Raw genomic sequence first — 67,173 nt, 5'->3', positions numbered from 1 at the left:
CAGCGTGGTATTGGCACGAAAACAGACACACAGACCAATGGAATAGAATAGAAACCCCAGAACTAGACCCACAAACGTACGGCCAACTAATCTTTGACAAAGCAGGAAAGAACATCCAATGGAAAAAAGACAGTCTCTTTAACAAATGGTGCTGGGAGAACTGGACAGCAACGTGCAGAAGGTTGAAACTAGACCACTTTCTCACACCATTCACAAAAATAAACTCAAAATGGATAAAGGACCTGAATGTGAGACAGGAAACCATCAAAACCCTAGAGGAGAAAGCAGGAAAAGACCTCTCTGACCTCAGCCGTAGCAATTTCTTACTCGACACATCCCCAAAGGCAAGGGAATTAAAAGCAAAAATGAACTACTGGGACCTCATGAAGATAAAAAGCTTCTGCACAGCATAGGAAACAACCAACAAAACTAAAAGGCAACCAACGGAATGAGAAAAGATATTTGCAAGTGACATATCGGACAAAGGGCTAGTATCCAAAATCTATAAAGAGCTCACCAAACTCCACACCCGAAAAACAAATAACCCAGTGAAGAAATGGGCAGAAAACATGAATAGACACTTCTCTAAAGAAGACATCTGGATGGCCAACAGACACGAGAAGATGCTCAACATCGCTCCTCATCAGGGAAATACAAATCAAAACCACACTCAGATATCATCTCACGCCAGTCAGAGTGGCCAAAATGAACAAATCAGGGGACTATAGATGCTGGAGAGGTTGTGGAGAAACGGGAACCCTCTTGCACTGTTGGTGGGAATGCAAATTGGTACAGCCACTCTGGAAAACAGTGTGGAGGTTCCTCAAAAAATTAAAAATAGACCCACCCTATGACCCAGCAATAGCACTGCTAGGAATTTACCCAAGGGATACAGGAGTACTGATGCATAGGGGCACTTGTACCCCAATGTTTATAGCAGCACTCTCAACAATAGCCAAATTATGGAAAGAGCCTAAATGTCCACCAACTGACGAATGGATAAAGAAATTGTGGTTTATATACATAATGGAGTACTACGTGGCAATGAGAAAGAATGAAATATGGCCCTTTGTAGCAACATGGATGGAACTGGAGAGTGTTATGCTAAGTGAAATAAGCCTTACAGAGAAAGACAGTTACCATATGTTTTCACTCTTAGGTGGATCCTGAGAAACTTAACAGAAACCCATGGGGGAGGGGAAGAAAAAAAAAGAGGTTAGAGTGGGAGAGAGCCAAAGCATAAGAGACTCTTAAAAACTGAGAACAAACTGAGGGTTGATGGGGGTGGGAGGGAGGGGAGGGTGGGTGATGGGTATTGAGGAGGGCACCTTTTGGGATGAGCACTGGGTGTTATATGGAAACCAATTTGACAATAAATTTCATATATATGGGGAAAAAAATGCCAGAGTCCTTGAAGGTTTACCATTTCTTGATTTCTCTTCTTTTATACATATTCTCTCCTTTGTAGACCTTGTAGACACTCCCCTACTGAGGATTTTTGGCAACAGATTTATGAACTTTCTTTCCTCCCTAACTCCTCTTATCAAGGAGGATGTTAATGTCTAGGAGGTTGACCCAGTTATTGCCATTGCATCTCACTCTTCCTTCCTGTTTTCATTCTTGCAGGTTCTTTCTGTCGACTCCACCAACCTATGGCCATACCTGGAACCTCACTGAAACCTGCCTCCTTCTGAAGTCTCTTCTTCAGGTATCACTTTCTCTGACCCAAACTTCCTGTTTTTGCAGCTTGTCTGCCTAAGAACTCCTGTTTGACCAGTCTTAGTCTTCCAATTCATTTCACTTATTTATCTTGTGAGTCAGCCTTTTCCTACAGTCTCTTCTAATTTGTTCAGATTTTGAGTCTCTTTGATCTCTCTCTTGCTGAGGCCTCAAACTTGCTTGCCCCTTTTCCTTTAATTGGAACTGCCTACTGAGATGCAAACCATGATGAATTCAACCCTTCAACTTCTCTGGTTACACATAGACTGCATTGTGCTTGCTAAACATCATCCAAATGAGTCAGATTGGTAGCACTGTATAAATGTATAGCCAGCAAACTTAAAAGAACCTTAAAATTGCCTGAATTTCTATCATCCTTCACCAGTTCACTTTCCATTTCTCTCAATAAAATAGTTTCTTTAATTCTTTTCCAATAACCTTAAACCACTTCTTTATTCTCTGCTGACCTAGACTGCAATTTCACCACCTTTTGCATCTAAACCTATCTACATCTATATTAGGCACTGCTCCCTTCAGTTATAGTGGATATGTCCCTGCATCCCACTATAGGCTATCCTGACATCTATGCTCTAGATCCTTCTGTCCTTATCAGCTATCATACACACCAGCTTTATCTGTCTCCTATCAATTATCACACACACCAGATGTATTTTTAATGACATTTAAATAGTTTTAAGTCATAGCTTAAAAAAAAAAAAACCTTGAAACAAACATCTCCTTCCAGTTACTTTTTGTTCTCTCATTCATAATCTCTTGTCTTGAGTTGTATACATTCCCTGTTTCCATGCCCACACCTGCCATTTTCTCTTCAACCCAATCCAATCTGGACTTTGCTCCCACCACCCCACCAAAACTCTCCTAGCTAAGTTCACTAACATTCTCCTTATTGCTAAAGCAAAATTACATTTTTCAGTCCTGATCTTACCTGACCAATACCTACTAATTGACTAGATTTCCTTCTTTGGTTTTCTAATACCACATATTTTTTTCTTTTTGCCTCCCTCCTATTTGGTCACTTGTCTTCATAATTCAGTAGTTCAACAAATATTATAGAATACTCATGTTTATCAAGCACTGTATGCTAAGCATACAGCAGTAAGCAAGACAACAAGGTCCTTGCCCCAAATATCTTATATTTTAAGGGGGGGGGGGAGGAATTAAGTAATTTCACAGAGTCACCAAAAGTTATATGAAGATAGAATAGTTATATTGTTAGATATAACCACATTAGAACATTTCTTACTCTTTTTCAGCCTCCTTTGCTAGTCTATTCTCCTGAGTTTTAATGTTAACATTCTTCAGAGCTCTGTCCAGTGTCATGTATTTACGCTGTATTCACTCTTTGGCTGATATTTATTCATGTAGGTTCCATCAGCATGCCTATGCCCCTTAAATTTGTATTTTCACCCCAAACTTCTTCTGACCTCCAAACTTACGTTTAAGTGCTTACCTCAGGGTTCGAGCTGTTGGACGCTCCACTCTTTTGTTGATGTACCACCTAGAACAAATTTTCTGTGGCTCTGCAAGTACTGTGGCTGCAGAAGAGAGGCTGGACAGCGGAGGAGCTTTTCACAGTCTCTAGCAGGAAGTGACAGCCTTCACTTTTTCTTACGTTTCCTTAGTCTGAACTAGTCACAGAGCTCAACCTAACTACAAAGGGGCTAGGAAGTGTAGTAAATGGTCAGAAAGGAACCAGATATCTCTGAGCACAAGTAATAGCTACCACAGAAAAAAGTTTGTTTAGACTTCTATTTCCTCCTTTTTCTTATCAATCACCTTCTAAACGTCTCTTTAATTCAGTAATTTTCTCTATGCCTACAGTAAACTGGAGATGCATTGCCCAGATCAGCCTTCAAAAAAGGACTTGTCTTGGCTCCTGAGCGTGCAATCTGCTAACAGCCTGCAGCTGTCTGCTTCTTTTAGCATCTGCCTCAGCTGCAGAGCATTACCTGGGCCAAGAGCACACCCAAGATAGTGGCCTATATCCCATGACTGATTGTGGCGGGAGTATGAACAAGTCTTTACAGTTCTGCTTCTCCCTCTGACAAAGTTGGTTTTCTTTCCCCAGAAAAGGGACCAGGGTAAGGAGAGATGATGAACATCAACATTTCAAATAAAGACAGGCTCATGTTCCTCCTTTCCACAGGTGTTGATAGTTAATGAACAGCTTGCATACCGATTTCTATTTAAACATTTGCTTTTGGAAGAAATAACCTTTGCCAGTTGGCAATGGGAGGGGTAGGAGAAATTAGGTGAAATATTGGGATTTGAGAGATGAATCATTTCCAGCCCAGCTTGCAATGAGGACCCTGTCATTGGTAAGGGGAACACAGACATCCTGGGCAGAAGGTGTATGCCCAATTATTAAAATTCTCTTTGTTGGTGAGGTATGAGAGTATACCCCTGGGGTAGGAAAATATTCCTTGCATAAAGAATCAGACCTTTGAGAAGTACTGGGGAAACTAATTATTAGGACAATGAGAATGGATGGCTGTTGTCAAGCCCACCGCTACCCTAGAAAAGATATTCACAATGAAACTCCAAGTGTGAAAGCCAACAGACCTTCCTGGTAGCTTACAAAAACACTCTCCTACAGGGAAGCAGGGGAAATACTGAAGATCAGGAGTTAATGGAGTGGTAGAACTCCAGATAAGATTAAATGCCCAATCAAGGCAGGTTAATTATGATAAGATCAGGGTCTGGTTGGGGAAGAATGGGATCCTAACATTTGGGAAGAGAACATTTGGGTGGATGACCCTGTACATTTGGAACCACTTGAATCTTCTGAACTCTCTGAAAATGCTAAAGTAAGCCGACCCTTTCTCTTAAAGAGCTAGCCTGCCCACCCCTCTTACTTGAAGGCAATGCAGAGTCCTCTCTCCACAAAACATCATTTGCCCCCCTCCAGAATCTGACCTTACATTTTTATGGCCACTAGGCATATAATTAAGGTTAAGTCACAGAAGAACTCAGGAATATGCTGGTGCTAATAAGGTCTAATATCCTAAAGAATATGTAAGACCTAGACATTGTGTACTGGAGGAGAATCTGTGGGTCTGAAATCTGATAGTGCTTAATCAAGGGGACCAGAATATATGATAGGGCAGGGTGAGTTTATTGCGAACTTTCTAGGGATATTGGGTTAATCAGCTTGGTGAGGACTACAGGGATGGTGTATTCACTATGGAGATGACTCCTAGAGACGTGGAAAAAGCAATGCCCAATGCTAAGTTGAAATACCAGAACACCATAGCAAACAGTAGACCAAGGGATTTAAAAACCCATGGAAGCCAGCATGCTGGAGTAAATACACTTTGTAAGGCCAAAAGCCCCCCCCAAAGGCCTGCAAAATATACCATTAACCAAAGTTATAAACTGTTCTGCTTTGAGCACCAGAATCACTAAAAGTTCAGTGGTAGGTCTCTTCTATAACCTAGGGCTGAGAGTAGGAAAGGCCCTTACTAATAGGCTCATGGATATCACGGGGGGTGGTGGTGGTGGTGGTGACTGGATCTAAATAAAGGCCAAGTGGTAGCACTTAAATGTCAAAATCCAGGTAGATGAAATCATTGTAACAAGTGGAAATTTCAAACTAGTAGCCAGGAAATCTGACCCTGCCCCTTGGTAGACACATCGTGCTCCAGAGAGATTCAGAGACTTCTTATTATTAACATTTTGGGGGTTTCTGTGGACAGAGGCATGCCAGATATCCACTCCAAAATAAAAGACAAATGATCACATCTTGCACTCCCCACAACAGAAAAGGAAGTTTAACACCTGGTTGGTATCTCTGAGTTATGGAGCAGTATATTCCATTATCCCACATCTGGGAATACTGCTGTGGCCCATATGGCTGACACTAATGGCTGCTAGCTTTGGTGGCACTTGGGGCACACAAGAGCTCTGCCACAGGTCTAGATTGTGGTATAAGCAATAATGCTGCTCTGGCCATACAACCTGGAAGGCCCTATAATATTAGAAGTATTGATGATAAGTAACATGACCAGTGGAGCTTGTGGCAAGCCCATGTATAGAGGAATCACATGTGGTTTCTGAGGTTTTGGAGCAAGGCCATAAAATTTGCCTTTTGAAAAACAATTCATGGCATGCTCTGGTGGAGGAGCCCCTGACCATGGTATTCCACTTGATTGATCATGTATCCATAAATGCCCATCATAAGCTGGAGTCTATTAGAGCCATCATGTCATAAAGTTGGCTGGGTGCAGCAGCAAACCATCATCATGTGGAAGCAGTACATCCAGATAACTTTAGCAGTATCAGAAGGCAAGCTGCATCAGCAGAGAGCCCAGACTGCCATGTCATTCATCAGTATTAATGTTGGACCAGTGTCCCTCCTTTGGTTAATAACCTATGACTGACTGACAGAGAAAAAAATGTGGTCTTGGCTTCTGGATGGGTTGGCTGGATATGTAGGTGAAAACTGAAAATGGATGGCCAACTGCCCTGTAGCCTCACTAGGAGTAGCCTTTAAAGGCAGTGGTAAGAGAAAATTCTCCCAGTGGGTGGAGCTTTCGGCAGGACCCTCACCCATATGTCCATCATCACCTAGCCTGCTTGTCTGCAGTCTTTCAATGTTTCTTCTTCTAGGTCCCTGACCAGGCTGTTAGGTCATTCATTGCTACCCTTGATCTCAGGCCATATCTTCTTCTTCATAAATAGGATTACCTCTATTCTTAGAAATCAGACATCTTCTATGAAATTCATTTTGTCTAATAACAAACCAGAGAATTATTTATCCTCTTCTGCTTTGTCACCTAATTCATATCCCTAACTCTTTCAGGGCAAAGCTTGCTCATAACCTAAGAAATTTTTATTCCAGTAGTTATCTACTCTCCTTTCAAAATCATGGGTGTAGTATTTTATGTATAGTATACTACTGCAATAATAAAAACTCAAATAATTGCAGAATGATCATGATAAGTTTGACTAGTATAGGAATAGTGTCCATAGTATATCTTTCTTTAAACTAAATAATAAATCTTTTTTTTTCTTTACTAACATCCCAATTTCTTATGGTTCTTTTGTATCTCTTTCATATACTTTGCTTTCCAAAGCATTTTCTTTCCTTTTCCTTTTGGAAGAATTCTTTTAAAAAGAATATCAATTAGAACATAAATAATATTTGATTAATTGGAAAGTTATTTTGCAGTTTGCTTCACCTTAACTTACCAAGGGAAAAAAAAAGGCTGATAAAATTTGTGATTGCTGACAAATGTATTTGGTCCTCCATTTGCATATCAAAAATGAACCAAATTTTCCATTCATTTAAAAATGTAGCTCATGGTCTAATGAACTCTCGGTTACTATTTCTGAACTACATTTTAGTGATTTCTGTCCGTGATTAACTTCAATTTAGTCATTTCTTTAAATTCAAATGCTATTTCAAAGAACTTTCTCTGCTTGATGTCTTCAAGATCTGTTTCATAGAACTATGTATTCCATTAACACTGTGACAAAAATATTATGTGAGGTCTTTTTCCTTGTCATAGATAATAAAAGTCAATGAAGTAATATCAATATTTTAATACAAAAATTTGAAAAGTACTGAGCCATAAATTTTTTAAAAATAAGCAAAATAATGGGGCGCCTGGGTGGCGCAGTCAGTTAAGCGTCCGACTTCAGCCAGGTCACTGATCTCGCGGTCCGTGAGTTCGAGCCCCGCGTCAGGCTCTGGGCTGATGGCTCGGAGCCTGGAGCCTGTTTCCGATTCTGTGTCTCCCTCTCTCTCTGCCCCTCCCCCGTTCACGCTATGTCTCTCTCTGTCCCAAAAATAAATAAAAAACGTTGAAAAAAAAATTTAAAAATAAGCAAAATAAGAATCTAAGGGTTATATTTTTCAAGTGAATATTTTGAAACAATAGTTCATTATTTTGGAAATGGGGCTGGTTTAAAAAAAAACAGATCCTTTAATACTGATTGTATCAAGAAATTTGGTAGTACTTATAAGTTTCTTGAAATAAGTGAAACCATTGTAAATGTGGCATAACTTACAGCACTATATTTTATTTTACTTTAATGTATAAAAAATACCTTTATGGATATAAAGTGAAAGAGACAACTACCATCTGGATTTTCTTATAGGTTTGTGTGAATATTCCTATAGGTTTGTATGAATATTAAAATGCAAAAAATACACAAAGACCTAGAAAGAATCCTTCCATGTTACATGTGTCAAGTTCAATGTTTAAAAACAGTGACTCCATGCAAGGAAAATCTATTTCCTTAATTTAAGTAAAAATAGTTATTTTAATCAGTATGAAATAAAATTTTTAAAAATTATTCATAATTAATATCCTGAACATATTGATCAAAGCACCTAATGATTTAAGTCTTATAAGGAATGGGGTCATTTAAGTGTAGCTAATCATTCAGACAAATAGGCAAAATGACAACAAAGAATTCTATACACATTTGTCAAGAATATACGATGTTTATGTTCTACAAATGAAACATTTTTATGTTCAATATTCAAACATTTTCTGATGTTAATAAAACATGCATTTTCATAACTGAACTCCTTCCAATATTAAAGATAGCTCAGTACTTTTTGTATTTAAAGGGTGAGATACAGGCCTTCTTGACAGATTACATTTTTGTCTAACTTTTCTCATATAATTACTATATCTTTTAGACAAACTAAGTTTACTTGTACCCCAACTGACAATAAGATTTAAATCTTCTTGTAGTGAAGTATTTGATCTCTTCTTGTCTTTTATTCTAGTACCAAGAGTCTTCTTTGGATTGTGGTTAATATGTTTACAGTCCTTGGCCATCTTCTGGCTTTGACTAGTGTGCCATTTTTCACTGATACATGGGCTTTCCATTGCCGTGAGACATATAATATTCTTGTTAGTAATGGAAGGAAGAAATGCTTGAGATGACGTTTTTCCAGTGTGTTCAGTGAGTGAATCTTGAAGATACTTGGGGAAATGTTGGCTAATTTTATATTCATAGATTAATCTTCTTGAGTTTGAATCATCTAACTTGATGGAGAATAGATCATCTATTGTTATATTCTGATAGGTATCTGTTGGACTTTCAGGTGTATTCAACTTTTCAGAATCATGTTGAGGTATGCTAGGTAAAATTTCAAGTCTATTTTGTTTTAAGACTAATCCAGTACCAGGAATGAAAAGTTCTGGTTCTTCCTGTTTTGACAGATGAGTGATGTTTGTGTTTGAAATGGACTGATGTGTGTGTCCATTTACTGCTGTATCTTTCCAGATTAAAGGGTTATATATAACTTGTCCATCAATAGGGCATGAATTGCACTTGTATAATAACCAACTGTCAATACATTTCCTATGAAACTAAAAAAAAAAATTACGAATTAGAGATATAATTGTCTTGTTTATAATGTACATTATCTATGCAAATTTCTCCAGGTTTCATTATTATGTATTATTATTAAAACTAGCAAAATGGAAGATAACTATAATTTATCAAGTTTTATGGAAATATTTTGAAGAGTAAAACTGAATTGGTTATGCACTGGTGTCTATTTTCAACATTAAAATGGAAATCCTTCTATGGATTTTTTTTTGTAATCTCATGAAATCTTACTACTTAAGTCATCAATTTCACTGTTGCTTTCTAATGAATGACATGTATTAAATAATAAAAATAGTCATAACCAACTAGACTTGGAAATAGATCTGGTAATGGTAAGATATAAAATGGTAAAATATAAGATATAAAAATAAATCACATTCTTGGGAAGAAAACAACCTATCAGACATTTTAAATAAAGGTGACTCTAAAGCTATAAATATTTACAGTAACTTTATTTCAGAAAAAAACCTGGTTACCAAATATATAATGATCAAACAACATTAGACTTTAATTCTAGTGAATTCATTTGAAATAAAAACTATGTCAAATTAAGCATCTGTTTCATCCAAAGAATCACAAAACACATTAATATTCTATAAGCTTTTTCTTTCTGCAAGTAACTGAGGTAAGATAAAATAATCTAACTTGAAGAGCCATTTATCTTTTCTGGATAGCATATACAGAAATGAGTCCTAATCAACAAAAATCCATCCACAGGGGACAGAGCTGCCTTCTCAATGGTCTCTGCTAGGGCTCTTCTACCATACACTGTTCAATATGAACATCTCTGCACATGATATAACTAAAAAGTGGCAGGAGAAACTTAAACTGTCAATTCATTTATAAACACTGGCCCTACAAGGAAAGACAAACTAAAATGATGTGACTTCTACCTTGTGAGCACATGGTAGCAATCTTGTATGTTGACCAAGACAAAATGCCTTCAAACAAAGTCGACACTGGTAGCCTGGAGCAAGCAGCTTACTAGTTTTTGTAATCAGTAAGAGAGGCAGTGCCTTTACCACTTGTTTTGGTGTGTAAACTTGGCTGAATGAGAATGAGCAGAAAGATATGTTTATATGTGATTATAGATCAGGAAGTAGTCAATAGCACAGGTAAATTACCTCCATATAAATAATGTAAACGATTCCAATATTTTCTTGAACTGAAGGTAATAAATCTCATACACTATAAAGTTAAAAAATCTACTATATTGATGCTGAACAAGATAGATCCAACTTCAACATCAACTTCATAAATAACAAAATTTAATTTAGTCATTTCAAATAAAAACCCTAACCTGAATTTTTTGATTTGCACTTTTTAATGTATATGAAACAAGAACAAAATTTTAATAAGAAACATATACTCAAATTATTTCAGTCTGAGCCAACACATACACCTTGTGTTTAGAAAAATACAATCCAATTCACTCTGCCATCTGGTAGGAAGTAAGGGGCACAGTAAGCCACATTAAATATTTCAGGCTACTATGATAAATTGGTAGATACGAATCTAGGAGGAAACTCATTTTCCCTTGGGATATGTTTACTTTAGTGTTGTTAGACTATGTTAATGTGACTCTAAAAGTACCAAACCCATTTTTGTACCAGAAGTACGAACCAACATAACTCAGATCAATGTAAATTAACTGCTATTTGATGCCATTACCAACTGATGACACAGATAAACATTTAAAAACACAACTTAGCTAAAGGTTAGACACAATCCTATTATTCAAAAGTCATTCAGAACATAGTTCAAATACAGGCATACCTTGGAGATATTGTGGGTTTGGTTCCAGACCACCACAATAAAGTGAGTACCACCGTAAAGCAAGCCAAATGAATTTTTTGGTTTTCAGTGCACATAAAAGTTATGTTTACATTATACTGTAATCTATTAAGTGTGCGATAATACTATGTTTGAGAAAGCAATATACATACTTGAACTAAAAAATGCCTTACTGTTAAAAATGCTAACGTTATTTGAGCTGTGAGTGCATTATAATATTTTGCTGGTCTTGTCTCAATGTTAAAGACTGCTGACTGATCAGGGTGCTGGTTGCTGAAGGTTGGAATGGCTGAGACAATTTTTTAAAACAAGATAACAATGAAGTTTGCCTCATCAACTGACACTTCCTTCCATGGATGATTTTTCTGTAGCATGTGATGCTGGTTGATTGCAGTTTACCCACAGAAGAACTTATTTCAAAATTAATCAATACTCTTAAACCCCTACAGCTGCTTTATTAACTAAGTTGATATAATATTCTAAATCCTTTGTTGTCATTCCAACAATCTTTACAGCATCTTCACCAGGAATAGATTCTCTCTCAAAAAACCACTTTCTTTGCTCATCCATAGGAAGCAACCCCTCACCTATTTAAGTTTTATCATGAGATTGCAGCAATTCAGTCACATATTCAGGCTCCACTTCTAATTCTGTTTCCTTTGCTATTTCCACCATATCTGCAGTTACTTCCTCCACTGAAATAGTGAACCCCTCAAAATCATCCATGAGGGTTGGAATCAACTTCTTCCAAACTCTTGTTAATGTTAATATTATGACCTCTCCCCATGAATAATGTTCTTAATGGCATCTAGAATGGTGAATTTTTTTCCAGAAGGTTTTCAATTTACTTTGCCAGATCCATCAGAGGAGTCAGTATGACAACTATAGCCTTACAAAATGTATTTCCACACTTCTGGGGAAGATGGCAGAGTAGGAGTATCTTAGGATCACCTTGTCCCATTTGTACACCTACATAACACTCACATCAGGTTAAATAACCCAAAAAATGACATGAAGACTGGAAGAACAGACTGTTCACAGCTAAATGTAGGGAAGAGTCTACATCAAAGAAGGTAAGGAGGGTGGAGATGCAGTTGGGAGCCAAACTGACCTGTGGTACTGTCCAGAATGGGGAGAGATGCCATTAGTGTGGAAAGGGGGGAGGACCAGACCCCAAACCAGGCACTTCAGGCATGGGGAATCTGCACTGGGAAGACAAATCCCCGTAACATTTAGCTATGAAAACTAGAGGGGCCTAACTTTGTGAGTTCTTATAATCAGTGGGGCTTAACAACTGGAACTTTAAAAATCAAAAGGGTTGGCTCTGGGAGAGCCAGAGGGATAAGAAACTGAGTCTCCACCCTAAAAGAGCAAAACAAACAGCCCCACTGAGATCAGCATAGAAACAGCAGTTTAAAAAACGCCTGGGATATACAGGAAGGAGATGTATTTGCAAATCTCAGAGTATGTGCTGGAGAGGAAGCAATCTTTGGGAGATAATTCCAAGAACCAAATAGCTGGTGGGCACCATTTCCCTCCCCTAGCCCCCAGTCTAGATACACAGACATGTGTGGGAATAAGTGCAGTGCCAACACTCAAATGGGAAAACATCCCATGCTCATGGATTGAAAAAAAATATTGTTAAAATGTCCATACTACCCAAAGCAATCTACAGCTTTAATGCAATCTCTATAAAAATACTAACAGGGGCACCTGGGTGGCTCAGTCAGTTAAAGCATCTGACTTTAGCTAAGGTCATGATCCCATGGTTCGTAGGTTTGAGCCCCACACTGGGCTCTCTGCTGTCAGCACAGAGCCTGCTTCAGATCCTCTGTCTCTCTTTCTGCCCTTCCCCCACTTTCATGCAGGCGCTCTCTCTCTCTCTCTCTCTCTCAAAATAAATAAATAAACTTAAAAAAAAAACTACCAACAGCATTTTTCACAGAACTAGAACAACCCTAAAATTTGTATGGAATCACAAAAGACCCTGAACAGTCAAAGACATCTTGAAAAAGAAAAACAAAGCTGGAGGTATCACAATTCCAGATTTCAAGTTGTATTACAAAGCTGTAGTAATCAAAACAGTATGGTACTGGCAGAAAAACAGACATATAGATCAATGGAGCAGAACAGAAAGTCCAAAAATAAACCCACAATTATATGGCCAATTAATCGTCAACAAAGGTGGCAAGAATATGCAATGGAAGAAAAGTATCTTCAATAAATGGTTTGTGGACCAGCTGCACAGTTATATGCAAAAGAATGAAACTGGACCATTCTCTTACATCATATACAAATATCAACTCAAAATGGATTGCAGACCTAAATGTGAGACCTGAAACCATAAAAATCATAGAAGAGAGCACAGGCAGTAACTCTTCAAATATCAGCCATAAGAACATCTTTCTAGCTATGTCTCTTGAGGAAAGAGAAACAAAAGCAAAAAAAAAAAAAAGACAAAAAACCTATTAGGACTACATCAAAATAAGAATAAAAAAAACTTCTGCACAGCAAAGTAAACAACAAACAAAACTAAAGCCAACCTACTGAATGGGAGAAGATATTTACAAATGACTTATCTGACAAGTGGTTAGCATCTAAAATGTATAAAGAACTTACAAAACTCAACACGAATCAAATAATCTAATTAAAAGTGGGCAGAGGACGTGAACAGACATTTCTTCAGTGAAGACTTACAGATGGTCAACAGACACATGGAAAGATGCTCAACATCACTAATCATCAGGGAATCACAATAAGATATCACCTCACACCTTCCAGAATGGCTAAAATAAAAAATACAAGCAACAACATGTGTTGGTGAGAATGTGGACAAAAAAGGAACCCTCTTGTACTATTGGTGGGAATGCAAACTGGTATGGCCCCATTATTGAAGACAATATGGAGGTTCCTCAAAAAATTAAAAATAGAAGTACTCTATGATCCAGTAATCACACTACTGGGTATCACCCAAAGAATATGAAAACACTAATTTGAGAGAATATATGTGCCCCTATATGTATTGCAGCATTATACACAATAGCCCAATTATGGAAACAACCCAAATGTCCACTGATAGATGAGTGGACAAAGAAGATAGATGAATGGACAAAAAAGAAGTATACACACACACACTGGAATATTACTCAGCCATAAAAACGAATGAAATCTTGCCATTTATGACAACATGGGATGTAGAGGGTATAATGTTAAGTGAAATAAGTCAGTCAGAAAAAGACAAATACCATATGATTTCACTCATATGTGGAATTTAAGAAACAAAACAAAGAAGAAAAGAGACAAGCCAAAAAACTCTTTTTTTTAAGTATTTACTTATTTTGAGAGAGAGAGAGAGAGAGAGACAGAGAGAGAGAGAGAGAGGGAGAAAGAGAGAAACAGAATGAGAGTAGGGGAAGGGCAGAGAGACAGGGAGAGAGAGAGAGTTCTAAGCAGGCTCCCCCAGCATGGGGCTTGAACTTATGAACCATGAGATAATGATCTGAGCCAAAATCAAGAGTTGGGCACTAAACTAACTGAGGCACCCTGGCACCTCAAAAAACTCTTAACTATAGAGAACAAATTGGTGGTTACCAAAGGGGAGGTGGGTGGGGGATGCATGAAGTATGTGAAGAGGATTGAATACAGTTATCAGGATGAGAACTGAGTTATATGTAGAATTGTTGAATCACTCTATTGTGTACCTGAAACTAATATAACACTGTATGTCAATTATACTGGAATTAAAATTTAGAAATGTATTTCTTAAATAATAAGACTTGAAAGTCAAAATTACTCATTGATTCATGGGTTGCATGCTATGTTCTATTGTGTTTCTTATCACTCTACAGATATATTTCCATAATATTGCAGAAACTGCTTTTACCAAGATCATCTAATTGTCAACTAAAAAAAAATACCTGTGATTGTCAACTAAAAAAAAATACCTGTGTATTTTTATTATTTAATGTGGTGAGTATTCCTTATCTTGAAACTCTCTCCTTTTATTTAATCCACTTTCTCTGCCTAGAATGTTTCTCTACCTTAATGTTCTCTTGTCTCTATCTACAATATCTTCAACACATTTAGTTATACAATTTATTATCCAAATAGGTTGAAGTGTAATAGCCAGAGCCTAGGAACCTAGCCAGAGCCAGAGGAAATGGAGATGGAGAGCCTTAGTATAGGCTTATTATATACCCACAAGTTATTTTATGCTTCATAAGAGCTGTGGTCTACAAAGTGTCTGAAGCACCCACAGGACATGGGTAAATATCCACTGGATTGGACAGAAACGTATGTGTGTTTTTGTGTTAATGAGAGTAAGGACAATTTTTATTTGGATAATTCACTAAAATTATTATTATTACTAATAAAGGGACTTTATTTATTTATTTATTTATTTATTTATTCATTCATTCATTCAGAGAGAGAGTGCAAGTGGAGGAGGTGCAGAGGAAAAGGAAGAGAGAGAATCTTAAGCAGGCCCCACATTCAGTGCAGAGCCCAGCATGGGGATCCATCTCATGACTGTGAGATCATGAGCTGAGCCGAAATCGAGTCACACACTTAACTGACTGAGTCACCCAGGTGCCCCTGAAGTTATTTTTAAAAACTAATTTTATCCCATATCCTTTCAAAATTATTTCTTTTGTATATTTTTATAGCTAATGTGTTAATAATACACAGTATATTTAATTTTCTTTAATAAGGAATATGACAAAAAATTTGAAGTCCTGTCCACTAATAAACAGCTCAATCAAGGTTGTGAAATACAACCAATCCACTCAGCATTCTTCCTCCATGAGGGAGAAACAGTGAGGGAGTGAGGCAGAAAAGACTTCCTTCCCCTAGAGATCAATCGCTTCAAAACAAGTATCAAATCCCCCTGTATTTTTTTAATAACTTATGTCATTTTTAATTTTACATTTACTTAGATGATCAATCATTTACTGAGGAAACTACTATATCCCTAATGCCTAGTAGAATCTCTGGTAGTATTAATAATAACAGACATTATTTGAGTATTTGCTGTGTGTCTGAACCATTTTATATTCACAAAATTCCTATGAGGCTGGTTTTATAATTATCCACATTTTATTTATTTATTTATTTATTTATTTATTTATTTATTCATTCATTCATTCATTCATTCATTTATTTATTTACTTATTTATTTATTATTTTTTAATGTTTCAGAGAGAGAGAGAGCACGAGCAGAGCAGGAGCAGAGAGAGAGGGAGACACAGAATCTGAAGCAGGCTAGTAGGCTCTGAGTTGTCAGCACAGAGCCTAATGTGGGACTCGAACTCACGAGCCACAAGATGATGACCTGAGTTGAAGTCAGACATTCAACTGATTGAGCCACCCAGGCACCCATCCACATTTTAAAGATGAAAAAAATGTGGAAGAGAAGCAAAGTAGTTAACTAGCCCAAAAGTCACACTGCCAACTTATAGTTGTACAAGGATTAGATTCAGGCAGTCTGACTCTAAAGCCTTCCTTTTTACTTGCATAATAATGTTACTAGGATATAATTAGTATTTACTGAATAAAGGAATGAATAAAACTTATTCAAACTGAAAAATTATTTAAATGTCCCAAGTCACAAAAGAAATATAAGCTTCACTGAGAATCTTACCCTTGCTTTCCTTGAAAATGTGGCATCTTTTCTTCTGTCTCATTTTTAATATCTACATATTTTACAGTTTCATCTGATCTCTTTTCTAGTGATCTCCATCTTTGATTTCTCTTCTGTAATAGGTAAAAATAAATGTTACTTTGCAAATCATGGAAATTTTTAATTTTGTGGATTAAAATCAGCCACATATTAACAACATAATGTGAATAATATTCATTTAAAAATTTTTAACATTAAAAATTTATAAATTATTAGTGAGTCTAATATACTATTGTACAGCTACTATAATAACATTACTTTTTAAGGTAAGAATATTAATGAATAATGGTAATTTTTTTGTGGATGTTTTATCTTGTCTAATAGGTAGAAGGTAGAATTATTATTCAACATCAGGAGGCATTTACTTCTAAGTATACAGTATAAAGGATTGAAATAAAATTTCATTATTGTTGATGTAAGAAAATTTAAAACCATAAGTTGTTGTCAATAAGTTATGCCAATTAGAAATGCTGAGCTTTTTTTAAAATGAATTTTCAAGTTTAGTGGCTGTAATTCCTATACTTAAGATTTATGTGTAATGTCATCAGATGTTTGTTATTGTTAGATTTTATAAACTACCAATGTGAGAGTTAGTTGCACTGTACATCTCTATGAAAAAGAATTCTCCTAAAAATATAGTCTTAGGTTTTTATTAAAAAACAATCATCTCTATTCCAAAGTGTTATGTATTATTATTCTTAGATTTACTTTATTTAGATTTACAACAGGATAAATACAAACACCATATAATTCAAGATGGAAACTGTACCTCACGAAATGTAAAGGGATGAGAAAGATGGCAGCAACTATCAAAACATTCCTGGCATAAGTGATATTCTATGCATTTGGTACACCTAAAAAGGCAAAATATTAAGACATACAAGAAAAAAACCAATTATTTTGATGGTTTTGGTGAAAAATTCCAGCTGAAATTTCCTGGGAACTAGGCAGATAGGACAAGTCCCATCTTTTCTCACCTGTTATTATCTTCCTACCACTACTGTAACAAATTACAGCAAAGTTAGCAGCTTAACAACACAACTTAATTATCTTATAGTTTTGTAGGATAGAAGGCTGACATAGGTCTCAAGGGACCAAAATCAAAGGGTCAACAGGGTTGCATTTGTTTCTGGAGGTTCTAAAGGGGACCCCTTTCCTTGGTCTTTCCATTTTCTAGAAGCTGTCTACCTTTCTTGGCTTAGCTTGTTGTCCTTTCCTTTATCTTCAAAGCAAGCAATGCTTCGTCTCTCTGGGCTTTTCTTCCAAAGTCACATCTCCCTCTGACTCTTTTTTTGCTTCCCTTTCCACTTTTAAGAACACTTGTGATTACATTGGGCCCAGGCAATCAAGAATAATCTTCTTACTTCAAGGTCAGGTGTTTAGCAATCTTAATTACATCTGCAACCTTAATTCCCCTATGTTAGGTAAGTTCTGGGCATAAGAATGTGGACATATTTGGGAAGGCATTATTTTGTCTACCACACAATCCTTCCATGATTTCTTTCCACAGTACCTTAATTTTCATTTCTTTCTTTATCTAAATTCCTATAGGATTTATAGCCTATTAGATATTCTATCATTTGATTAGCCAGTGTTTTCCAATTGTTTCAAGAATGCAAGAGTTGTGCTTAGCAGAATACTTCTTAAAAATAAAAATTATATTCCCTTTTTTTCTCACAATATGTAAAAAGTTATATGTGTAAAAAGTTATTAAATAAACAGAAACTTCACTTTCCACAAAAGCTTTAATCTCAAACTTACATCATTTATAAAAAATTTTGCAATAAGTACATAATTTTAATTTACTTGCAGCAATATTTACCAAACAAATAATATTTTGGGCCGTAATCAAACAAACTTATTTTCTTATGCAAGTTATTAAAGTTTTAGAAAACTATTTCCATGAGAAATCTGGGAAAATATGTCCTTTAAACATTTAGAAGCGCATGCACTAATTTATTATTGTTATTATTTTAACATTAACCAATCATAGCAATGGAGCATTTTATTTGATACACCAAATTTTGTTAGGCAAGAAAAAATTAAGTATCTCTATATTTCAACATATATATGTGTGTGTGTGTATACATATATACATATGTATACATATATACATATGTATATACATATACATATATATACATATATATATATACATACACACACACACACACACACACACACACACACACACACATATATGTATTTAGAATTAACTTCTTAAAAGATAAGTAGCTCTGTTGTGAAACTCTAATGAAGAAGGAACTGAAAATCTTTCTAGTTTGTCTCCTACTCAATACATTACTAAAACTACTGGGAATAGTTTTTCAGGCTAATGACTAAAATGTCAGTATCTGAGGGAATGAAATGAAGGTGAAGTCACAAATATTGAAATAAATTCTTTAATTTGTAAGAGAGGACTGATATAGAGGTAAGTAATTGTAAGCCAAACCTAGAGTGGAGAAATTATTCTCCGAGTGTAGGGCAGTAAGCAGGGAGCAAAACAGTGGAGAATGCCTGTATTTGGAACAAGTCTCCCCAGAATGTGCCACTTTGGCATGTGGATTACTTTGAGCTCAAGTCAATCAAGGCCCAAAAAGAGTCAGGAAGAGCTTTTTATCTTCCCTTCAACTACCTAAAGGAATTTAGATAGAGGCCCAGTCCAGGAAGAGAGCTATCACCAGAGATAACTACAAAGAGTATGCACTAGGTATGGTAAACTGGAGGGAGCTCAGCAGGACCTCTTTGTTCAAATTCCTCTCTGTGTCCTATTGTCTCACCATGGCTTGACATTTGTTTTTCCCAACTTCCCATAAATTGTCCTCTTTCCCTTTGAAGACACGAACCCCTTTCTCCTTAGCCCAGGATGGCTTCTAAGCCTTAACTGCTTGTCTTTGAAACTTTCATGTCAGTGTGAGGCTCCTGCATGAACAAATTTAAATTTGCTTTTTCTGCTATTAATCTGTCTTACGTCAGTTTAATTAATAGACCAGATGAAAGAACCTAGAAAGGTATAGAAAATTTTTTCCTCCTGTATAAGGGGTAGTGTGAAGAATCATCCACAAAGACAGAAAGAGCAGTCAGAAAACTCAGAGGAAAAGAGTGCACTACCATTAACAAAATACTTAAAAGAAAGATTTGAAATTATCTACTAACACTCTAATAATTTGAGGAACAGGCAACAATGAGGACTGAGAATTTTACACCATGTCTGCTTCATGTCCTCATCTCTCACAGCTGTTCCTCCCAACCCCCTCTTTCACATGTTATCTTAGCTTCTTACTGTTTGGATCCGTACCTCTTGAAAACAACAGTTGCTGATACCGAAGGTCAAGTCCTTCCTTTTTCTGGAACCTATTTAACTAACATTCCTGATGCTAGCTGAATACCTGCTAAACCTCCACAAAAATTCTGACCTTCTTTCTCAGTTCCTCAGTTCCTAAAATGTTCCTTTGGAGTCTTCTCAGGCCAGTCACTTTCCAGTAAAGACTCTTACTTACAGTGTTCCAGTTGATTTTCTTCTATGTGACACATAAGGAAAACAAAGAACTAAAACACTATAAACCAGAAAAGTTACCATTTGCTGACAGGAGTAATTAAAAACAGTTTTATGATTTTATGAGAGGGTTCTAAAAAATGTATGAATTGGGCTCATCATAATGTATTTCTAGGAAGACTGGAAAAAATATTTTCTTCACATAGAGTTAAGCTAAAATTTTAATTAAAACACAATTCCTAAGCATAGCAATTAATTGATGTTTTAGTGTGGCAATTGTGGGAAAGTTTGGGGATTAAGTACAAAAGTAACAAAAACTGTTTTCTCTAATAATTATCTTATTGCCATTGAAGCACAGGATTGAAACAAAAAACACATGTACTTGTTGAAATTTGGAATTCAGGAAACTCAATTAAATATTCAGTCAATCTAGTCAGTATCCCTCTAGCTCAATTATAGAAGTTTTTGGCAATATCAATGATGGTTCAAAGAAAGTTACAGAAGCTGAGAGGTCTAGAAGTGGAGGGTTCTGAATTTGGAAACTCATTTAGGCCAAAGCAACAAGCCTGTGTCTAGAGCTTCCAGGACAGAATGCTACTTCAGACTCTCAATCTAGACTGGAGTGCAAAGCCAATACCTTTCTGTAAGTGAAGGAATAAAACAATGAGTGTTTGAGGTACTAGGCTGACATAGATCACCAGTCTGGAAATCCTAAATAAGCAACCATCACTTACTCAAACATACTACATACAGAAGGAAGAACCCAGCCTAAATGACTAGTACTCTAATGCTTCAAGTTTTCTAATGTTAAAAAGAGTTAGAAAACATGTTTATCATTTTACTGATGACACTTACTTATAACAGCTCCCCTCAATTGGAAATTGTTTACAGTTATTACAGGGAATTCCAAGGTGTTTGTCCAGTCGCTCTTTTTCAGCTGCAGTTACAAGTTTGCTAGAGTTTCTGAATTCCTCTAAAATAAGTTTTATTGGTGCAAACTCTTTCCTACATAGAGGACATTTCAACATGGAAGCATTTGATATCATATCCTGATAATTAGCTAGGATCTTCATGCATTTTATATGGAGGCTATTGCCACAGCCAAACCTGTTAGAAATAAAATGAGTTTACCATTTGTATCCATCAAAGTTATATATATTTATATAAATAAAACTTTCTGTGCTACCATCTTTGTTTCCTATAAAAACAGATTCTGAACCAATTTTCCAGATATGGCTTGATTATACACATAAACACTATCTTATTCACCTACCTAATCTATCATCTTTAATCTATACATCAGAATTCCTAACAAATTCTCCCCCATTCCAATGAAATGGTGGCAAACAATTTTGCATCATTTTCTTTTTTTTTAAGATTTTATTTTTGAGTAATCTCTACACCCAACCTAGGGCTCAAACCCACAACCCTGAGATTAAGAGAGCCACTCAGGCACTCCAGAATTTTTCATTTTTAAAGTCAGGATAAATATAATCTTGACCAAAAAGAAAATTATAACAATAGTAATTATTTTTAAATGAAAGACATCACTGAGAGCAGGGGTATCACCTCATTCTTCTAGAAATCACAATATTTGATAGTACCCGAAAAATATCTACTGAGAGAAATAATATTTTGGGAAACAGTTAATAATTTAAAAATATGCAATAGAAGCTGCCATATGAGGGGTGCCTGGGTGGCTCAGTCGGTTGAGTGTCCGCCTTCGGCTCAGGTCATGATCTCACAGCCTGTGAGTTTGAGCCCCGTGTCAGGCTCTGTGCTGACAGCTCAGAGCCTGGAGCCTGCTTCAGATTCTGTGCTTCCCTCTCTCTCTGCCCCAACCCACTCGCATTCTGTCTCTGTCTCTCTCAATAATAAATAAACATGAAAAAAAATTAAAAAAAGAAGCTGCTATATGAAAAACTACATGGATGAAAATTTTGGCAAATAATCAGGAGTAAGAAAATGAAAAATTCAATAGCAAATGGTTGCCCAAATATCCAAGTCCAACTTTACAGTGACTTGAAGAATAGTATGAATATGACACTCTCAATAAATGTTTGTGTGTAGGTAAAAATTTGAATTACTTAGGTTGAAAGATAGAATTTGAAACTGAAAGGAATTTTTAGAATATTAAAGTACTATCTTTACTCAGAAAATTCTTTGTAACTTCTCTGAGCCAATGGGTATAAAACAAAAATGTGAAAATTATCCTACCTTAATAGCTTAAAGTGGAGAAGGAAGAAGGGAATAAAGTGGAGTTAAATTTTAATTTTCACCCTTTATATTGTAGCCTAGAAATATTTAGAATAAGAACAGGACCTGTTACAACATATATGTTAGGAAACAAAAGAAGGCCATTTAAATATAAATTAAGCAATAGGTAAAGCTTTTTATTGTTTTTCTATCAACATGTCTCCTAACAAGAAATTACAAACATATTAAATTAGAATTTTTTCATAAGCTTTAAATCACCAAAGGAAAAAAACACGTAGAACGCTGGGAAGATGGCAAAGTAGGAGAATCCTGAGGTCACGTTGTCCTATGGACACACTGAGATAACAGCTACATCAGTGCAATTAACTCAGAAACAACCAAAGACTGGCAGAACATATTTTTCACAGTTCATCGTAGAGAGAATGCAACATTCAAAAGTGTAGGGGGAGCAGAGACGTGGTCAAGAACTAAACCCATGTGGAGGTTAACCACAATGGGAAGGGCAACACAAGCATGGAGAAGTGAGAGAATCAGACCCCACACCAGGCACCTCAGGCACAGGGAACCTGCACTGGGAAGACAAGTCTCCATAACATTTGGCTTTGAAAACCAATGGGGCTTAACACTGCCAGCAGGGCCTAGCTCCAGGAGAGCCAGAGGGTGATAGGAAACGGAGTCCCTGCTGTTAAAGAGCCAGCATAACAAATAACCCAGCCCAGATATAGTAATAAAAGCAGCAGTTTGAAAATCACCAGGGGGTACACATGAAGGAGATTATTTACTAATTTCAGAACATGACCTAGAAGGGCAAGGATCATTAAGAGACTTCAAGAACAAAAGAGCCGGTGGGTGCCATTTCTATCCTCTTCCCAGCCCCATAGGCTAGATACCTGGATGTTTGTAGCAATCAGCTAAACACTTTCCACCTATCTTGCTATTGCAGTGCTTCTGGCCCTCACATTATCATGTGGATCCATGACAACCAACTTGCCCCACTCAGTAGGTGTCCCCCCATAGCAGTTCTTGCCCTAACATGCTCCGTAGGCAGCCCTGGCAAGGACCAGCACCACTCTAAAGCGACTCCTGCTTTCGGGAGAGGAAAAGGTAACTACACACACCAGTGCACCCACAGTCCCAGAAGCCAAATCTTACAGTTGGAAGCTCAGAGACTGCCCTGTCAATCAGTGCAACTGTAGCATGGGCACACAGAATGGGGGCAGGCATGGGGTCTGACTTCTGGACCCATCCACCCATGAAAGCCTCTCAGGAGACAAGGCAGAGAGAGTACCCTGCAGACAGGTGTGACAACAGCCCCAACAGATGGACTGGAGGTAGGCATCTAGTCTGACATCTGGCTCCATTTACCAATGAAGCCCTCTCAGGTGACAACACAGGAGAGCACTCTGCACTTCAGCATGACTGCAGCTCCAACAGACAGGCTGAGGGCAGGCATCTGGTGTGACTACTAATGCTGCCCAACTACAAGCCTAGTGCTTTAGATGGGTTCAAATTAAAGCAACATTAACGTATATAGACTATTATATTCATAGGATGTTATATATGAACCTAATGGCAACCACACATAAAAATGACAACCATATAAAAACAACCTTATAATTGATATAGAAAAAATAAAGAGAAACGAATCCAAGCACAACACACAAGGAAGCCATCAAACCACAAGAGAAGAGAGCAAGAAAGAAGAAAGGAACAGAGAACTACAAAAACAACCATAAAATAAGTAACAAAATGGCAATAAGTACATATATACCAATAAATACTTTTAAATATAAATGAATTAAATGTTCCAATCAAAGGACACAGGGTGAGTAAATATATATATATAAATACATATATATATATATATATATATATATATATATATATATATGACTCATCTCGCTTTAAGAATGCTGGTGCAATTTTGATTGGGATTGTATTGAATGTGTAGATTGCTTTGGGTAGTATTGACATTTTAACAGTATTTATTCTTCCAATCCATGAGCATGGACTGTTTCTCCATTTCTTTGTATCTTCCTCAATTTCTTTCATAAGCTCTCTATAGTTTTCAGAATAGAGATCTTTTACATCTTTGGTTAGGTTTATTCCTAGGTATTTTATGCTTCTTGGTGCAATTGTGAATGGGATCAGTTTCTTTATGTCTTTCTGTTGCTTCATTATTAGTTTATAAGAATGCAACTGATTTCGGTACATTAATTTTATATCCTGTGACTTTGCTGAATTCATGTATCAGTTCTAGCAGACTTTTGGTGGAGTCTATGGGGTTTTCCATGTATAATATCTTGTCATCTGCAAAAAGTGAAAGCTTGACTTCATCTTTGCCAATTTTGATGCCTTTGATTTCCTTTTGTTGTCTGATTGCTGATGCTAGAACTTCCAACACTATGTTAAACAACAGCGGTGAGAGTGGACATCCCTGTCGTTTCCTGATCTCAGGGAAAAAGCTCTCAGTTTTTCCTCATTGAGGATGATGTTAGCTGTGGGCTTTTCATAAATGGCTTTTATGATCTTTAAGTATGTTCCTTCTATCCCGACTTTCTTGAGGGTTTTTATTAAGAAACATTGCTGAATTTTGTCAAAGGCCTTTTCTGCATCGATTGACAGGATCATATGGTTCTTATCTTTTCTTTTATTAATGTGATGTATCATGTTGATTGATTTGCAAATGTTGAACCAGCCCTGCATCCCAGGAATGAATCCCACTTGATCATGGTGAATAATTCTTTTTATATGCTGTTGAATTCGATTTGCTAGTATCTTGTTGAGAATTTTTGCATCCATATTCATCAGGGATATTGGCCTGTAGTTCTCTTTTTTTGTGAAGCTAGAACAAGCAATCCTAAAATTTGTATGGAACCACAAAAGACTCCAAATAGCCAAAGTAATATTGAAGAAGACCAAAGCGGGAGGTATCACAATGCCAGACTTTAGCCTTTACTACAAAGCTGTAATCATCAAGACAGCATGGTACTGGCACAAAAACAGACACATAGATCAATGGAATAGAATAGAGACTCCAGAATTGGACCCACAAAAGTATGGCCAACTAATCTTTGACAAAGCAGGAAAGAACATCCAATGGAAAAAAGACAGTCTCTTTAACAAATGGTGCTGGGAGAACTGGACAGCAACATGCAGAAAGATGAAACTAGACCACTTTCTTACACCATTCACAAAAATAAACTTAAAATGGATGAAGGACCTGAATGTGAGACAGGAAACCATGAAAACCCTGGAGGAGAAAGCAGGAAAAAACCTCTCTGACCTCAGCTGCAGCAATTTCTTACTTGACACATCTCTGAAGGCAAGGGAATTAAAGCAAAAATGAACTATTGGGACCTCATGAAGATAAAAGATTCTGCACTGCAAAGGAAACAATCAACAAAACTAAAAGGGAACCGACAGAATGGGAAAAGATATTTGCAAATGACATATCGGACAAACGGCTAGTATCCAAAAGGTACAAAGTACTCACCAAACTCCACACCCGAAAAACAAATAATCCAGTGAAGAAATAGGCAGAAGACATGAATAGACACTTCTCTAAAGAAGACATCCGGATGGCCAACAGGCACATGAAAAGATGCTCAACATCACTCCTCATCAGGGAAATACAAATCAAAACCACACTAAGAAATCACCTCACACCAGTCAGAGTGGCCAAAATGAACAAATCAGGAGACTATAGATGCTGGCGAGGATGTGGAGAAACGGAAACCCTCTTGCACTGTTGGTGGGAATGCAAACTCTGGAAAACAGTGTAGAGGTTCCTCACAAAATTAAAAATAGATCTACCCTATGACCCAGCAGTAGTACTGGTAGGATTTTACCCAAGGGATACAGGAGTGCTGATGCATAGGGGCACTCGTACCCCAATGTTTATAGCAGCACTTTCAACAATAGCCAAATTATGGAAAGGGCCTAAATGTCCATCAACTGATGAATGGATAAAGAGTTGTGGTTTACATATACAATGGAATACTACTTGGCAGTAAGAAAGAATGAAATATGGCCTTTTGTAGCAACATGGATGGAACTGGAGAGTGTTGTGCTAAGTGAAATAAGTCATACAGAGAAAGACAGATACCATATGTTTTCACTCTTATGTGGATCCTATGAAACTTAACGGAAGACCATGGGGGAGGGGAAGGGTGAAAAAAAAGTTACAGAGAGGGAAGGAGGCAAACTATAAGAGACTCTTAAAAACTGAGAACAAACTGAGGGTTGACGGGGGGAGGGGCAGGGTGAGAGGGAGGGGAAAGTGGGTGATGGGCATTGAGGAGGGCACCCGTTGGGATGAGCACTGGGTGTTGTATGGAAACCAATTTGACAATAAATTTCATATTAAAAAAAAAAAGAAAAATTAGCTTTATTCTTTTTCTCAGATACGGCTAATGGGTTTTTTGAAGAATTTTTAATTACGTTATTATGAGAGAGTTATATGTTATAGTTCTTTTATTAACAACCTGTATGATTGTGGTCTATTCATTTAGTATTTCTGGGACCCATTTTTATCTCCTACAAAATAAATGTTAGCAAATATTTAAAAAAAAAAGACTCATCTATATGTCACCTTCAAGAGACTCACTTCAGACCTAAAGACCTATGCAGATTGAAAATGAAGAGGTAGAAAACCACTTACCATGCAAATGAAAGTGAAAAGAAAGCTGAAGTAGCAATGCTTATACTGGACAAAATAGACTTGAAAACAAAGACAGTGACAAGAGCAAAGGAAGGACATTAATAATGATAAAGGGAACAATCCAACAAAAGGATATAACAACTGTAAATATTTATGCACTCAACATGGAAGCACCTAAAGCCAGAAAGGACCTATTAACAGGCATAAAGGAATAAACTGACAATGATACGATAATAGTAGGGGACTTTAACACCCCACTTACATCAATGGATACATCTGCCAGACGGAAAATAAACAAGGAAGGAGTAGCTTTGAATGACAGGACTGGCCAGATGGACCTAACAGATATTCAGAACATTGTATCCCAAAACAGCAGACTACACAGTCTTTTCAAGTGCACATGGAACATTCTCCAGAATAGATTGCATATTAGGTCACTAACAAATATCGATAAATTTAAAAAGAATGAAATCTTATCATGCACATTTTCTGATCATGACATTATGAAATTAGAAATCAAACAGAATGCAAATATATGGAGGCTAAATAACATGCTACTAAACAATGAATGGGTTAATCAAAAAAATAAGAGGAAATCAAAATACATGGAGACAACTAAAAAAGAAAACACAATGGTCCAAATCTTTGGGATGCAGCAAAAGCTGATCAAAGAGAGAAATTTATAGCAATACAGATATACCTCAAGAAGCAAGAAAGATCTCTAATAAACAACCTAACCTTATACCTAAAGGAGCTAGAAAAAGAACATAGCCCAAAGCCAATAGAAGGAAGGAAATAATAAAAATTAAAGTAGAAATGAATGAAATAGAGACAACTCCCGCCCCCCAACAAAAGAACAGATCAATGAAACCAGTAGCTGGTTCTTTGAAAAAATCAATAAAATTGATAAACCTTTTATCAGACTCATTAAGAGAAAATGAGAGAGGACTCAAATAAATAAAATAAGAAATGAAGAAGGAGGGGTGCCTGGGTGGCTCAATCAGTTAGGCTTCTGACTTCGACTCAGGTCATGATCTCGGGGTTCACGAGTTCGAGCCCTGTGTTGGGCTCTGTGCTGATAGCACAGAGCCTGCAGCCTGTTTTGGATTCTGTGTCTCCCTCTCTCTGCCCCTCCCCTGCTCATTCTCCATCTCTGTCTCTGTCTGTCTCTCTCTAAAAAATAAATAAAACAGGGGCAACTGGGTGGCTAAGTTGGTTAAGCGTCTGACTTTGGCTCGGGTCATGATCTTGTGGTTTGTGGGTTCGAGCCCCGTGTCGGGCTCTGTGCTGACAGCTCAGAGCCTGGAGCCTGCTTCGAATTCTGTGTCTCCCTCTCTCTCTGCCCCTCCCCTGCTCATCCTCTGTCTCTCTCTCTATCCCTAGAAAAATTTCAAAAATCAATCAACATGATACATTAGTAAGAGAAAGGACGAAAACCATATGATCATCTCAATAGATGCAGAAAAAGCATTGAGAAAGTACAACATCCATTCATGATAAAAACTCTCAGCAAAGTAGGTTTAGAGGGAACATTTCTCAACATAATAAAGACTATATATAAAAAACCCACACTAAAATCATACTCAACAGTGAAGTACTGAGAGCTTTTCCTTTAAGATCATAATAAGATAAGGGTGTCTGCTCTCACTGTTTTTATTAAACATAGTACTGAGAGTCCTAGCCACAGCAACCAGGCTAAAATAAATAAATGGCATCCAAATTAGTAAGTAAGAAGAAAAACATTCAGTATTTGCAAATCACAGAATACTATATATAGTAAACCTTTAAAACACCACCAAAAAACACTAGAACTAATAAATGAATTCAGTAAGGTCACAGGATACAAAATCAATTTACAGAAATCTATTACATGTCTGTATACTAATAATGAAGTAGCAAAAAGAGAAACAAAGAAAAAAATCCCATTTATAATTGCATCAAAATGAACAAAATACTTAGGAATAAACCTAACTATAAAACATTGATGAAAGAAATTGAAGATGAGACAACAAATGGAAAGATATTCCATGCCCTAGGACTGAAAGAATTAATACTATGAAAATGTCCACACTACCCAAAGCAATCTACAGAGTCAATGTAATTTCTATCAGAAGACAAACAACAGTTTTGGCAGAACTAGAACCAATAATCCTAAAATATGTATGGAACCTCAAAGATAGCCAAAGACAGCTTGAGAAAGAAAAATAAAGCTGGCACTTCAAATTCCAAGTTTTAAGATATATATATAGTTGTAGTAATTGAAAACAGTATAATACTGGCACAAAAATAGACACACAGATCAACAGAACAGAATAGAGGGCCCAAAATTAACACACACTTGTATGGTCAATTAATCTACAACAAAGAAGGCAAGAATTTACAATGAGGAGAAGACAGTTCCTTCAATGAACGGTTCTGGGAAAACTAGATAGCTATAGGCAAAAAGAATAAAATTGGACCACTTTCTTACACCACACACAAAAATCAGCTCAAAATGGATTAAAGATATAAATGTAAGACCTGGGGGTGCCTGGGTGGCTCAGTCAGTTGAGCATCCAATTCTTGATTTTGGTTCAGATAATGATCTCAGGGTTGTGGGATCAAGCCCTGTGTTTGGCTCTGTACTAAATGTGGAGCCTGCTTGGGATTCTCTCTCTTCCTCTCTCCCACTCCTCCCACTCATGCTCTCCCTTTCTCACTCTAAAATATTAAAGAAAAGTGAGATCCAAAACCATAAAAATCCCCAAAGAAAATACAGGCAATAATTTCTTTGACTGCAGCCATAGAATCATGTTTCTAGATATGTCTCCTTAGTCAGGGAAAACAAAATCAAAATTAAACTATTTGGGACTACATCAAAATTAAAAGCTTTTGCACAGCAATGGAAACCAACAAAACCAAAAGGCAACCTACTGAATGGGGGAAGATATTTTCAAGTGATGTATCTGATTTTGGTGTATCCAAAATATATAAAGAACTTATATAACTCAACACCAAAAACCCCCAAATAATCTGATCAAAAAATGGGCAGAGGATTTGAACTGACATTTTCCAAGGCAGACATACAGATGGTTGATATACACGTGAAAAGATGCTCAGCATCACAAACCGTCAGAGAAATGCATATCCAAACCACAAAGAGATATCACCTTAAACCTGTCAGAATGGCTGACACAAAAAACACAAAAAATAACAAGTGTTGGCAAGGATGTGGAGAAAAAGGAACCTTCATGCACTGTTGGTGGAAATGCAAACTGGTGCAACCACTGTGGAAAGCAGTATGGTAGTTCTTCAAAAAATTAAAAATAGAATTACCATGATTTAGTAATTTCACTAAAGGTAATTTGCTGAAGGAAAACAAAAACATGGATTGAAAAGATATATGTACCCCTATGCTTATTGCAGCATATTTACAATAGCCAAGATGTGAAAGCAACCCAAGTGTCCATCAACAAATGAATGGATAAAGAAGGTGTCATACACACACAGAATGGAATATTACTCAACCACAGAAAAGAATAAGACCTTGTCATTTGCAACAACATGGATTAACCTAGATGGTATAATCCTAAGTGAAATAAATCAGCCAAAGAAAGACAAATACCATATGATTTCACTCATATGTGAAAATTAAGAAACAAAACAAATGAACAACAACAATAAAAAGATCAGCAAAATACCAGACTCTTAAATACAGAAAAGATACTGGTGGTTGTCGGAGGGAAGGTGAGTAGGGGAATGGGTGAAATAGATAACGCAGATTAAGAGTACACTTATCTTGATGAGTACTAAATATTCCTCAGAACTGCTGAATCATTATACTATATACCTGAAACTAATATAATGTATTTTAATTGTACTTCAATAACAAAGATAAAAAACATGTCACCTGCAAAATGTGACAGGAAGTTTTTTCTCTAAAAGTACTTCTTGACAAATAGAGCAGATATCATCTGAACCAATTTCCTTCTGTTTAATGTACCCATCTTCTTCAATATGCACAGTTTCATCATTTGTTCCTTGTTGTGGAGTTTGAACTCGATGTATCCCTCGAAGCAAGTCACTGATTTCTCTTTCCACAAGACCTAACTGCAAAGCACCTATGAAAAATTCCAAAGTATTAAAATTCAGTGGCAAAATTAGAGATACAGAAATGTAAATAACTTATGCTGAAAGTTAGAATTTTCTTTCAAATATCAGAAAGACAGTTTTGATTGAATTGTTACACTGAGATTTACCACTTCTTGTATTTTTTTTCAGAACCAAAAGGTCAAGTAAGAATCATTGATAAAAAGAATGGGAGGTGCTGGGTGGCTCAGTTGGTTAAGCATCTGACTTCAAATCAGGTCATGACCTCACAGTTCATGGGTTTGAGCCCCATGCCAGGCTCTGTGCTGATAGCTCAGAGCCTGGAGGCTGCTTCAGATTCTGGTCTCCCTCTCTCTCTGCCCCTCCCTGACTTGTTCTCTCTCCCTAAAAAATAAATAAACATAAAAGTAAATGAATGGAAATTATATTTTTTTCTTATAACTGAAAAGAGCCAGTGCAAATGTTGCATTGTAAAGGTTTTGCATTAATTATATGACAGTGTTCATCCTTGGATTGGTGTTATAATCATGTCTTAGATTTTAATCTGTTCAATTTGTCCATAAATAATATTTTATCAACATACCACCAAAAGAAATGGACACAAATACATAAAGGGGAAACAGGGATATTTGAGTAGTTAGTGAAATTAGTCTTTGTTAGATGAATAATGAATGAATAGATAACAGGAGAGCAAGACTCGATTGTAACTACTCTCCTGTCTTGGTTTTCAGTTTCTACAAGAGTGTCTTGGTAGCCACATCTTTCACAGATTTGGTTAGTATTCTTCTGAATAATCTATTTGGAACTATGTTGCTTATAATCTTGGGATGTGCATTCTTTGAATTATGAATTTTCTCCATCCTACTGTCCTTATAAGAAATCGTTTCTAATACATTTAGTTTTGATCAGGGAATCCTAGATTCTTTATTCCTTTCTCCATCCCAGGCTCCTTTCCTTTTCTCTCTCCTTAACATGCCATAATTTAAATGCCATCTGTTATTGGTCCTCTTGAATTCTATTCATTTTATACATTCTTTAATACATTTAATACATTATTTAATAAATTTTAAAATACTTGCAAGATAATAAAACCTTCATTTTTTCTGGAAAGACTTCCAAATTAAACACTAAGAATACTGAAAACATCATAGAACAATATAGAAATCTCCATTCCTTGCATGAGGTGGGGTGGCAGGTGGAATGTAAGAGGGTAACATAATTTAATTAACCATTACTTTGGAGGATGAGAGCTATTTGTCACAGAGACAGAGCAACATCTGCTCTCTAAAAAAGACAGGGAGGAAAATGAAGAACAAAAACTGTGCTTTTGGGAATAAAGATTTCCTAGGGCAGCAGAATTATTGAAACATAAAAGTTCATAAGAGGAGCTGGCCATAAATGTCTTATGTGGTATAACATGAATTGGAAAATGAAAGGCAGAAACAAACTCTTCTGAAATTAATTTAAAAAATTAATGTATGAGACTATGAAAGAATATTCTTTTATAGAGAAGAGCAAGACAGCTAATCTTATCAGAGGGCAATGGAAAATGTTCAACTTCATTACCATAAAAGAAAATTAGTTAAAATAAGAATGACACACAGACACAGAATAAAACCTATTGAATAAGCAATAGTAAATCAATGAAATGTTATGTTTGTTTGCCTTATGTCATTTCTTTTTGCATTTAAAAAAGTTATATGAAGATACTTTAGACCTTCTAAGGGTATGTTAGATGTATGGAAGAATGGAAATTTATTTAATTTTCCAGGAACGAACAGATTACAATGAACCTTGTAGCTGGCATTTTTTTGTGTTCTGTAGGACAGCCTTTTTTTCCCCTACACTATAGAAATATTATTAACATTTGAAAATATTTCTTCATATTTTTAAATTATTTTCTTTGGGGACTTAAGTATTCTGTTCATGTCTTTCATTATGTGCTTAAGTAATAATATGTACCTAAAACACGAATCTCAAACCAAACCTAGCAGAAAATTGACAGGTAGCTGAAATTGCAAATCAGCAAAAGTATTTTAAGACCAATTTGGCAATACATCTGGTTGGCAGACATAAAAATTTTAATACTTTTACTCCAAAATCTGATTAATGAGACATTAGGCTAAACAAATGATTGAAAGAAGAGAAAGCTTCATGTACAAAGAATATGACAAACAGTTAGAAATAAATTAAATGCCTAACAATAGAATAATGTTAACTAAATTATGATATACCATATTTAGCCCCTGATGACTTTAATTACAGAGATTACACAGCATTGAAAATGGGTATAAAGTAACAATGTGTGATAAAAGCAGAGGACAAAATTCTCATGCACTATTAGACATACATAAATACAAAGTAATAAATGAAAATGGGAGCAAAAAAGTTTATTGTATCTTTGTAGTGGGAATTTAAAAATTTTTTTCTTCAACATGGTTCTTAATTTATTTGTAAATATTTAATTAAAAAAAGGAATGGATGGCATTTACTAGACAAAAAGAAAAAGAGAAAATGGAGAAGAGGGAAAAAAATCTAGTTTATAATTTGGGTTTTGACTACTGTTAGCATTGGAACTTTTAGAATCTCCCTTATAAAAGAAGAGAGGGGAATTGGATAAACTAAAAGTTTCTCTAATGCCAACGTTTATAAAACAAAGAGAAGGATACGTTTTTGACTCTTAGCTATTTTGTCCCTCAGCTCTCTATTAAAAAGTAAACTATAAAAAAAATAGACATTGTCTTTAGAAGAAACTATTAGGTGATAAATGTAGGTTTTGCTGGAAAACATTTATTGGGTGATGGGAAAAATAATGCTCCATGTTCAAAAACTGATATCTTTACAATAAAATTCCTTTGTAATCATCTTTGTAAATGTTCAAAAATAAAAGTCAATTGTTTTTGATATGCAACACTAGAGCACAAATATTTGTTTCCTGATTTGTTTTAGAAGAATCTAGGAATGATATTCAAAACACTCACATAATCCAAATGAATAATCATTTATAGCTTTCTTTAAATTAATTTAAATAATCTATGTTTGTTCCAGCTTTCATTAAAAAATTTTTTCTTATGTTTATTTATTTCTGAGAGAGAGAGAGAGAGAGCACAAGCAGGGGAGGGGCAGAGAAAGAGAGAGAGGCAAAGAATCCAAAGGAGGCTCCAGGCTCTGAGCTGTCAGCATAGAGCCCTACACAGAGCTTGAACCAATGGACCGCGAGAGCATGACCTGAGGCAAAGTGGGTTACTCAACGGACTAAGCCAGCCAGGCACCCCCATTCTAGCTTTCATTTACATGATAAATTTTAAGATGATTAAGACTTCTACTTTTTTGAATATTTGTGCAAATAGGATTCTCTCAATGTTGACCAAAACTTCTTTTAAATATAGAGATATGAAAGATCTTTTATTTTTGTAGGAAGTATATATTTTTCAAAATGAACATTTAGGATTAAACATTAAAAAACATTTTAAAAAATTCCCAACCATAGGCTGATATTTATAAAAAGAACAAGACATAGTTTCTGCCTTTAAGAAATAAAAAGGATAACAGAATATTAACTATTAGGTTGATCCATATGAAATTGCTACTTTTGGAAATGAAAAACTCCACAAATGTTAGTATTCATTTTTCAATTCATAAAGAAGTATCTAACAGAGGATCCTGGCTAATACATAGTACAACAGATGTTTGTTGAATTTGGTTGTATAGAGCTTCACTGTAATAAGAGTAGCCATTAGCCACATGTGACTACTAAGCACTTGAAATATGGTTCATGTGACTAAAAAACTAAATTTCTAATTTTGTTTCACTTAAATTGAAATTGAAAACTCATAATATATAGTTACTGAAAAATTTGTAAGTACGTATATGTAACAATTTAGGTATTACATGAATCTATTTTTCAACTGAGTATTTTATAAAATCTAAATGCAGATCAAATATTTCCATTGAAAATATAGTGTCTAGATGAGATTCTCTGTAAGTATAAAATACTAAGACTTTGAAGACAGTATCAAAAATATTGCATATTTTTATATTGATTACATGTTGATATGGTAATATTTTAATGTATTAGATTAAATTAAAATATATTATTAAAATTAACTTTCCCTGTTTCTTTTTACTCTTTGTAATATGGCTACTAGAAAATTACATATGTGGTTTGCATTATATTTCTATTGGACAGCACTAGTATGGAAGCTTGTGAAAATGGTATGTAAAACAGTGTAGAGAACAAGTAAGATTTGGAGAGGACGTGAGCACTTAACTTCAGGTGGATAAAATGAAGAAATAGAGAAATAAACAGTGTATGCAATATCAAACAACCCAATCATTGTGTATGAAGGATTGGAAGAGAGGATGAAGTAGAGAACTAAGTGACATTCCAGAAAGAACCTTTTGTCTACAATGTGGAGAAGGAAGAAACCAAATGCAGGTACCGAAAAGAAACAGGCTCTAGAACACTATGAAGGGCTGATGAAGGTTGGACAAAGGTGAGAATGAGAATGGAGAGATGAAAACACCATTGAGAAGGAGGTAGGATGTAACATGAACGGGATTTATGAAATGACTCCTTAGACAGGAGAGAGGAAGTTGGGAGAGGAAAAATCAAGGAGAATCCCATGGTTTCTAGTTTTGGAGACTAAAGAAAAAGGAAAGCCAATATATGAGGTAGGGGATACAAGAGGGGAGCACAAATGGGGGAGGGGGGGGAATTTGGTATTTAAAATGCCTGTGGAACCTCCAAATCTGAGCTGCCCCGAAGGCAACTGAAAATAGTGCTCTGTTGATAAGAGAAATGTGTAAAATGAGAGAAGAGTACAAAAAAAAGTGTCTGTGAAACACTAATATTAATTTATTATCTAGTACAACTTTTAAATGTTTACTGTGATTACCATAATGACAATATCTTTTTTATAAAATCTATAAATCCAAATGACCTATAACAAAATTAATTTTCTTTCTCTTTTAATTTTGAGGACTCTAGAACTTAAAGTTACATACCTATATGCTTGACTCTAAACTCAATTTAAGTACTGTCATAAAAACTATTTTACTCTTAAAAACATGTATTTATATTTTTTACATACAAATTTCAGTTAGTAGATATTTTTGAATGAAATTATGTTCCATGTCAACTATTACTGTGATCTAAAAAATTACATTTCTGATTTTTTTTATAATTAAAATAATTTTACGCCTAGAAACCATTGTGAACCTTTGCTTAGCACACATGAAGGAAATTTTGCCTTCAGAATAACTAGCCATTGTTTCATCCCTTTTTTTATTAAGTGCCCCTGAATTCGAAATGACATATAAAGTTACATTTTTTTATTAAGGAAGAAACATGTCCCAAGTGTCTTAAATGCAACAAACTGAGCTACAGATAGTTGTCAGATTGTCTAGGAAAATAATTGTTTAAATTTAGAATATGTCTAAACAAAAAATTATTAAATATGTTAACTTCAAAATAATAAAAGAAGAAATGCAACTTACATTCATGATTCCTTGGAAGTTTGAATTTTTTCAACAAGACCCTAGTATTCACAGGTGGAAAACCAAAAGAAATATTTATTTATGATATAACCTAAAATGATATATTTTAATATTAGGAGTAGCATTATAGAATTTATATTGCTGATGGTGTTATAAATATACTTAACACTCTCATCAGTTTTCTGTTATAATAATAAGTAGTTAAATGTTAACTGTACTGAAATCAAAATAAAAAATTCATACAAAAACAGTAGTTAAATAAATGTTTTAAAGTAAGCATATGTGAAAAAAGTATTATAAATGAAAATAAAAGACATTTATAATAAAGAGATTTGCCAGAAAGAGTCCATGTATTTCTTTATAACATACATTTATTCACAGAGACAGGTTAGTAAAGGAATGAGATATTCATTGTAATTCTTTTAAACTTTCCTAGAAGTTTCTTAGTCCTGAAAATGGAGTAATTTTCTGGAGAGTACCAATACTGTTTTCCTACATATACCACTTGAATGTATGACAGAAAAAATACTTCAAATATCGCCAATTGAAATGGAATATGACTTTTTTAAAAGCTGAGAAATACATAAAAAATTCTTACTTAAATATATGAAATATACTTTAGTATATTAAATACTTGAATTATATTTCCATTTAGTTTGGTTAATATATTGTAAAAAACAAGTAACATTATATAGAAATCAGAACAGAAGGCCCTTGCCCTGAGGAAGCTGGCATTACAAAAATGAAAAAAACCTATTTTAATAAACATAATTTATTATTTTTAATAATAAAACCAAACTGCAAGTTTTTAAAGGACCATATTTTATATCTTCTATGCTAACTAGAGTAAATTGTGTTAGCAATGCTCAATAAAAACTGATCAAAACAAAACAACAAAAACTCGGTAATACAAGCTTTGGAAATGAAGGTATATACTTTTTTTTTTTTTAACTTATAAAGAAAAGCATTCAAAATGTGAGATACATATTCTTCTCTCAATTTTTTGTTAGATTTGTTTTACCCTCCAATTTCAGTCACAAATATTCTATAATAATATAATTCATGATTTGTTCATATAAATACAGATAGGTAAAACAAAATGAGTTGAAAGAATGAAAAAATGGAAAGAAGGGAAAGAATTCCAGACTAACTCCAAACACTAAATTAAAACAATTTTTTAAAAAATTTTCGTTTTTGGGATTTCCCTGTAAGTAGGTTCTGTCACTAGAGGAAAACTTTCAGATTCAACAGAAGTAATTCTCAGTGTAGTCCTATTACTATCTTAAAAGATTCATAGTAAAATGCTTATTGAAAATAAAAATAATACATTAGAAAATATCATAATTAAAAAAATAATGAGGGGCACGTGGGTGACTCAGTCGGTTGAGTGGCCGACTTTGGCTCAGGTCATGATCTAACAGTTTGTGGGTTTGAGCCCCGTGTCTGGCTCTATGCTGACAGCTCAGAGCCAGAGCGTTCAGATTCTGCATCTCCTCGCGCTGTACCTCCCCGGCTTGCACTCTGTCTCTCTCTCTCAAAAATAAATAAACATTAAAGAAATTGAAGAAAATAATAAAAATAAAAATTTAAAAAACATAACGAATTTTTTGTTATTAAATGATTTGTTTGTTGTACTATATTTACAAAGAAAACAAACAATGCACCCAGTAGAAAGAATAAAAATAAAAATGTATTCAGGAATTTATTTTTAACTGACAGCAAATAGAAATCTTATAGTGAGAACATAATTATTGTTATTGATGTGAATCAGGGAGGTTTTTCTTTTTCTGTTTTATAGTTAGATTTCACATTTGTACATAAGATTCTTAGACAGTAAGAATTTAAAAAGTGATTTTTTAAATCATAAACATGAACTTTTAAAACTTGCAGAGGTGGTAGTATGTTTCTCAAGTTAAACTTTATTTAATTTTCAGAATGAAAATACGCCAAAATATACTGAAAAACTACAGCCATTTTACCCTTATATCTCCCAACAACAAATTTCTATTACCTTCAGTACTCAAATCATGAAAAAGGCAATATACCAAGATGTTCCTTTGTGGCAGATCTGGATTACAGAGTTACTTACCAGCATATATGCTTACAAAGTTCCCCTCCTTTCAGAAATGTGGAACAGTTACAAACATGAGGATTTCCTAAGAAAACCTTTAAAAGAAAAATGCATACTTAAAAAAAAAACCCCTCCAGTTAATTTTTAGAGTTAGAATAAAAATAATTTAATGGACGATAGGATTAAAAGAGATTTCAAGAAGTAATTTAGTTTAGGTGACTTCAAACGTTGAATATAGTCTATGGAGACATCTTAACGCTTGACACCAGTCTCCAGGCTGATTTTTCACTGTCATATTGTCTTGCTCAACAACTTGTATTATCACTTAAGACTTCTTCAGTGACCTACACTCAGGCAAGTGAAAAGAAATCTAATTTTAAAAGCTAAAAAATATCTCTGTATCGATACATTTCTTAATAAAGTTCATTCTGCCTTGCAGTGGAGCTAAAGACTTTTTGTAAATTAGCTTATTTTGGATCTTTTGTTTGTTTTGTACACTTAATTGGTATATAATTTGACTTGAGAAGACTAATTTTATTCACCAAGTTTATATTGGCTAAAATAATTTTTTAACTAAGTGTTCTAAGGGACAAAGTAAAAAAAAAAAAAAAGATGTCTTAAATAAGCACAGGCTAGTAATTTGTATTCAGTACTTAGAATGCAGGACACTAAATTAAAATTTTCCAAATCAACACCTGGGAGGTGGGATGGTGGCTGATTTTTGAGTGGCAAGAGTGGGATATGCAAACATAAAATATCTTTTTTTCAGGTTTTTATTAAGACCTTTCCAAGGCATCGCCACCTAAACGATACTTTAAAAGGATCTTCTTGGAGGTTTAGAGTGACTAAAGAGTAAAGAAAAACAGATTTTATTTATTTAGTATTTACAGTATGAAATAGGTCGTAGGATTTTCATTTCGTTTTAGTTACAGGGCTCGTGACTGCCAACAACGGATCCAAGAACGCACGCAACGCAAAGCATGTATTCAAGTAAAACGTCTCACATTTTCAAGCCTAAACATCAAGCAGGTGCCATCATCTTACAAGAGTTGGATGCCATTTTGGAGTCCTGACTTCCCAAAATTAAACTTTTCTATGAAAACACGACTTCCCTCTGCAATTTGCACATCTTTAGAGTCTGGATCTCGCGCGGGTGGGGTGGGTGTGGCAACGAGAATCCGAAGGGATTGTGAAGGTGGCTAGAAATAAGGAAGGCCCAGGAGGACCGGGTGGGTGGGCCGGGCGGGAGTGGAGGCAAGTTGGGGGTGGTAATTACTCGGAAATCCCTGTTTTCCGGCTCCTCCTCCCTCAGCAGGAAGCCGGTGGGGCCCATCTCTCGTAGGAGGTAGATGCTGCCGCTCAGCGCCAAGTCCTGTTGCCAGCTGAGGTGGTTGCTCAAGTGTCTTCGCCTTTCAGAGGCTTTACAGCCTCGGCGAAGCATCTTGCTTGGGTGAGGGCGAAGGCAGCTTCTCTACGAGACTCTCCGAGTGCCCGCCGGTTTCCATGACAACCGCGTGCCGGCCGGTTGCCTTGGTGATAAAGGTTGAGCTTCCTGATGTCCCAGAGTGCCTTGCGGCCAAGCTATAGCTGGCAACCAAAGGCAAGGGGTGGAGAGTGGATGCCGCAGATCAGAGCCGCCTCCGCTCGTTCCTGGAGCCACGCTCCTGGCTGGGAAGCGTTTCTAATACCCCGACCTGCCCAACTTTAAGGTGGCGGCTAAAGACACAGCTGTCAAATCTCTCGTGTTCCTTTTCCTGGTTCCTTGCAGGCAGGGCTGGTAAATTATGTGTGTTAGGACAGTCGCACGAGCGGGTTACTGTGTGGGCTCTGCGTGCTCAAATTTTCCTGTGATGATTCATCATCTTTATCAGAAACCCCAGAGTAACTTTTTGTTCAACAATATTCCACCATTTCCAGAGTGCTCACTATCTGCATAATCTGAGCGAGTCGCTGGGGAAAGAAAAGACAGGAATCTAACCTCTAGGGAGCTAGATCCTTAAATCGGGACGTGTGCAGGGTGTGGGCGGGTTTGGTTTTAAAGCCAGAGGAGCATTTCTAAGTTGAATATTTAGATAGGGATGGGTGTGGGGGGTGGTGCCAAATCCATTGACCCTGTCCCCCAAATCCACAATCTCTGTTGTAAGGAATATTTTTGAGGTATGCAGTGTTGATTAAATAATTCACATTGTCTACGAACTGTGTTACTGCATTCTACTGGAAGAGCTGTAATAAAGTTGAGTCAAGTAAAGAAGCCATGTCACTAGAATCTTTCTAAGAAATTGAAATCAGGAAATAGCTACTTGGTGGCTCAGTAACATAAGCGAAGATGAAGGATAGTTGTCCATTTTATCATGGGAGGAGACAATAACTAGACTATGTCAAAGCAGAGAGGAGAAAATGGCAAAGGCCACGATATGAGAGAAGATGATGGAAATGGTAACTTGCACATGTTAAATTTTTTTTTTCCAACGTTTTTTATTTATTTTTGGGACAGAGAGAGACAGAGCATGAACGGGGGAGGGGCAGAGAGAGAGGGAGACACAGAATCGGAAACAGGCTCCAGGCTCCGAGCCATCAGCCCAGAGCCTGACGCGGGGCTCGAACTCACAGACCGCGAGATCCTGACCTGGCTGAAGTCGGACGCTTAACCGACTGCGCCACCCAGGCGCCCCTTGGCACATGTTAAATGTGCAGATAAACACCACCAATCCTAGGTCTAAGATCTTAACTTACTAAATTTTATTACTACTTTTCTATTCTGACTAATAACAACTAACATACATATGACCATAATCCCAATTTTACTGTCAACTTAATGGTGCTAGGTGTTAAAGTGAAACACACATTAGGGAAAAACCTCATATTGAAACCAAAAGAAATTATAAATTGAATTAGTTTATTTATTAATATTCACAATTTAAAAATTCAATATAAATTACTGACAATCTACACTTTCTATTTAACAAGATGAGATGGGTTTCAGAGTGAAGGCATTTTATTCAATTGCCATTCCTGCTCTCTCTCTCCATATATATATATATTGTGTGTGTGTGTATATATATATATACACACACACACAATATATATGTATATCCATATAATATCTCTTTCTATATATAATATACATATGAAGTATTATATAGTTATTTAAGAATTATCTTGAAGAGAACTTTAAAAAAACAGTAAATAATTGTTAAAACTGTTATTACCTATTGTAATTAGATAATACTTATGTGTAAGTGATAGACATAATTTTCAGAAAGGACACATGTTTAAGACACAATAAACTTTATGTAAGCGAAATGTGGGTTCATAAATTCCATTTTGGGGGGTGATAAAAGTAGGAGTATTCATACTTTCATGGAAGTTAAAAAGAGAAAGCACAGATTGTTAGAACTTCAGTCTAGATGTAAGACATTTGTTTTTACATCTGTCAGTTAAGACTTTAAAAACGTTCTTATAGCTAGGTGACTATCCCATATGTTTCCTTCATCAATTAAGAGAGTATGACATGAGTAATATTTGAAAATATTAAATCAGGGAATTAAATTTCTCCCATAAGTTTGTCACGTTCCCTTCCAAGTTACATTTTGAAGCATATTGCCCCAGGATGAGGGAAGTGGTACTAGAAATGAGTCATTGATAAGCTTTGAGTTTCATGAATTAAGTTTTAGCCCCTTTAGCAATACAATTTAGCCATAAAAGACAGGAGCTAATACATTTTATAAATAAATGGATCTTAACTCTATAAGGTACGATAGAATAAGCTGGGCCTAGAGTATTAGACTTGGAATAGTGGAAGAGTATGCCATTGGGGGATGAAAAGAAGACTAACAAGTCAGTGGAAGAAGTCAGCTGCTAATCTTAACGTGGGTGTGTTTGTGTTGTGGTGAGGGTGGGAGATGTGAGGGTGAGGCAAGGGATGGATTGAAACATTGAGATTGGTTTGGGAAGACTGAGAACACCTATGGAAGGTGTGTTTACTTTTGGAATAGTGTCAGAGAGGTGCAGATTACTGGGGAACTTCAGCTTTTGGGTTACTGTCCCCTAACATGAAGTGAGCAATATGCGAGATGCCAGTGGAAGACAGAGAGTAAATGAACTGCTTGTAATGTCCTGGTCCTCAAGGATTAAAGACATACACTGAATATAGAGTCTGTGTTTACATACAAAGAATGGGCACAAGAAGAAGTAAACTAGTGACTAAGATGATGCAGAACTCAGCAATTTCAAGACAATAGAAAGTGGCAAAGAGAACCGAGGACTCCAGTGCAGGTGCTTCAACACAATACCTTTCTTTTTTTTTTAATCAAAGTTCAATAGGGCCAGTTACCAGTAGGTCCCTGACCTCCCTTTTCTTAGAGCATTTATTCTAGGAAACATTAAATCGTAATTTTTTTCTTTGTCCCTTTGAGATGTACCTCTTCTCCCAGCCTCTTGCCAGTTTTACAACACAGTAGTATATTTCTGAAGGACCTGGGAAGCATCTCTTTGAAATGGAATCATCAAGAATGATAGTGCCCCCTGCCTGGGTAGCTCAGTCGGTTGAGCCAACCAGACTCTTGGTATTGGCTGGAGTCATGATCTCTCAGTTTCATGAGTTTGAGCCTAGTGCCTCTGCACTGGCAGTGCAGAGCCTGCTTGAGATTCTCTCTCTTCCTCTCTCCGCTCCTCCCCCACTTGCACGGTCTCTGTCTCTCTCAAAGTAAATAAACTAAACTAAAAAAAAAAAATGATAGTGCCCCCATCTCCTGGTCTTTGTGGCAGTATGAAACCTAACTTTGGTAGTCACCAGTTAGCAGTCATAGATGGCCTAATTACATTGACCAACCCCTTCCTAACAACCTCCTCTAGTACTTTTCCACTAGCTTGCTGCAGGCTTCAAAATGCTCCTTTTGTTTCAATGTAGTTGAGTTCTCAGTCTCTCTCTCCTCTACTGCAAGCTTTTTTTTTTTTTTTTTTTTTTTTGAGAGACAGAGAATGAGTGTGAGCAGGGGAGAGGAGGAGGAGGAGGAGGAGAGAGAGAGAGAGAGAGAGAATCTTATAGAGAGAATCTTGAGCAGGTTCCATGCTCAGCTCAGAGCCCCATGTGGGGCTTGATCCCACAATCCTGGGATCATGACCTGAGCCAAAATTAAGAGTTGAATGCTTAACTGACCAAGCCACCCGGGTGCCCAAGCAATCATTGTGAACAAGTCTTCCTTGACTGTTTAACCCTGTCCAGTTCAATTTTTCTTTGGCAATAGATACTCATTAATCTAAAAAAGGCTATTAAATCAGACTAAAAAGTTTTTTTTTTCTTGTCCTCAAGTGGAGTGGTAGCTAGCAAAGGTGATTGGATCATTTAGAGAGAAAGCATACTTCAGTTTTTTGTACATCCAAGTGTAATATAAATAAATTTGCAACTTACTGTGAGTGTGATTGGGACTTTTAGTTTAAGATGCCAGACTTCCATCTGAAGAGCCTTTGCAAATAATAATAAAAAATAAAGGGGCGCCTGGGTGGCGCAGTCGGTTAAGCGTCCGACTTCAGCCAGGTCACGATCTCGCGGTCCGTGAGTTCGAGCCCCGCGTCAGGCTCTGGGCTGATGGCTCGGAGCCTGGAGCCTGTTTCCGATTCTGTGTCTCCCTCTCTCTCTGCCCCTCCCCCGTTCATGCTCTGTCTCTCTCTGTCCCAAAAATAAATAAAAAATGTTGAAAAAAAATTAAAAAAAATAAATAAATAAAAAATAAAAAGGTTTCAACCTCTGCTACTGAAAAAACTAGGGAGGACTGAGGTAGTAGACTTCTAAGAATGACCCCAGTGACCTTTGTCCTTCTATATTTCCCTGTCCCGTGAATATGTCCTGTTACATGGCGAAGAGATTTTGCTGATGTAATTAAGGTTGCTGTCAGTTGACTTTGAGTTAATTAAAAGGAAGATGATTTGGGTCATCCTGATCTAATCATACAACTCGTTTAAAATTAAGCACAAGGGGCACCTGGATGGCTCAGTCGGTTAAGTGTCCAACTTTGGCTCAGGTCATGATCTCACAGTCTGTGAGTTCAAGCCCCACATCTGGCTCTGTGCTGACAGCTCAGAGCCTGGAGCCTGCTTCAGATTCTGTGTCTCCCTCTCTCTGCCCTTCCCCCACTCACGTTCTCTCTCCCTCTCTCAAAAATAAATAAACCTCAAAAAAATGTTGTTTTAAATAAAATAAAATTAAGCACAGAGCTTTCTCTGGCTAGTGGCAGAAGGAGAAGTCTGAGATGAAGCATAATTTTCTTGAAGATGGAGGGATCCACCTTAAAGGAATGCTGGGGGCCTCTGGAAGAAGAGCCAAAAAGGAAATGGGGGACTCAGACCTATAACACTAAGGAACTGGACTTTGCCACAGCCTAAATAAAGTTGAAATCAGATTCTTCCTTAGAGCTTTCAGATAAGAGTACAGACTGGCTGACATCTTGATTTCAGTCTCCTAATACTCTGACCAGAGAATGCAGCTGGGCCTGCTTCAACTACTGACCTACTGAACTGTGACCTAATAATGGTGTTGTTTTAAGCCACTGTTTGTGGTAATTTTTTAAAAACCAATGGAAAATAAATACATGGAGCCATTGGCAAATTTCAGCAACCGCTAGAGGAAAAAATATGAATGGAGGGCGCTGACTGTCTCGGGGGGGAATAAGTGAAGGCATAAACGTGGAACAGTTTACTCCTTCTTACCTGCCAGCATTGGGTTGGACAAGAGAGTCACTCTGGCTGGTTCCAGGTACAAAATAATTTATTATAGGATCTAAGCTAGCTTGCAAAATGTCTAGTAAGGCCACAGAGATCAAGATTTGATCATATACTAAAGTGAGGCACTGAGGAAAATTATTTACTCATACCATGAGATTTTTTTTTGCAGCAGAAGTACCTCTGAGTCACTCAAGAAGCTAGGGACTGGACATCAGTACCTCCACTATTGCAGAAAACCAAAGGACTTTATAACTGTAATTGCTACTTGGGCTTCATGCTCTCATTCACTTCTGCCTTTCAGGTCTTGGTGGAAGTTAGTAATGTACTACAATCTGAAGCCAAAAGAAAAAAAAATATGAGAAATATGGAAAGGTGGTTTTAAGAAATTAGACCAGTAACAAAATGGGCCAGAGGGAGAGGTTAAAATAATTTGGGGAATAACTAGAGAATCAGAAATAGCTTTTTGGTTTTAAAAATGATTGTGAAATTAAAAAAAAAAAATCCCGCCACAAAGGGAACTTACCTTCAAGTGGAAAGAGCTTAGGATATAAAGCATTAGGATAAATGAATAATAATTACTACCATACCTAGATATGTGATTAGCACATTTCAGAACGTTAAAGAGATTGAAAAAACCTGTTTACAGAATTAAAAAAACAGGAGTGTCTGGGTGGCTCAGTCAGTTGAGCGTCTGACTTTTGATTTTGGCTCAGGTCATGATCTTCGGGTTGTGGAATTGAGCCCTGCATTGGGCTCTGTGCTGATGGCATGGATCCTTCTTGGGATTCTCTCTCTCCCTCTTTCTCTTTCCCTCTCCTGCTCATGCTTACTCTCTCTCAAAATAAATAAACATTTAAAAAAAGAGAATTAAAAAATAGGTATATTTTTTATACCTATTATATAGGTATAAAATATACCTATTATATTTGATTAGCATCAAATTTTTTATTTGCATTTATATCTAGCTAAATAGGGAAAGTTTATCTCCTACATATGATTAATGAGTGAAGAACTAGAGGATATATACTAGTAAAACCAGGGTCATTTTAATTTTGTGTTTATTTATTATTATTTTGTTGTTTAATTTTATGTTTAAATGGTTTCTATTAATCAACACCTGCCCTTTTATAACATAGCTTCTCTATTTTCTTTATTTAGTTGATTCATTTCTTGATTGGTTTGAATAGTTTCTTGAATACTTTTTGCAGGAAGAGAATGTGCAATATATATTTTCTGCAGTCTTGAATAATGTAAATTGTCTTAAAATTGCTTTCACAGGTGAATGACAATTTGGCTGGCTATAAAATACTTGGATAAAAATCTTTCTCCTCTAATCCTAAAAATATTGCTATACATTTTGTAGGTGATCCATGATATAGAGGGTATATCTCTGAGACTAGTCTAATTTTTTTATCCTTTATGTATTGGTAACATCAAAAAAAATTCTTTGTACTTAAGACTTCAACCAGGATCATTTCATAAGTTGTTTTTCATAATTTTTTTAACACTTGGTCAACATAGTGTCTTAGTCTATGTTATAATTGCTTATGTTCCATTAAAAAGAATACAAATTATCTATATTTTGTATCAGATTTTATTTGCTTCTTTTTGGTTATTCTTATCTATTATTTACTGTTTCATTATTTTTTTCTCAACCTTTTCTTCTGCTTTCTGGGAGAGCTTTTCTTTCCAATTTTATTGAGAAAACCTGACATACATGACTGTATAAGTTTCAGGCATATGGCATGATGATTTGATTTATATACATTGTGAAATAATAGCCACTATAGGTTCAGCTAACATCCGTCTTCTCATATAGATACAATAAAAGGAAAAGAAAGGAAGAAAAAAGGGAAAAAAAATTTCCCTTTGTGATTAGAACTCTTGGGATTTATTCCTTAACAATTTTCCTATATGTCATATGGCAATGTTTGCTATCATCATCATGTTGTACATTACATCCCTAGTACTGATCTGTAACTGGAAGTTTGTGCCTTTTGACCACCTTCCTCCTATCACCTAATTCCCCTCCCCCCATCTCTGGTACCCACAAGTCTGGTGTCTTTTTTTGAGTTAATTTTGTTTGTTTTCTTTTGTTTTAGATTTCACATATAAGTGAGATCATATAGTATTTTTCTTTTTCTGTTTGACTTATTTCACTTAGCATAATGCCTTCAAGGTCCATCCATGTTGTCACAAATGGTAGGAATTCCTTGTGTTTTTTATTTGTTTGTTTATGGCTGAGTAATAGTCCATTGTACATATATCCCTTATCTTTTTTGTTCATCCATCAGTGAATGCTTAGGTTGTTTCCATGCCTTCGCTATTATAAATAATGCTGCTATGAATGTGAAAGTGCATTTTTCAATTTAGTGTTTTTGTTATCTTTGGATATATTCCCAGAAGTGAATTGGTGAGTCATATGGCAGTTCTACTTTTAATTTTTTGCGGATTCTTCATACTGACTGAGGATTTTCTAAAGTGATGGTTATCAGTTCTATTCAGATTTTCTATTTATTACTGATTCAGTCTTGGTAATTTTTCCATATCTTCTAGGTTGTATAATTTGTTGGTGTATAGTTATTTGTGGTAGCCTCTTAGGATCCTTTGAATTTCTGTGGTATCAATTTTAATGTCTCCTTTTTCATTTACAGTGTTTAGTCAGCCTTGTTAAGTATAGCTAAGTGTTTGTCCATTTTGTTTACCTTTTCAAAAAAATCAACTCTTGGGTCAGGTAGTCTTTTCTAATCTTCTGTTCCCTATTTAACTTATTTTTTCTCTAACTTTTATTATTTCCTTTCTCCTGCTAACTTTGGACTCAGATTGTTCTCCTTTTTCTAGTTCATTAAGGCAAAGAGCTAGGTTGTTTATTTAGGATCTTTCTTGCTTCTTAATATAGTCATTTACTGCCTTGAACTCCTTTTAGAACTACTTTTGCTATATCCCACAAGTTCCAGTATATTGTGTTTTCCTTTTCATTTGTCTCAAGAAACTTTTTATTTTTCCTTTCTTTTTTTATCCATTGGTTGTTGAGGAGAGTATTGTATAAATTTCCATGTGTTCATGAATTTTCCGGTTATCCACTTACTGATTTCTAGTTTCAGGCCATTGTGTTCAGAAAAGATACTTGGTATGATTTCAGTCTTCTTGAATTTGCTGAGACTTGTTTTGTGGCCTAACATAGAGTCAAACTAGAATATGTTTCATGTGCACTTGAAAAGAATGTGTATTCTGTGGCTGTTGGAGTGAATGTTCTGTATATGTCTTTTAGGTCCATTTGGTCTCTGGTGTTATTCAAATCCACCATTTCCTTACTGATTCTTTGGATGAGAGATTCATTGTTGAGAGTGGGGTATTAAAGTCCCCAACTGTTGGGGTGCCTGGGTGGCTCAGTTGGTTAAGCGCCCGACTTCAACTCAGGTCATGATCTCACAGCTTGTGAGTTCCAGCCTCGCATTGAGCTGTGTGCTGACAGCTCAGAGCCTGGAGCCTGCTTCAGATTCTGTGTTTCTCTCTCTGCCCCTCCCCACTCACTCTCTCTCTCTTTCTCAAAAATAAACATTAAAAAAAAATTAAAGTCCTCAACTGTTATTGTATTACTTTTTATTTCTCCTTTTAGCTCTGTTAATTTTTGATTTATACATTTGGGTTCTCTGATGTTAGGTGCATAAATATTTATAATTGTTATATCTTTTTGATGTATTCACCCATTTATCATTATATAATGACTTTTTTTTTTAACCATTTTTCAATTGAGGTCTATTTTATCTGATATAAATATAGTACAACTGCACTTTTTTTTTTTTTTTTTTACCATTTGCCTGAAGTGTCTTTTTCCATCCTTCATTCTCAGCCTATGTGTCTTTAAGGCTAAAGTGAGTGTCTTATAGGCAGCATATTGTTGGATCTGGTTTTTTATTCATTCAGTCATTCTATATCTTCTAATTGGAGAATTTGTTTATCTTTAAAGTGATTTTTGATAGGTAAGAACTTACTATTATCATTTTGTTAATTGCTTTATGGTTGTTTTCTATATCTGTTTTTCTGTGTTTCTTATCCTGTCTTTTTTGGTGTGTTTTGATGTCTTTTAGTATTAGTATGCTTTGACTTCTTTATTGTGTTCTTTGTGTAATTACTACAGGGTTTGTTTCTTGTGGTTGGTAAGGCTTACAGAACATGTCTTAAGTTTATAACACCCTATTTTAAACTGATAACAACTTAACTTTAATAGAATTTTTAAACTTCATAATGTTACTTCTCCTCCCCCCTCACATTTTAGGTAATTGCTGTTATAATTTACTTATTCTTATTGTGTAACTAATAACAGATTATTGTAGTTATGGTTTGTTTTCTTTTTAAACTAGAGTTGTAAATGAATTATGCATCACTATTACCATATTGTAGAATCTATGACTATATTTACTATTATCAGTGAGATTTATGCTACCTTTTTGAGGTTTTTTTTTTTTTGTAATTTTACTTATTTTGAGAGAGAGAGCATGAACGGGGGGAGGGAGACAGAGAATTCCGAGCAGGCTCCGCACTGACAGTGGGGGAGTTGATCCCACAAACCGTGAGCTGAAATCAAGAGTCTGACTCTTAATTCACTGAGCCACCCAGGCACCATAAGTTTTTATGATGTTAATTAGCATTCTTTTACTTCCACTCAAAGAACCATCTTTAACATTTCTTGTAAGGGAGAACCTCTATGGCATTTTTTTTAAGTACTCCCTCAGTTTTTGTTTGTTCAAGCAAGTCTATCCCTCAGTTTCTGAAAGACAGCTTTACCAGGTTTAGAATTCTTGGTTGACAGTTATTTTCTGTCAGTGTTTTGAATACATCATCCCATTTTCTCCTGGCCTGAAAAGTCTCTGTTGAGAAATCCACTCTTAGTCTTATAAGGGCTTTTCTTGTATATAGCTTCTTTCTTTTCTTTTGTTACTCTTAAAATTCTTTCTTGGGCTTTTGGCAATTTAACTATAATGTGTCTTAGGTTAGCTGTATTTGGATTCAACCTATTTGAGGTGTTCATTTCTCTCTGCAGGTTCAAGAAGTTTTTAGCCATTATTGCTTTATATATAGTTTCTGTCCCTTTCTCTTCTGCTTCTCCTTCTGGAATTCCAATAATGCAAATATTGTTTCTTTTCATTGTGTCCCATAATTTCCACAGGATTTTTTTTTTTATTCTTTTCATTCTTTTTTTTCTTTTTTTTTGCTTCTCTGTCTAGGTAATTTCCAGTGTCCTATCCTCCAAATAGTTGAGTGTTTCTTCTTTATGATTGAATCTACTTTTAAACCTCTCTATTGAATTCTTTAGTTCAATTCTTGTATTTTTCAACTATAGGATTTGTTTTATTTTTTTAGATGGTTTCTGTTTCCTTGTGCTTCTCTTTTGTTCATGCATTGTTTTTCTAAATTCATTTAGTTGTCTGTCTATGTTTTTTGGTAGTTCACTAAACTTCCTTAAGAGGATTATTCTGAATTTTTTGTCTAACAGTTAATAGATCTCTGTTTCTTTAGGGTTAGTTATTGGAGCTTTATTAGTTTCCTTTGGTGGTGCCACACTTACCTGATTTTTTTGTGATCCTTGATTCCTTATGTTAGTATCTGTACATTTGAGTAATCAGACTTTTCTTTCAAACTTTATAGGTTTTGACAGAGACAGTTCTTTACTAGTCAGCCCGGTTTGGGTTTCTGGTGTGTTTATTGATAATGTCCTTGGGCAGGTGAGGCCTGCTATGATGGTCTGTTTTGGGGTGAGGCAACTGTTTGAGCTCTGAGAACATGGATGGATGGGTGTGTCATTGGCTCAAAACAGTTGGAAAGGACTGCTGCTTGATTCCTTTCCCAAGTGAGGCTGAAGGATTGGCTTTGTGGTTGCCTAGATTCTCTGGTCAGGCTTAATAGATGATCACACTAGGTACTATATTCAGTAGTAGATAGGGCTGTGAATTATCTTCCCTGCCCTGACAGGGCAGCAGGACAGGGCCCAAGGCCTGTATAGATCATTGTTTGTGGATCTGAATTAGGCCAGAGTGTGCACTGAATTCTCTGGTCAGTTGAGGCCACTAGCTTTGTTCTGTAGACAGGGGAAACCATGGGCTGTACACTCTGTTTGAGTGCCACTGTATACAGAGGTTCTCCCTTACAAGATGGGCTATGCAGCTTCCTGTGTGCTCCAGGTAGGTTCTCTGGTCAACAGGCTGAAGACTGTGTTCACTAATGAGTGGGGCTAGAAATTTGACTCCCTGATCAGGTATAGTGGGAGAAAGAGCTGTAAAGCTGGTAAGTCTCTTTGTTTGTTGTCTTAACTCAAGCCGACCTACACCACAAATCCCCTGACTGAACAGGGCCACCGGCTTTGTTCTACAAACTACTGGCTCTGCCTGCCAGCCCCTCAGCTTCAGGAGTTGTCTCAGGCCTTTCTGATCAGATGAGGATAGAAGGCACGCTAGAGCCGGTGGGGCTATGTCTCAGTTCCCTTGTTTGGGTTGGGGGAGGGAGGGCTGCTCCAGGCTACTCAATTTCTCAAACAGGCTCTCCAGGTGGAGGGGCCAAGAACTACTTTCAGCCTTGGCTATGAGTTAATCCCCTGCCTATGTGTAGCATGGAAATGCTCCATGCCCAGTACTGGCTTTACTTTGGAGGTGATCAGCTCTGCTTGCCTGCCTGCCTCTTGGCACAAGCATTGCTGAGCTGTACTGCTCCCAGGAGCTGTCACCACCTTTCTGGTCAGATGGGGCTGGAAGACACTCTCCACTGAGGGTGGGACTATGATTCTGCTTCTTGCCTGGGTGTGAGCAAACTCTGCTCTAAGGGTAGCAAAACTCTTCTGAATCAGTCAGATCTGCACACCACTGAGTTCTCTGGTCAGAGTGTGCCCCTAGCTTGTTCTGCAGATGAGCAAAACCTCTGGTTGAGATCAGTACTTGGGCACTGCAGATGTGAACTCAGTCAGCCAAGATCCATGTGCTGGCCATTGCAAGCTCCTCTCCCTTTCTCGGTCACAGTCATATGCCCATTGGTTGAGCAGATCCCCTGTAATGTTCATGGTGTGAGATAAGAGTAGAAGCTTCCACAATGCAACCCACAATGCTGGGGGTTGACGGGTTCTCTTTTACCACTGGGGGAATGGAAGCTTAGGGGAGGCCTCTCCATGTGGTGTGATGTTGGCCTGAGGAAGGAGCATTGTGATCAACGTGTAGCAGCTTCACTTGCCCTTCTAATGCAATCTGTCTTGGTCTCCGGGGTGCAGGGGGTGCTTCAGCTTCATTCCCCATGTTCTAGGATTCTCTTAGTGGTGTCTTGTTCTTGAAGAGTTGTGAGCTTTATTTCTTGTGAGGGGGGAGTGAAGTCAGGAACAACCTATGTTGCCATTTTGGTCTGTGAGAGCTTTTCATATTTTCGCTCTTCATCCTAAGGCATTTAAAAATCATGTCATTGAATGTTTATTTCGCAACGCTTTAGAAAATTCTAGTTCATTGCTATTTCTGCCAATTTTTCATACAGTTCTTTTGTCTCAGCCAGTTCTCCTTTGATTGCAGACATCTTATCACCTTTTTTAAAAAATTACTTTAAAAAAAAATAAAACCATGAGACCATGTTTTAATGAATTTTACCAAGCATTAAAACAGATGCTGCTGAAGATTTACACTTTTTTTTTAAAGCACACCCTTTGTCTACCTCTTGAAAGGTGTGACTTTTTTATTATTCTGATAGAATCTTTTCTAAGTTGCCTTCTTCTTTTTATTCATCTGTGGGGAAAAAATAAGCTTAGGAATTCCCTGAGCTTGCATCAATGGGTTAACAAGGCATAAAGAAATAGAAAGCCACAGGATGAACGCATACAAGATTAGGTAAAACAGATTAGGTAAACAAGGCAAAGGCCCCCACTATAGGACAAAGGTATAGGAATAGGAAATCTCAGGATGAAAACATCCAAGATTAGGTAAACAAGATTAGGTATTCAGGGTGGAAGCGCATCACCCCCCCTGCACCCCCCGCACCCCCCCCCCCCCCCAGTTTAGTATAATAGCAGAAAGCCGCTTTCATTGGAAGGAAAGACCAAAATTGGTAAACAGGTATGCAGGGTTATAGACTACAGGGCTATAGACAGCAGCAGCAAGTTGCCTGGAGTGGAACTAATTAGCAAAAGAAAGGTACCTTGTTGACCCTGAAGTAGCCTGCTCTCCCTTGTCCCCTAGACAAGTTTAAGTAAACAGACTTGGCTCCTCAAGCCTGCCTTAAACAACCATCTGCCAGGCACAAGGAGTTTGTTTTGTATTGACTCAAACCTCTAACACCTTGTATTTTCAAAACCACCCCCCCCCCCCGCCCCTGCCCTGTTCCCCCACGCCCATGAGTTAATGTTCAAGATTTCATTGTCTCTTTGTGCAAGTCCATCATGCTTGTAAGCCTTCTGATCCGAATAAAAATGGAGCAAGGACCTTTACTCGGGGCTCTTGTCTCCTCCTGGACGTTAGCTTCTCTCGCGTTTCAATCCTGCGTCCGCTCTCTTGCTGGACAAGAGAGAACTCCAGACCCAGAGTCTACTACATTCATCTTTGATGGTGGTAATTTCTTCTAGTCTTAGTATTTTCCTCTAGCAGGGGACAAATGGAGTCTTCTTTTGTTTCAACATCTACTTGTAATTGTTAGAATCCTCATGTTAACATTTTAGGCTAGTGGGGTGGTTCATAGTTCAGTGATACGGGAATAGGAAGAAGCTAAGACTGTGGTCAATACACCAGGGGTACTTGTCTTTGTAAGGTTTTTTTTTCTCAGGTTTTGTGAAATAATTTTTAGGGGCTTTACCCTAAAATTTGGTCCAAGCTCCTTTCTAAGTTTGTTCCCAATGGCATCAAAGAATATTGATGTTAAAAAAAGAAGCTCCTATACTAATGTCACTAATAACTTATTTTGTGTGCTTTCTTTACTTCTGGTCTCCTGACACAGCTGTTCTTGAAATCATTTTACTCTCCTTACTGTTGCTGCAGCTCACATAGTCGAGGTTAGAGCCATTGATTTTTATAGACTAGCTCCTTGATTAGCAATGTAGTCTACATGGTGTATCTCCCTGGTTCCTCTGGTATAATTTTCTCCAAATAGCGCAGATTAGTGTTCCAGATTTTCTCCTACTGTTTTGCATTTATTTAATCTTTATGCCATAAAGGAGTCAAAGAGTGTCAGATGCCTTTGTTTTAGTTACTAACTGCATCTGGAAGTCTCTAGGCATTACATCTTATGAGAGGTTCTTAGAACACTTAAGAAGGAATACTTTTAAAAGGCATGCATATGAAAAGGTACCACTTTGATCTATGTCATTCTAGAGGGCTTGATATATTAGAGAGTCAGACTGGCTCCTTATAAGAAGGAATATTTGGACAATTTCACCTGTCCAAAAATGAAGTGGATCTCTTATGTTGCTTGAAGATTCCCATCACAGAAAACTTTTAAAGGCATACTGAATTGGCATATTCTAGGAATACTGCAGAGGGTTTTCTTGCAGAAATGAAAGATTATCCTAAATATCATATGAGAAATATTTTAGCTTTCTTAGGGTCTATAGTTATATAGATTAACGTTGTGGGGTGTTTTGTTTTGTTTTGAGAGAGATTGTGTGTGCAAGTGGGGGAGGGGCATAGCGAGAGGGAGAGAGAGAATTTCAAACAGGCTCCATGCCCATCCCAGAGCCTGAACTGGGGCTCAATCTCATGACTGTGAGATCATGACTTGAACAAAATCAAGAGTCTTACACTCAACCAACTAAACCACCCAAGCTTATCTGAAATAGTTGCCTCTCACTATTCACTTGCTATAGAAACCATGTCTAATTTAAGATTTATTATACAATTTTAAGTACCATTCATGACTATTTCCTATAAATATGAGATATGGAAATATTACTTTAGTTGTCATACTGAAAGAAAATCAACATGAAAACATTTTGAAAGTTCTCTAAACATATAGTTGACTTTGAATATTTGATATGTAAATATAAGTATCTTATTCATTGGAGAATATTTCTCGTGGACCTCGTGGGGTGTAATATCACAAGACTAAATATTTGACATTTTGGCCTATGTAAATCAAAAATTAAATCAATATTTAAAAAGTGTCTTTTTTTATCTCAATTATTTAATTGTTGACTTGGAAAATACATTCAGTCTAATCTCTTCTCTTCATATCCTCCAGATGGTAATTTTTCTGATATCATTTTGGCACTATTCTTAACTGTAGAACAGGAACTGAATTCAGCTGATCTATATGAATATATTATTGGAAATTGCCTTTGTAACAAATGACAACACCTGACATTCTCAGGGTAAAGCCCATAAGAATATTATAAATAGAAAAATATTACATTCCCTAAGCAAAATGAATGGAAATGGAAATGTGTGTGTGTGTGTGTGTGTGTGTGTGTGTGTGTGTGTGTGTGTTTTCAGAGTCAGGAAAAAAAATCGTACTTCGACCTAACCTCTGGAAAATCTCAAAGTGAGATGATGTCCTAGGGCAAATAATCATGTGAATACTATCTCATTATAGTTATTTGGACCGAGAGTGGACACTACATTCAACAAAGGTTCACAGGCAAGTCTAACTTAGGGGCCTGGCTCATGAAGATGATCTAAGTTCCCTTCTTTGGAAACTGAGCTAATACTCAAAGGGAAATTTCTGGAGAAGATAGTAATAAGCAGATCTTTAAGGTGCTGCATGGTCATACAGAGTACTAGAGTAAAGCTCTGTGGGTTGCTGCTGCCAAAGTCTTTGGAGCTACCATCAACCTAAACTACTCTCTAGCCCTAACAGACCGTCTCTGTTATAGTCCCTCCATCCAGATTATTGTCATTTCCTCACTTACTCATGTCAAGTAATTAAGCAAGGAGGCCATTAGACAAACCAAAACCTAAAGCAGAGTCAATGCACTCAAGTCTGAGAAGATGAAACATATGAACAACCAATCATAGCTAAGTAGGCTTTCCCAAATAAATAACTACTTAAGTTATAGCCAATCAAATAATTTCCTTGCTTTGCTTCCCTGTCCTTTCTATAAAAGCCTTCCTCCTAGCTCCCATACTCTGAGTACTCCTAACTATCTATGGTTTGGTGCTGCCTGATTCAAATCAATGTATGCTCAAGTAAACTCTTCAAAATTTTGATGTGCCTCAGTTTATCTTTTAACACTTACTACAATAAATCCTCTTGCTTGAATTAGCCTCAGTGATTCTGTTTTTTTGTTTTTGTTTTTGTTTTTTGTTTGTTTTTTGTGACCACAGATGAGTAACTAAAATGAGGTTCTGCATTAACTTAATAGCTGAGGAGATATACAAGAAATAATGGGTCTCAGGTATAGAATCAGAATGTCTTAGAAATCAGTAGGATTTGGATGATAGAGGAAAGAGGCCAAGATGAGTCTCAACTCACTGGGATAGGTAACACAGAAGAAAGAGCAGGGTTGGTCAAGAATATGTTGAGTCTAGGTTTAAATGTGTTAAGATTGTGGTGCCTGTGGGGCTTTCAGTGGAGATGCATACTAAACAGTTAGATATATCAGTTTGGACTTGTCTTGATGCAATATCCAGACTCCCCCCAATAAACCTTCATTGCCATGAATTTCTTTCATATTGAATTATTTATAATTAAGAATTTTGAGGGGCACCTTGGTGGCTCAGTCGGTTAAGCGTCAGACTTTGGCTCAGGTCATGAACTTGTGGTCCACGGGCTCAAGCCACACATCAGGGTCTGTGCTGACAGGTCAAAGCCTGGAGCCTGCTTCAGATTCTGTCTCTCTCTCTTTCTGCCCACTCCCCTCTCAAAAGTAAATAAACATTAAAAAAAAAAAAGAATTTTGAGAATGGTTTAACTGGCAAATTGACATAGTAAGAGTACATCAAATTAATATAGCATCATATAATTAATACTTAATGTTTAATTATTTAAAAATAACCTCATTATTATTGTGGCCTTTTGTACTTTGATCATAGAATTGCAATTCATAAAGTTTGAATACTTTATTCAATTGATAGTATGTTTCTTACTTTAAGTCAATAAATTATAAAGCTTTTTTAATGCAGCAGTTCTTTGTGCATTTTTTTTTATTAGTATGAGCTAGTTGCTAAAGGACTGAGAAATTATGAGCTAGCAATCACATTGTGTTTCTGGAGGAATCTGTCATGAACTTATAATGTATCCCAGATAATTTGGGTGTGGAGGTGGACAGTTGGACTTTAGATATCATTTTTTGGTTCTATTGCATTAAAACACTTATAACATATGTGTATTATATTTTCGCTTTTCTTCTTAGTGACCTAAGTGGCAAAAAATAAAAACAAAACAAAAACAAAACAAAATAAAACAAACAAAACCAAAACACAACACACACACACACACACAAAACAAAAAAACCCTAAAACAAATCTATTAACTGTACAGAGATATAAGTTTGCTGCTTGGTGAATTAAAGATACAAATCTAATTAAACTTCCAGACTCCAATGGCTATAGTAAGGAAATATTCTAAAAGGCAGGAACCCACAAATGCAAAAGATGAAAGTGGAGACAACAGCAACATAATATTGGAAAATGAAATGACCAACGAGTGGTAGGTAGGCATTGTAGCAAACTGGTAAAAGCTGTATACTGAACTTGTGTTGTAAAAGGTAAGAATCGGTCCAGTTTCCTTAAAGAACTGCAAAAGAGACGAAGGATTTATGGGCTCAGCTACTTCTGGCAGTTGCAAGGTGCAGTGGGATGATACTCTAAAATAAGAAAAAATTGATTGAAACCTATGTAGGAGGGGGTTATATCCCCAGGTCCCCTTCCTCTTTCTGAACACTTAGACAACTGCCTCCATCTAGGTGAATTAGCAGAGGTGGTGACACAGCAGGCTCAACACTGGGGAACCCTGAGCATAATCAAGGATGTTTGCACCAAACTGAAAACTGTGGTATTAAGTAAACATATGCATATTAGAGGCTGAATCCCAGCACCTTACTCTACAGCTAGATCACTGGTCCTCAGGCATTTACTTTCAGAGAAGAAAAAAGAATCTTCTCTAGGGAATCTGATCAGCTCTAGATGAAAGACCTAAATACAATACAATACAATACAATACAATACAATACAATACAATACATACAATGCAGTACAATACAATGCGGGCTCCTTGATGACAAGGACATGGCCTGGCTAGATCATTTGTAGTGATACTTATAGTCAACAAGCCCCACCTGCACACTCAGTTTTAAACTAGGGCTTTCCATCACCCACTCTTAATGATGAACTGGTAAATATGAACACAAAATAGGAAACCTAAGGGAGGCCTTTAACATAAAAATAAATATCAAATAGCCAAAATCAAAACACTCTGAGGAAGAAACAGAAACTCTGCAGGGGGAAGAAAACATAAAAATTTTGCATAAGCTTTTTAGAGAGTTAAGTCTACTGAAATAATAAAAAAGAACAAAAAGCTACAATAAAGAAATAGTAAGAGAACAAAAAAGAACTTAATTTAAAATAAGACACAAGAGAATTTTAAGAGAGGGAGAGAGAAATGAAAGGATCTGGAACAAGAATTGCTTTTTACTTCTCATCAACAACACTGAAGCTATAAAACATGCAGCAATGCCTTAAAAATTCTGAGGAAAAGTGATTTCAATCCTAGAGTTCCACACCTAGCTGAAGTTAGTATTATGCAGAAAGAATGAAAACATTTTCAGACATGCAAGGTTTTTAAAATATTTACCTCCCATCAAACTTGTCCGTCCTCAGGAAGCTACTAGAGTATGTGATCTAGTAATACACAGAAGTAAACCCATAGAGAGAAAGACACAGGCTACAGGACAAAGGGAATCTAATGAGGATACAGGTGGAAGGAATCTCCAGAATAATAAGGAGAAGAAAAACAGTCCAAACTGGAGTTCAGAAAACCCCATCAGATTTGTTTCTTCAGGAAAGTGAAGTTGACAGACTGAATATGAAAAGTTTAAGGTTTTTTTTTTGTTTTTTTGCATGATGTTTAGAGTTTCTAGCTGAATCAGTCCTAAGGCACAGAAAGTTAAGAAAGAATCTGTAACAGACCTTTCATATGCCATCTCAGATTACCTTGGTCACAACTCTTTTGGTGGCCATTGGGATTTGTTTCCTCACATGGGTCCAACCTGCCAGCACCTCAACCTTCCATTCTTCAGGCTGATCTGTTGGCTGTCATGTTTGAGATGCCTTTAGGTAATCAGTTATCCTGTTGTGGGGGGATGGGGGGTGGGGGGTGGGAGGGTGGTTCTGGCAAGGGGGATTTTCAGTTATTAAACCCAGTAAAACCACAGGCAAACCATTACAACTAGAGCTTGCAAATCCTGGGAGATGGGAAGTGATGGGTAAGTTGCCCTCTGCCCCCATTCCAGGCCTCCTGAAATAGACTCTGAAGATGGTCCTGCAAGATGGAGCATCAGCTGCACCTGATACCAAATGGAGACTGGTTCAGTTATTCACTCCCTCATATTTGCTTGCACTATTTTCCTGCTCCTCATTCCTTTCCTTTATTCCTGTGTTCCTAAGGGTTTCACCACCCAGTAAAATGCTGGTATACAAGTTTTACCTTAGGTACTGTTTTCTAGGGAACCCAGGCTTAGAGACAAACAAATACTTCCTCAACAATGATCAGTTCTAGGAATAAAAATATTGTACAGAAATTTGAAATTTAATCATAGCTTACTGCGTGGCTTTACTCTGATTAGTGTTTACATATTGATGATATTTTAATATATTTTGTAGTAACCCAACTGAAAGCATGATGGAAATTGTGAAAATGAAAGAAGGGTGAGTGGTGTGTGGTGAGAGAGGGGTGAGCAAAAGGCAAACCTTTAACTTCTGTAGTGGGAAGGAAATTAAAAATTAAGAAGTTGTTTGAAGATAAAAAAATAAGTAAATAAATGGACAAAAAAACAAAAAAAAAAAAACCCCAAAAAACAAAGCTGCTGCGGAAGAAGAACAGGTATAGAGGGGCCAGGGACCTCTTTTGTCTTACTAAGCATTAATTCTTTAAACTATGTTCATTTAAAAGTAAAAAAAAAATATTTATTTATTTACTTACTTACTAACTTATCATAGCGAGCGGGGGAGGGGGGGAGAGAGAGATTGAGAGAGAGAGCGAGACTGCCTGCTTAGGAGCAGGTTCTGTGCTCAGTACAGAGCTCCACACGGGGCTTGAAATCACTAAGTGTGAGATCATGACCTGAGCCAAAATCCAGAGTTGGAGGCTTTACTTACTGAGCCACTCAGGCACCCTGATTAAGACTCGGCAGCGGCCACGGCGCTTGCTGGCCGCCTGGTTCTGCTTCCTCTGCAACCATGTCTGACAAACATGGTATGGCTGCGATTGAGAAATTCGATACGTAGAAACTAAAGAAGAGAAAGATGCAAGAAAAAAAATCCACTGCCATCCTAGGAAACGATTGAACAGGAGGAGCAAGCAGGCGAATCGTAATGAGGCCTGAGCTGCCAATATGGGCTGTATATTCCACAAGCATTTCCTTATTTTACTTGTTTGAGCTGTTTAACTTTGTAAGCTGGAAAGAGGTTAGATCGAGTTTAAATGACTTCTGCCCCTTTTCTCATCAAAGAATCTGAACTACTGACCATGAACACTGGGCCTCCTCTCCTGTCTGCCTGTCTGGCTGGCAGGGAAAGAAAAGAACTTGAAGGCTGGTGAAGGAGGAAGCGGGTGGGAACCGCCAGTAGAAAGTAAGTTGGTCCAGGTGTTAGGCAGACTGTAAAATGCAGTTTAATCAGAGTGCCATTTTTTCCTTCAAATGATTTTCATTATCGGAATGCACAATTTTTAAATATGCAAATAAAAAGTTTAAAATGTGGTTGGTGTGAAAAAAACTTTGATTAAAATAAAAATAAATTTCATGGCTAGTTTTAAGTAATTTAATTTTCATAGATTTTGGTGAGGTATTATTACTTGAGATCTAATAGCATCCATTTTCAATTGCTTTCAAGTAATCTCTTACCAAATTGACTCCAAAGCTATATTTTCTTTGGGCATATATTCAGAAAATGTATATAGTGTGTATGTATATGTATTATTTATCATATAGGCTAAGTGCAAAAAGCCTGAGAGTGAAGATCTTGGCTGCAATGCATCTTGTTTTCATTCCACTAGGTGTCAGCATAAGTCCGTGAATCTGAATGCTGTTGGGAGAACAATTTTTAAATCCTTGCTTGTTCACAAACATATTTTTATTTATCATTCCAAGGATGATGATGTGAAATTTAGATATAATAATGTAACCTCTTGTGTATTAAAATAATTATTGTCTACTCAAATGTTCATTTTTATTGCACCTATTCAAATTAATGTCAGCTGCTTAAATTAGTTAAGCTTTCGTGCTAATCTACATTAACAGAATAGAGAAAGAAAACAATCACACACAGGAATGACAGCAATGACTTTGTTTCCTGCACTCTATTTTGGGTTTTCAGCCAGTGGCTTTTTTTCTTCAATAGGTTATGAAAGACATTTGGCCAATAGAGAGATCAAAAGTATAACATTTCCCCCTTGTGTTATCTAGTTTATAAATATGCTTTAAAGGATATGAGCAATACTTGACTAGCTTAATATCATGTTGACTGATAAGTTTTCTTGCTAAAAGAACGTGTTGGGTAATTCATAAGTTAGATATTTTTAACTTATTTTTCCCTCTCTGACTACCCAATGTGGCATCAGAGGCTTTGGCTTTGTGTTGGCTTGACCTTGATTCATTTGAACATCAGCTTCAACTTATTATATTAAATAATGAAAACATGTCTTAGGTTAGATGTTCATAGGCCAGAAATAGCTGAATAATTGTTGAGAGTTATTTCATACTGAGTTCTGTTTTCCTTAGTAGGCAAAATTTTTGTCTTTTTGTTTAGACAACTGTTAGCATTTTAAAGGAAAAAATGACATGTTGAAGTTATTTTTCAAATAACAGTATATAAAAATGCATTAACATTTGCCATTTTTAGTAGTAGTTTTAATGTGGTCAACATTGTAATAAGTTTTTAGCCACAGAGGAAAGGGGGATACTCAGTGCCGATGTATTCTGATTTGAATGAAGTATTATCAGTCTCTCACTAATTAATTTTCAGTTATACTCTCGAAATTTTTCTTTAAAATTTTTCCTCAGAATTCACAGGAAGTTTCCACTTCCTGTGGAAAATAGCATGAAGATGCTATTTTCTCATAGTAAAAGATTTCTTTTCAGTGTCAATTTACTCACAATATTAATTACATAATAAAAAGTTAATACCCAACACTACAAAATATAGAAATTTAGGGATATTAAATTATTCTATACTGTAAGGGAAAGAGACCAGAGAAATGTTAGGTACACTGATATCTCTAAAGGTCTTCTTTTTTTTTTTTTGCAAAATAGAAGTATTTTTTTTTCCAAATTTTTATTTAAATACCATTTAGTTAACATACAGTGTAATATTAGTTTCAGGTGTAGAATTTAGTGATTCCTCATTTACATACAACATCTAGTCCTCATCACAAGTGCCTCCTTAATCCTTATCACCCATTTAACCCAACTCCCTGCCCATCGCCCCTCCATAACCAATACTCTATAGTAAAGAGTCTATTTCTTGGTTAGCCTCTCTTCCTCCCTCCATATTCGTTTTTTCTTAAATTACGCTTAAGAGTGAGATCAATCATAAGGTATTTTTCTTTCTTTGGCTGACTTAATTTGCTTAGCATAATACTCTCTAGTTCCATCCATATCATTGCAAATGGGCAGATATCATTCTTTTTTATAGCTGAGTAATATTCTATTATATATTCACGCGCGCGCGCACACACACACACACACACACACACGACACACACATATCTTCTTTATCCATTCATCAATCGATGGATATTTGGGCCCTATCTATAATTTAGTATTGTTGATAAATCTGCTGTAAACATTGGAAGGCATGTGTGCCTTCAAATCAGTAAATACCAAGTAGTGCAATTGCTGGGTTGTAGGGTAATTCTATTTTTAACTTTTTAAAGAATCTCCATACTGTTTTCCAGAGTGGCTGCACAAATTTGCATTCTCACCAGCAGTGTAAGAGTGTTCCCCTTTCTCCTCATCCTCACCAACACCTGTTGTTTCCTGTGTTGTTAATTTTAGACATGCTGACAGGTGATATCTCATTGTGGTTTTGATTTGTATTTCTCTGATGATGAGTGATGTTGAACATTTTTTCATGTGTCTATCAGCCAGCCGGATGTCTTCTTTGGAAAAATGTCTATTTATGTCTTCTGCCCATTTTTAAACTGGGTTATTTGTTTTTTGGGTGTTGAGTTTGATAAAGTCTTCATAGATTTTGGACACTAACAAATTATCATTTGCAAATACCTTCTTCTAATCTGTAGGTTGCCTTTTAGTTTTGTTGGTTGTTTCCTTTGCTGTGCAGAAGCTTTTTATCTTGATGAAGTCCCAATAGTTCATTTTTGCTTTTGTTTCCCTTGCCTCAGGAAACATATCTAGTAAAAAGTTGTTATGGCTGAGGTCAAATAAGTTGCTGCCTGTGTTCTCCTCTAGGATTTTGATGGTTTCCCATCTCACATTTCAGTCTTTCAACCATTTAGAATTCATTTTTTGTGTATGGTGTAAGAAAGTGATCCAGTTTCATTCTTTTGCATGTTGCTGTCCAGTTTTCCCAACACCATTTGTTGAAAAGACTGTCTTTTTTTTTCCATTGGATACTCTTTCCTGCTTTCTCAAAGATTAATTGACCATATAGTTGTAGGTTCATTTCTGGGTTTTCTATTCTGTTCTATTGATCTATGTGCCTGTTTTTGTGCCAGTTACCCTACTGTCTTGCTCACTACAGTTTTATAATATAGCTTAAAGTCCAAAATTGTGACGCCTTCAGTTTTGCTTTGCTTTTTCAAGATTGCTTTGGCTATTTGGAGTCTTTTGTGGTTTTATACAAAGTTTAGGATTGTTTTAGCTCTGTGAAAAAATGCTTTTGGTATTTTGATAGGGATTGCATTAAATGTGTAGATTGTTTTGGGTAATATATACTTTTTAACAATATTTATTTTTCCAGTCCATGAGCATGAAATGTCTTTCAATTTCTTTGTGTCATCTTCAATTTCTTTCATCAGTGTTTTATAGTTTTTAGAGCGCAGATCTTTTATCTCTTTGGTTAGATTTATTTCTAGGTATCTTATGGTTTTAGTGCAAATGTAAATGCAGTCCATTCCTTGATTTCTTTTTCTGCTGCTTCATTATTTGTGTAGAGAAATGTAACAAACTTTGGTACATTGATTTTGTATTCTGTTACTTTACTGAATTCACGTATCAGTTCTAGTAATTTTTTGATGGAGTCTTTTGGGTTTTTTATATAGAGTATCATGTCATCTGCAAATAGGAAATGATTAACTTCTTCCTTGCTGATTTGATGCCTTTTATTTCTTTTTGTTGTCTGATTGCTGGGGCTAGGACTTCTATCTAGTACTATGTTAAATAACAGTAGTGAGAGTGGACATACTGTCTTGTCCCTGACCATAGAGGAAAAGCTATCTTTCCCCATTGAGGATAATATTAACTGTGGGTTTTTTGCATGTGACGTTTTCTCTGTTGAGGTGTATTCCGTATAACTCTACATTGTTGAGAGTTTTTATCATGAATGAATATTATACTTTGTCAAATGCCTTTTCTGCATCTATTGAGAGGATTATATGATTCTTATCCTTTCTTTTATTAATGTGATGTATCATGTTGATTGATTTGCAAATACTGAACCACCCTTGCAACCCAGGAATAAATCCCACTTGATCATGGTGAATGATTCTTTTGATGTACTGTTGGATTCAGTTTGGTAGTATTTTATTGAGAATTTTTGTATCCATGTTCATCAGGGAAATTTGTCTGTAGCTTTCTTTTTTAGTGGAGTCTTTGGTTTTGATATTAGGGTAATGTTGGCCCCACAGAATGAATTTGGAAGTTTTCCTTCCATGTCTGTTTTTTGGAATAGTTTGAGAAGAATAGGTAAAACTCTTCTTTAAATGTTTGGTAGAGGGGTGCCTGGGTGGCTCAGGTGGCTAAGCCTCTGACTCTCGGTTTCAGCTCAGGTCATGATCTCATGGTTTTGTGAGTCAAGCCCCGAGTCCAGCTCTGCTGCCAGTGCAGAGCCTGCTTGGGATCCTTTCTTTTCCTCCCTCTCTCCCCCTCCCCAACATGGGCTGTCTCTCTCTCTCTCTCTCTCAAAAAAAAATGTTTGGTAGAATTCCCCTGTGAAGCCATCTGGTCCTGGATTTTTGTTTATTGGGAGATTTTGATTATTAATTCAGTTTCTGTGCTGGTTATCAGTCTGTTCAAGTTTTCTATTTCTTCCTGTTTCAGTTTTGGTAGTTAAAACGTTTCTAGGAATTTACCTATTTCTTCTAGGTTGTCCAATTTGTTGGTGTATACTTTTTCATAATATTCTCGTATAATTGTTGGTATTTCTGTGGTGTTCATTGTTATTTCTCCTCTATCATTTATGATGTTATTTGTTTGAGTCCTTTCTCTTTTCTTTTAGATAAGTCTGGCTAGGAGCTTATCAATTTTATTAATTTTTTCAAAGAATCTGCTCCTGGTTTCATTGATCTGTTCTATTATTTTTTTGGCAAAATAATCTTTTAAAAATTTAGATTGAAAAAATTTCAAATGATACAAATCTTATACACACACACATATACATATACTCACACATATATATGTATAAGTTTATTTATTTATTTTGAGACAGAGAATGAGCTGGGGAGGTGCAGAGAGAGATGGGGACAGAAGATCCCATGCGGGTTCTGTGCTGAGAGCAGAGAGCCAGATGTGGGGCCCAAACTCATGAACTGTGAGATCATGACCGATCAAAAGTCAGACGCTTTACCGACTGAGCCACCCTGGTGCCCCTAAATGGTACAAATCTAAAGTAGAGGATATGTACACATATATGTGTACATATATATTATATATATTATGTGTATGTTTTTGTTGCAGACTATGAGTCTGGAGTTCTCTCTTGTCCAGCAAGAGAGCTGACGCAGAAATGAAAACGAGAGAGGCTGATGTCCAGGAGGAGACAAGAGCCCTGGATGTTTTGTCGATGTATTTATTGTTGATGTATTTATCGAGCTGTCAAGATTTTATATATGTGGTGAACATGCAGAAGAAAACAATAAGATGGTGACCATTAACTTGTGTGTGTAAGAAGCAAAGAGTTGGGGGGGGCAAGTGGTGTTTGAAGTTGAGATTAAAGCACAATGATATACTGGTGTGCCAGACGCCAGATGGACAGTGTTTCTCTGTAGGTGATACAGCCAAGGAGCTGCTATCTCAAAGTTTAAGATTGCTGGAGCATGCTGCCTCAAGGCCAACAAAGCACCCTTTTCACTAGCTAACCTTGGGTGTGTTTGCCCTGTGTGGCTTTCCACCTCTAACTGTTCTCTGATGGTTTTTTTCCTGTGGAGGCAGCTTTTGGACATGAGGCTTGTTTTACTTAGTGACTAGCCCTGGGCACTTTCCTCCAGTGGTGGTGGTTTTCTGGCTCTATGCTTTGTCTTACTTAATGACTGGCCTTGGGCGCTTTCACCCTGTGGTGGCTTCCCTCCCTAAGCCTTGTTAACCCATTGATGCAAGTGTACAGAATTCTTAAACTTATTCCCCACTCGTGTATATGCATACACACATGTAAAAATACAAGGAATATGTCTGTCTCTACATTCTGTTCATTATGTTTAGAACAGTACCTGGAACATAATAGGTATGTAATAAATATTTGTTAGGAGGATAAATTAAGAAATGTGACCAGAGAAGATGCGTGTGTAAAAGA

At 36.4% G+C, this 67,173-nt stretch overlaps 1 protein-coding gene, 1 long non-coding RNA gene and 1 pseudogene across 5 annotated transcripts; 2 read left to right on the top strand and 1 right to left on the bottom strand.

The window, feature by feature from the left end:
- Window positions 1-8,167: 8,167 nt before the first annotated feature.
- On the bottom strand, window positions 8,168-40,122 carry ZSWIM2 (zinc finger SWIM-type containing 2). 4 transcript variants are annotated; one of them, XM_058711880.1, is made up of 9 exons: window positions 39,876-40,122; window positions 38,618-38,694; window positions 36,529-36,569; window positions 30,830-31,040; window positions 20,916-21,167; window positions 17,334-17,418; window positions 16,526-16,638; window positions 9,987-10,140; window positions 8,168-9,071 (listed from the first exon to the last, which is right to left on the bottom strand). In XM_058711880.1, exons 1-9 carry the CDS (start codon window positions 40,038-40,040, stop codon window positions 8,265-8,267), a joined length of 1,905 nt encoding a protein of 634 aa, XP_058567863.1. In that variant the 5' UTR covers window positions 40,041-40,122; the 3' UTR covers window positions 8,168-8,264. The 4 variants fall into 4 exon arrangements, with proteins under 4 accessions (XP_058567863.1, XP_058567866.1, XP_058567870.1 ...); XM_058711883.1 differs by having other exon boundaries at window positions 36,529-36,572; window positions 38,621-38,694; XM_058711887.1 differs by lacking the exon at window positions 39,876-40,122 and adding an exon at window positions 39,604-39,786.
- Window positions 40,123-45,154: 5,032 nt separating this feature from the next.
- On the top strand, window positions 45,155-59,846 carry LOC131492925 (uncharacterized). The gene is made up of 3 exons (XR_009252353.1): window positions 45,155-45,350; window positions 59,417-59,544; window positions 59,721-59,846. It is a non-coding gene; the product is annotated as an uncharacterized LOC131492925 (long non-coding RNA).
- Window positions 59,847-60,521: 675 nt separating this feature from the next.
- On the top strand, window positions 60,522-60,802 carry LOC131492921 (thymosin beta-4-like; annotated as a pseudogene).
- Window positions 60,803-67,173: the final 6,371 nt, after the last annotated feature.

Source organism: Neofelis nebulosa, chromosome 2 (assembly GCF_028018385.1).
Source record: "Neofelis nebulosa isolate mNeoNeb1 chromosome 2, mNeoNeb1.pri, whole genome shotgun sequence".
Lineage (NCBI taxonomy): Eukaryota > Metazoa > Chordata > Mammalia > Carnivora > Felidae > Neofelis > Neofelis nebulosa.
The sequence above is the reverse complement of the archived record's forward strand: the minus strand, read 5'-3'. Positions and strand labels throughout refer to the sequence as shown.

What these genes read in the sequence shown, in the direction of transcription:
- ZSWIM2 (XM_058711880.1), bottom strand. Translation starts at nt 40,040, where the DNA reads ATGCTTCGCCGAGGCTGTAAAGCCTCTGAAAGGCGAAGACACTTGAGC. An exon ending in CGGAAAACAGGGATTTCCGA is followed by an intron (nt 38,695 to 39,875) that starts GTAATTACCACC and finishes TTTCTTTTAAAG; the next exon opens with GTTTTCTTAGGAAATCCTCA. An exon ending in ATCCCTTTACATTTCGTGAG is followed by an intron (nt 16,639 to 17,333) that starts GTACAGTTTCCA and finishes TACCTATTACAG; the next exon opens with AAGAGAAATCAAAGATGGAG.